The 72,089-nt window shown below is 47.7% G+C and overlaps 1 protein-coding gene across 3 annotated transcripts; it reads left to right on the top strand.

Annotated features, from left to right (window-relative positions):
* Window positions 1-12,941: 12,941 nt before the first annotated feature.
* Window positions 12,942-60,332, top strand: LOC119389530 (tyrosine-protein kinase CSK). 3 transcript variants are annotated; one of them, XM_037656844.2, is made up of 13 exons: window positions 12,942-13,134; window positions 13,864-13,982; window positions 16,133-16,243; window positions 17,798-17,898; window positions 29,776-29,995; window positions 34,943-35,108; window positions 35,297-35,393; window positions 40,533-40,694; window positions 43,339-43,438; window positions 43,609-43,704; window positions 52,760-52,846; window positions 56,506-56,640; window positions 60,144-60,332. In XM_037656844.2, exons 3-13 carry the CDS (start codon window positions 16,133-16,135, stop codon window positions 60,192-60,194), a joined length of 1,326 nt encoding a protein of 441 aa, XP_037512772.1. In that variant the 5' UTR covers window positions 12,942-13,134; window positions 13,864-13,982; the 3' UTR covers window positions 60,195-60,332. The 3 variants fall into 3 exon arrangements, with proteins under 3 accessions (XP_037512772.1, XP_037512774.1, XP_037512773.1); XM_037656846.2 differs by lacking the exon at window positions 12,942-13,134 and adding an exon at window positions 13,230-13,248; XM_037656845.2 differs by lacking the exon at window positions 12,942-13,134 and adding an exon at window positions 13,308-13,327.
* The last annotated feature ends 11,757 nt before the right edge of the window (window positions 60,333-72,089 follow it).

Genomic DNA, 72,089 nt, shown 5'->3' with positions numbered 1-72,089 from the left:
GGGCGGGCGGCCACGCTGCAGCGGTAAAGTGGCAAAGCGAAAGTGTATGGGGGGAGGGGGGGGGGAGTAACCCGGATCAGGTAACACCTACCGATTGCGCCGCTAGCTCAAACTACACCCTCTTTGGAACTTTCTCTAAAGTGAGGTCAAGACTTCACGCTTTAGTTTCGTATCTTCTTTCCAGTTCTTAATTGAGCGCACCTGTGAGTGCTTCAGGATAGCCTCAGCCTCCTTCTTTCCACAATATCTTCGTTAAGGTTCCAGAAAGAAAACAGAGATCTGGCAACGCTACTGACGCCCAGCGAGGCGAGCGTGCGTAACTCTGAGCGAAAATTGCTTCATCAGCCGCGGTCTCGAAAGCTTTCTATGAAGACATATGCCTCAACGAAGCGTCCACAGGGCGCGCACTGTATACAGCCATAACACGGCGCCGTCTGCCGCCACACGCGGTGTAATATTATCCGAGTTGTGGTTAGCAATTAGCGTAACCTCGTTTAGCCATAGTATAGGCGATCACCTTTCTACAAAAAGAGCGTGCAGGCGCGTGCCGCGTACAATCGTCTCGCTCCATCATCAGAGCGCGCTTCACGAGGGCGGCAGCAAAACGTGACACCGATCGCGCATGCCCCGTGATTAGCTGCGAATTGTGGCGGCGGCTGCAGCAGAGAAAGTGCCACGCGTTTCGTGCGTGCCGCTAACGTATAGGAACACTACGTATATACATGTGTGCGCGCAACTCACACGAAGACACGCCCGTACCTCGACTCGGTAAGAGAGAGAGAGAGAGAGAAATGTTTTAATGAAAAGCTGGAGATGTTTGCCTGGCTATGCGCCTGACATGCTACTCCAGGTGCTCCAGGGTGATGATTATGATATATACACTGACAACCACACATACATACATAGACTACACTGTTTACAAAGTTTCGGTCAGGCTTGTGGCCCGCAAGAAAGTCAGCAGCGCTTTCGTTGCGCGTAACGCACAGGTGCTGTTTTGCCATGGGCCCAGAATGTGTCGGTAAGAGTTCCGCCAATTGAAAACGACCGACTTCTACGGCAGCCGCGAGGCACTCAGCTGCTGCGAGTGCCCTGACACGCCGGGCCAGCTGCGATGAAAGAATGCACATAGAGAACGGATCACCATGAGCCGTGACAGCAACAATTAAGAATGAATGCGCGGCTGGCCTCAGAGACACGTGTTCTAAGATATCGAGGTCGTCTCTTCCGTGTCATTGTATAGCAATAAACTCTGTGTGCATGTGACACTAATCTCCACGCGGTACGCATTTGAAAAAGGCTGTTACGCCAGAATTATTCGTAAGAGAAAATTCACTGTTATCTCTGGCAAGCGCTAGGCGACGAAGCGAGAACATACAATACATAAGCACAGAATAACAAGATTTTATTGAATGAACATACATATGCAAAAATTGTTGCGCAAATGCATAAAATTCGCCCATTGCAACGCCACGTGAAGAGGTAGTATCAAGGGATACCCGAGTGCGCACACGTGACGCGCAAGCAGACACTCATGCCGTTGAGATTGCGAAGTTCTGTATTAGGCAGAGTGATGGCACGCTTACACACGAGGTTCATATATCTCCTGTATCGCAAACGCCTTATTTCACGAGCTATTTGATTCCTGTGTCGCCTAAGAATTCTGCATTTTGTTTAAGCCGGTGCGCAGCAGCACGAAACCTGAATCGACAGGTTGCTGCCTCGTCCTTTGTCCAAATTTAGAACTCGCATGTTCGTGGAGGCGCTCATTCAGGCTACGTCCCGTCTGTCCCATGTATAGTTACGTCCGCTGGACAGCAGCATCTCGTAGTCAACACCGACTGCACATCCAACGAACCGCTGAACATGTTTTTTTCCGGCACACTTCGCGTCTCGTCTCTGTCCGGTTTACTTTTCTGCACGACGCATCTATAGGTAGCTTGTTCGCTGAGGGGGAAATAAATTTCGGCAGATACCACGCCTTGTGGGAATCGTTGTCATGCGAAGCAGTCAGCAAGTACTTTTGTGCTGTGTGTTATGCCTTTGAGCCAAGCGTTATGAGGTGGATCGACGTGTTCTTGTAAATGTAGTAGTTGTGTGCACATCGTAGGCTTACCAGGAACGTCGACAACACTGGGGGTTAAATGGTAACTTTGGCCTGACGTAACGTCAGCACTCACGTATTGTCGAAACGAAGTGCACTTTACGGTGCGATGATGTAAATGTCATACGCAACTTTCGTTAGCGTATTCCTCCGGGGTTGAGCAACGCTTGAATATAGCTTGCTGAATCATAGGAGTACGAATATAAAAACGGAGCCAACACTGGAACCACAGATATTAACCTGACATGGCGCCTGTATCGTAGGAGTATATATGTAGAGTTTATTGCTTTGTTATAAGATCAGATAGCCAGCACGCACTGGGAAACCAAAGTTTATGCTGCAATGAGTTCGAGCAGTTGATTTTGTACTGTCGATAGTACTATGAAATTTACAATCGGTAGCGCTATCGATAGTTTTTATAACCATCGATAGTTCGACAGTGACTCAACTATCGATAGTATCGATAGTGCTATCGATAGTTCTGCATCACTACCACACACTCGTTGCGCAATTAGGATTGTGTGACGCCGGGTTGTCATCTTACTCTTCTGCCACGCTATATTTCATACGTTAACGCGACTCCTTGTCCGACATGACGCCTGTATAGGGTCTTTTTGCAAAGAAGTTTCAAGCACCAGCGTGGCTCTGTGGTAGAATACTCGACTGCCACGCAGAGGGCCCTGGATATTTTTATTTATTTCATTTTTTCTTATTATCGTGATAGCGGTTACGGACACCGGCGGCGGAGGCGGACAGCTACGGAACTGTTGCGATCTCATATACCAGCTTTCGCTGTAAAAGAAAGGCGAAAGCTTCCACTCGGCCGCGCAAGGCTTGAGAAACAGCGAGGCTGGCTGCGCACGGCGCCCCTCATACTCACCTCGCCTCGCCTCGCCTCCCCTCCTCCTCCTCCTCCTGAACTAGGGGTCACAGGTTCGAATCCCCAATCCCACTCAAACGGTAGATTTTTTTGTTATTTGTTTATCTGCATCTACCTCTAACTTTCGCTCACTAATAGCGCTGATTTTTCGCTCAGAACCAAAGACGCCGACACCGACACCGGAATTTCTGCGAAACGAGCTCTTTAACGCGGTCGCGTTAAAACAATTGGTTCGTGAATATGGGCCCAAAACTAGTCGCGCCGGTGTCGAGGCGTGAACACTTACCCACACTTGGGTGCCCGCGCACTTCGCGTGCAGTAAACACAATATATACGCTGGGGCGAAACAAAGGTCTCCACGTGCGTGTCCCCGGAAGGAGAAGGTATAGAAAACTCGAGCGGAGACCCTGAGTGCGAGCGCGCGCAGCACTTCGAACCTCATTCCCGAAGGGCTATTAATTACTCGCCGCGGGGCAGTTTTAATCTGGTAATAGTTGCCCGTCGCGCACGGGCCAGCCCTCCGGCCTTTCCGGCTGATTGGGCTTCCGGTCTTCGTTGCTCCCCTATAGGGCTCCCCGCTTGGGCGAGCCGAGGCTTGCGCTACGCATCAGTGGCCGCCACTTTTGCTCACGCTATATGCGCTATACGCAGAATGCATGCCCGTTCTCCGCGACTGGAAAATACCGCCGCTCGCGATCTCTCCGACAAGCTACGAGCTTTGTCCCACGGGGAAGCTGGCCCTGTGGGGATGCGGAGAGTCTATGTATTGAAGGACAAGTGAAAGCGGGACGAATATGTTACCGTTGTGTATAACAACGCATTGTAAAGTGTAGGTGACCCAAACTCTATATGTGTGAAAAGGCACGCGTTCGTTTTCTTTTAGTTACGTTTCCTAATCGCCTAGCCCGGCCCTCTGAATCTCTTCACTTAATGAAATAGCCTGCTGCGGAATCTCTCGTATTTTGCTCGACCTGCATTTACTGCGCCTTATTCGCGGGTCCATCGAGGCCACGGTGTGAACAAGCTCCTCCGCACTCTACATCAACGCTATGTTCATGAGCTATGCAGGCGCGTCTCAAGATCTTTTTTTTCGTGAGGCACCCCATGTGGTCACCAAGTGTTAAAACATAACTGTGGAACAGAACTCTATATTTTAGAATCGGCGTCCGGATTTCTGCCATTCTTCAGATCAGTACCTATAGATATGTTTCTCGAAACATAACATCAAATCCCCTTCAAAACTGACCCATATATGAAATATGGGAAAGGGCATCTTGCAAATGGAAACGTTAGCTGACACTTCGTTCAAGTTTCCGTCGCTTGTGTTTTCTCGAAAAGCAAGGCGTGTTTTTGTTCTTTCTTTCTTTTCTTTTTTTTGTTTGGGGGCGCGGGGGGGGGGGGGGGGGGGTGGACTAATGGAAGGAAACTAGTGTTTTACTTTTTTCAATTTCTGCAGTATGTCATATCTTGAAACCTGTGCGCAAGCAAGAACAAGCTGAGAGCTATAACCACTGACACAATCACTTCCTTTCTTTCTTAAGGTGTTGATTTACTGTTTTACCGGGGAGCCGTTAAGATTTTCGTTATGCCGGGCGGCGACACCAGAAAGCTATCATCATCATGAACAGCCACGCTCTCTCTTCGTTCTCCATCTTCATCTTCGCTCCCAGAACATGTGCGCCGATCTGTCCGGCGTGGGATGCAATAACTCTGGTGGGCGAGAGAGCGAGTATAGAGAGAGAGAGAGAAACAGAGAAAGAAGGGGAAGAAAGAGTGAAAAAGATAGAAAGACAGAACGAAAAAGAGATAGAAAGAAACAGACACAAGAAAGAGCTAGAAAAAAAAAAGAGAGCAAATATTGCAAGTGGGTGAGAAAGGAAGTGAGGATGAGGAGGAGGGCAATGGCATCAGCTCCGCTGCTTCCTCAGTATTCGCACCATACAGTGGTGCGAATACTGAGGATAGTGCGTAGCTGGAATACTTATAGTGCGTATAGCTGGCCCCGAGTTTTTGCGTACACTTTACGCGTACGACGCTGCTCTCAGAGAGGGAACACTGCTTTAGGTCAATATCGTGGTGATATAGAAAAACCATTGACCTAACTTACTGATCGAACCTGTTGGCTAAACTCACTAAAACTTGGAAGTCGCGCGACGAAAGCTGCTTATTAAGTGGTAGGTACCTCACTTCCTATATACTTTTCATGTCGCCGCCATAGTGATTTATTAAGTGTGTTTTCCAGCGTGAACGGAGAGTTGTAGTATCGGAGTCCTGAAATCCGCGTTGGGTCTATCCTCTTTGTACTAACCAGTTGGTACTAGCACGCAACCGTTATATTCGTGATGAACGAGGGCAAAGCGCGAATGAAGGGGGCGGCGTCATTTGTCCAGTGTACGCTCTGTCTACGTCGTCCGGTAACTTTTTATTCGCGCTATTGTCAAAACACCGTCATTGTGTACAGCTTGATGGTTAGCACACATATCACCGCTAGAGTTCTGAGCAAGTTAAGAAACACGAGAGTGACCGCTATAACAGTACTAGAGGTACCTTCTCATTTACATTTGTGGCGACACAGTGCGCACAAACTGGCGCAGCCTCCGCCTCGTCACTATCTAGGCCGGCGTGACACGGCTGCATGCTACACCACGCCTCAGATAAGGGACAGCGTCACCGGAGGCTTACGTCACCGACGGTGCCTATAAAACCAAGCTGCCAAGCTCAGAAGAGATCATTCCTTCGCTACCCGATCGAGCGCAGCGTCGGTATGCTCGCCCCGCTGCTGCTACTCCGTTAATAAACAGTTGTTACGTTTTATGTTGGGATGCGTCCTTCCATCGACACGGCATCCCACATCTAATGACCCGGAAACCGAACAAACCGCACCGCTATGGCCGACCCGGAATCCCTTGCCGCCCTTCGCCAGCAAGTGGAAGAACTGCAGCATCAACTGCAGGCCCTGCAGCAGCAACATCCCGGCAACGTCTCCGCGCCCCTAGCCGTACCTGCCGGCGCCACTGAGGATGTCAGAGCCCCTGCAGAAGCCATCCCGCACGCTGCCTCATACGACACCTGGCGTGTCGCCGTCAAGCTTCCACCGTTTTGGGCGGACTCGCCCGAGGTCTGGTTCGCCCAGGTCGAGGCCCAGTTCTCCCTGGCGCGCATCACGCAAGATCGGACCCGCTACAATTACGTCGTCGCACACCTGGACGCACGTTACGCCAGCGAGGTCCGGGATATCCTAGCCAATCCACCAACGGCCAACCTATATGAACACCTGAAGACCGCACTCATCCGCCGCCTGTCACTCTCGGAAGAACAGAGGGTACGACAACTTCAGTCCGCAGAGCTTGCCGAGCGCAAACCATCGCAGCTCCTGCGCCACATGCGTGCGCTCGCGGGCAACATGCAAGTCCAGGATTCCTTTCTGCGAGCGCTTTGGCTCCAACGACTCCCGCCGCACGTCCAGGCAATTCTGGGGGCTCAGGTTCGGCTACCTCTCGACGAACTTGCGGAGATTGCTGATCGCGTCGTCGAGGTCTCCTTGCCGCAGCTGTCCCCCACCATCCAGGCTGTCGCCGCACCGCTGAAGACCGCGGAGCTTGCACGCCGTATCGACGACATCGATCGACAGCTCACATCCCTTCAACAACGCCTGGGTGAACGTCTTCCCATGCGCCAGCGCCGCCACCCGCAAAGCCGCGACCTTAACACCACTTCGTCGCGGCAACCCGATAACGGCCCGTGTTACTACCACCGACGTTTCGGGGACAGAGCCCGGCAATGTCGACCACCGTGTTCCGCTGGGCATGCGGAAAACGCCAACGGCAGCTCGTAGAGACGGCCGCAAGCTGCCAACCCGGAGGCCGTCGCATCTTCGTCACCGACCAAATCACGAAGCAGCGGTTCCTGGTCGACAGCGGTTCGGACATTTGCTGCTACCCGCGATCCCATCTTCAAGGTCCTCGTCCGCCTACGTCTTTCGAGCTCAGCGCGGCAAACCGCTCCACAATCAAGACGTACGGCTCGCTCCGCCTGCACATCCAGCTCAGAAACTTGCGCCGTGACCTTTGCTGGAATTTTGTCATCGCCGACGTCGCCGAGCCAATCATCGGCTCAGACTTTCTGGCCCACTACAACCTCCTTCCGGACTGCCGCAATGACCTCCTCATCGACGCGACAACGGGACATTCCACACCAGGCCAGCGAACGACCGCCCAACAGCCAAGCATCAAGGTACTCAGTGTTGACAACCATTCGCCGTACCACGCCATCCTCGCCGAATTTCCCGGATTGACGCGCCCCAGCGGACTGCCACGCAAAGTGCAGCACACCACCGTGCACTACATCCGGACCACTTCAGGCCCCCCGGTTTTCTGCCGCGCCCGTCGCCTTGCCCCTGACCGCATGCGCATAGCCAAAGCAGAGTTCGAGGCCATGCTCCGCGAAGGAATCGCCCGCCGCTCTGACAGTCCATGGGCCTCGCCACTCCACCTTGTTCCGAAGAAGACTGAAGGCTGGCGACCCTGTGGGGACTACCGTGCCCTCAACGCGCGCACCATCCCGGACAGGTACCCCGTCCACCACATACAGGACTTCGCCCATCGCATTCATGGCTGCCACGTGTTCTCTGTGCTAGACTTGGTGAAGGCCTACACACAGATACCCGTCAATCCGGATGACGTCCCGAAAACGGCAATCATCACTCCCTTTGGTTTGTTCGAGTTTCCCTTCATGAGCTTCGGCCTGAGGAACGCTGGACAAACCTTTCAGCGCTTCATCGACGAAGTCGTCCGCGGCCTCGACTTCTGCTTCGTTTACCTTGACGACATACTGGTATTCTCCCGCGACGCCGAAGAGCACCACAGGCACCTTCGTCTGCTGTTCGAACGCCTCGATGACCACGGTCTACTCGTCAATATCCAAAAAAGCACGCTAGGCGCTTCCGTCGTCCGCTTCCTCGGCCACGAAGTTTCATCTGAGGGAACTCGGCCCTTGCCCCAACGCATCTCGGACTTGCAAAATTACCCTCAACCCGCCACCGCTAAAGACCTTCGCCGTTTCCTCGGCATGCTGAACTTCTACAGGCGTTTCTTGCCACACGCAGCCGACTACCAGGCTCCCCTCCATGATGCTTTGGCTGGCCTACGAGGAAACCAACCCGTCACGTGGACACCGACGTTAGCAAAAACTTTCGAAGATTGCAAAGCCGCCCTCTGCACCGCCACGCTTCTCACCCATCCCGTGCCAGACGCTCCCTTGGGACTCTTCACGGACGCATCTAGCTTCGCCATCGGCGCCGCCCTCATGCAACGCGTGGACAACACCTGGCATCCCTTGGCGTTCTTCTCCAAGAAACTCGAAGCTCGGAAAACGACCCCTTCAACCGCCAGTTCCACTGAAGAAACCACGACCACCGCCCCGACAAGTTTACCAGCCTATTACAGAGAACTTCTGGCGATATACGAAGCAGTGCAACACTTTCGCCATATTCTCGAAGCACAGAACTGCACCATCTACACCGACCACAAGCCTCTTACCTTCGCCTTCTCTCAACGTCGCGACAAACTCCCGCCTGTACAGCAGAACCAACTCTCGTTCATTGCACAGTTCACCACCGACATCCAACATGTAAGCGGGAAAGACAACGTGGTCGCCGACGCGCTTTCACGTGTAGCAGCCATCAGTTCTGCGCACATAACAGCGGACGTCCTCGCCGAGGCTCAGACTACGGACGCCGAACTGCAGGAACTTCTCAAGGGCATGTCCTCACTACAGTTGCAACAAGTCCCCATTCCAGGGTCGACAACCAAAATCTGTTGCGACATGTCGACTGGACGAAGCAGGCCCTATGTGCCCCTGTCCCATCGCCGTGGGCTTTTCAACCAGCTCCACAACCTCAGCCATCCAGGCATACGCGCGTCTACACGCCTCGTGGCTGACCGCTATGTCTGGCCCTCCATGCAGCGGGATTGCCGCACCTGGGCACGCTCCTGCATTCAATGCCAACGCGCTAAAATCACCAGGCACGTCACGTCACCACTCGGAACATTCCCTCAGCCCTCCGGTCGGTTTGAGCACGTCCACCTCGACATCATAGGACCCTTTCCCCCTGCTGGACCCTATCGCTACTGCCTCACCGCCATCGATCGGTACACTCGATGGCCCGAGGCATGGCCCCTCGAAGGAATCACCGCGGAAGACGTCGCCTCGGCCTTCTTCACCGGCTGGATTGCTCGTTTCGGCGCCCCCCGCCGCGTAACCACCGACCAAGGACGACAGTTCGAGTCGAACCTTTTCAGGCTCCTCGGGCTGACCATCGGTTTCGAACGCTTGAGGACCACCAGTTACCACCCCTGTGCCAACGGAATGATTGAGCGTTTCCACCGACAGTTCAAAGCCGCCATTATGTGCCACCCGGACTCAACCTGGCTCGCCATCCCAGCCGTCATCCTCGGTCTTCGCGCCACCTTCAAGCCGGACATCCACGCTACACCAGCAGAGCTCGTCTACGGGGAACCACTCCGTCTCCCTGGTGAATTCCTCGCCGCACTGCCATCGAGCACTACGACGTCAGACCCCACCGACTTCGTCGCCCGGCTCCGACGCACCATCGCCGCCTTACGCCCGTCACCTGCAGCCCACCACTGCAAGCCTACACCTTTCGTGTTCAAGGAGTTAGCTTCGTGCACGCACGCTTTCCTTCGCGACGACACCGTCCGCAGGCCTTTCCAGCCACCCTACAGCGGACCCTACCTGGTCGTCGATCGCGACAACAAGAACTTCACTCTGCGCCTGAACGGAAACGACGTCCGTGTCTCCATTGACCGGCTCAAGCCCGCATACATCGCTTCGAACGAGCCGGACAGCGCCACTCCAATCACAGGCATCTATCCACAGCCGCCGACGTCGCAGCCCGCTCCGGTCACGACACGCTCTGGACGTCTGGTACGCCTCCCAGATTTCTACAGACCCTGAGGGCTCTGCACTCCGCGGGGGGGTGATGTGGCGACACAGTGCGCACAAACCGGCGCAGCCTCCGCCTCGTCACTATCTAGGCCGGCGTGACACGGCTGCATGCTACACCACGCCTCAGATAAGGGACAGCGTCACCGGAGGCTTACGTCACCGACGGTGCCTATAAAACCAAGCTGCCAAGCTCAGAAGAGATCATTCCTTCGCTACCCGATCGAGCGCAGCGTCGGTATGCTCGCCCCGCTGCTGCTACTCCGTTAATAAACAGTTGTTACGTTTTATGTTGGGATGCGTCCTTCCATCGACACGGCATCCCACACATTAATGACCTAGCTGCCAACCTGCATTACATGAACAATCAGCCTATTTGCCGACGATTGTGTCATCTACCGCGTAATAACTAACCATCATAATTCATTTCAACTTCAATCTGATATCGATAGCATTACTTCTTGGTGTTCATTCTGGTCCATGAAAGCGAATACCAACAAATGCAAACTAATGCAGATCTCCCGAGGAAGTACCGACTGTACTACCCTTGCTTAATCAACAACTAATTTTCAGCTGTCGTCTGTCAATACTTATAAATACCTAAGTGTTCACATAGACACCAATTTTACATGGAATACCGCACTCTCGGTTTTTTGCGTAGTAACATTGCTTTGGCTCCTCTTTTCTTAAAACATTTTTATAAAATATAGTTAAGTCTAAACTCGAGTGCGCCTCTTCAATCTGGGATCCTCACTCTTCTACATTTGTAAACGCGCTAGAATTCATAAAAAATCGTTCAGCTCGGTTCGTTATTGTTGCTAATTATTGCCGTACTGCCGGTATTACTTCAATAAGAACTTCTCCAAACCCCCCTAACCTTTCTAACAGAAAGAAGCAGGCCTGCCTGCGCCTCTTTCATAAAATATTCTTTACGAATTTTGAACTAAAACGCGCATTGTTCTCGCTGCGACCTTCTTACGTTCCATCTCGTGTGGACCATAACTTCAAAGTTCAAATGGCGTTCTGCCAGACCAACTTGTGCTTCCACTCCTGTATACTTGCCGAATGCATCATCTAAATGGAATCACCTCGATCCCTCATGCCTCCATCGCCAGCAACCCTGATCATGAATCATTCAGGACTGCCATTTTGAATTTGTAACACCATTCCTCTCAGTAACGTCGCCAGTGCCATTGGGAGTATTTAAATAAATAAATAAATAAATAAATAAATAGAGCACGGAGCTGCAGAAGTGAGCTTTGTTTATTGTTATATTTGTTTCTTCGCGGCACCACAACATGCTAATTCGCGCATTCATTCTACGATACGTGGCGACTGCAACGTACGTTACTTCAGTCAGAATATTGTGTTTCACGCTAGAATATTGTTTAACATTATGAGCCGCGGTACCGTGTCAAGTCACGCCAATGTGTAGGCATATCGTACGCATTACACGGCATTGAAGGACTCCGGTGTTACTCAGTATAATTATATGGAGTAGATACTATCAGTGTTAGTCCTGAAATGAGGCGCGCTTTATCGGTTATCGACGCCGATGCCACTTCTCTGAATTTCACACCCCAGTCCTAGCCTTTGCATTTCTAGCTTCTAACCAAGATCTGGTGTCAGTTCATGCAGCGAGCATAGCCATCGTTTGAAGTCTTCAGCACGGAGAGTGAATTTGGTCAAGGTAGAGTGTAGCTACTAGTACACTCTATATAGTCAAGGTAGCAATTGAAATATAGGCCATGTTTCGTCAGTACCGCGTTTTTGCAAGTTTAGTTATGCTAGAAAATTAGGTGGGGCAAAAACTCACAGTGTTCCTTATCCACTCGCTTACTCGATGGCGTAAGCCATCTTCTTCTTTTTCTTCTCAGTCGATGTGTTGATTCTGCCCCGCCACCCTCCGAAAGCTTTTTGCACCTAACGTAATTTTGCACTAGTCTCCAGGACCGGAGACACCTCGCCTGGTTTTGCACTGGCTGATCTTTTACCAAGCTACGATATCATGTGATGACGTGATCATGTGACGTTACGCCACAGTGACGTCACAAGTTCTGGCGTTTGTGTCGTCATGATGACGTGATATAGTGACGTCACTCGTCCCCGACGCCGACGTTTAATTTTCGCGCACAAAATACTAATCACGGCGTATCAGACGTGCAGTCACACAGACAGCATGTAAGACGGCACTGCGGCGTGGTTGTCACGCAGCATAAAGAGATGCTGAGCCGCAGACTGGGATCCGAACGCCCGACTTTCCTTCATATGTACAGCAGCATACTTCATATGTACAACTAGCAGACGACACGACGCGCGAGTCGGCGCCATTTTGTTTACTCCGACGGGCAGCACTAAAACCCGCGACGAATTAAAGAGTGCGGGAATTGTAAAACCTGAACGGCAAATACAAAAAAATATAAGAGCTTACCAACAATAATTTATTATCTCTCGCAGTTATGCAAAGCAAATACATTAATATTTTTATTTATTATGCGGTAACACATTTATGGCTCATTGCAATCTTTCTGTTTTCATCCCAGTGGGAACGCCATGCAAAACATTTCTGAAGGAAATGATGTGTGTTCACAATTCAACTAGGAGATGGCGCTAGGCGTTGTAATTCTAACCTGACGTGAATGAAGTAAAAAAAGAACCAGTGGAACCAGGGGGAATGCGCTCGTGTGCGCGCAACGTGATGTGTTTCATAGTTGGTATCGATATGCGAATATATTTTGTCAATGTTGCGTCCTGACTGGTACTGTTGGTCTTAACACCAGTGCCAAGAGCTTGTGTCATTGGTGAGCGAACGCGATGGATGGCTTACAACTTACAACCAAAATAAAACGGTGATTGTAAAATAATCCATTAAGCGTAACTTCTCTCGCTTTTGATCGACCAGCCCTCTTGCTCGAGTTCAATGACTTTGCTACTTGAGTTGAGCTTTCATTGCTGAATAAATCTCTTCAGTCATTAGGAATCCGCCTGGGCTCCTGGCGCCATCTCTCCGAAGTAGTGAGAGACTCGCCATAGGGCAGTAGAAAGACAACAAATAGCTGCCAGGTGCAATGGCAGAATTTTATGAGTGACATCAAGTCAACATTGCTGCAGTGCAGGAGGATGGTACATTTATGGTGTTGTTTAGGCGTACGTGGGATTTTATGAACCTAGTCACCCTTTATTCAAACTCGTGAGTATCTGATTCACAGGCTGTAAGCCTAATTATTGTTTAGCGTTCCGCATTCGTATCAATCATCCGCGCGTAGGTCGTGCAGTAGGCGCAGTCGAGCGGCTTTTGCACCGCGTGTGTAGTTTCTTTCTGAGTACTTGTTTGTAGCGTTGTTTTTTCGTCGTACGTAACGTTGCCAAAGTCTGCAAATATGGTAAGGTTATGTGCAGTACGCCCGCGGCATTGCATCGGGGATCGATAACCTCGCGCTTCGCTTGTGTTAGCTAGGGTGGTGTGTGCACCTCGGTTATTTTACTTATTTCGGCTATCTCGCGCTCTTATAAGCGTGCGATCTTAACATATGTCTATGGCTATGCCGAGTCTAAGCATATATACGAAGCAACCTTTAGTTTTTCTGCACGATCGAGCCCACGCCTTGCAAAGTGAGCACTCGATGTCGCGGCTGCACAGCGTTGCGACATGACTGTGTGTGTGCTCGAGAGATCGCTACACGCCCTATGCGATTAATCACTTCTGACTGTTTACCCCTCGGCTGGGGCGCTTTCGCACTGCGTTCGCGGCTGTTTTACGTCGTCCGCCCGGTCCGCCTGCTTGCACGCGGCTGCGCACTGCCCTAACAACGCGATGCATTCTGCAAGTTCACGGCCGTGCGAAGTGCGTGCCGCGTTTCCGTGGTGTCGGGTTGCAGACCCCACGGAGTCCGAATCGCACACTCTCGTATGCGTGCAGGGAAATCGGCCCCGTCCTGTGGAATGTCCCATGCCGGAGGTGACGGCGGTGAACGAAACTGTGTCCTTGTCGCCGATGGCTGAGCGCCTCTGACATGCTGTCAGCGAGCTGTTGACAAAGTGAGTACACAATGCCTGTGCCAGCGAAATTCCGGCGTGTGTTACAGACTGCGCACTCTGCACTTTAGTGTATACTGCTCCGTAACATTAATCGCGCCTTTTGGCATTCGCGCGAATGTTCACAACACTTGCAAACCTGAACAAAACGTGAAGCGATCAGACCTCCGGGTAAACTAAAGTCACGCCTATTGCTTGCGAATGCAGCTCGTGTACTGTTTCGGAACATATTGTGGTAAGTTTCTTCTCAGTAGGCTACAGCCGAGCGCTAACTTTGTCATTCTTTACGAGGTGCCGTGCGTTGGCATTCATATTTTAGCCATAAACATCCGGATAATGTGTTAAAAAGATCATGACAGTCATGGCAAGTTTCTGATCTTGGATAAGCACGAACGTTTCCACCACTATCTCCTGCATTAAGTCCCAGCGAGAGGAAAGAAAGTGAAGGGCGGGACTCAATGTAATGGTGCCAAAACACAGCAACATCTGACTGCTGAGCACGATACCAGCTGTGCTCAGCTTTGTAAGCACCGCCTTTTGCACCTTTCAACATTAATAAAGCAAGACATGCTTTAATATTTAGCAGCGAAACCTCTGCACCTGACATCCAAGTGCTTTAAATAGGAATTCTACCTAGCAATCATGAGTTTTTTTCTTGCAAACTTCTACAAGTGTAATGTGCTTGTTGCAGGGACAATTTTAGCAGTCTTTTGAGGTCAAGCTGCATTGATGTTTTGAAGTGCAATCAGTCTGTGTAGCCTGTGTGAATGTAGCAGGATTAAGCTCAACTGGTGGAAAAATGCAATTCTTAATGAATCTTTGTGAAGTTTGAATTAGATTCACTCAAGCATAGCAACGGGTGTAATATTTAACAAACAAAAGTCACTTGGTTGGTTTAAAAGTCCATATCACGCAACTGTGTAAATCACTGTTTAACTTTGGTAGGTCACTACGCAAAGATTGAGAATTTGGTTATGTTGATACTTTGCTTAATACCCGCTGGGATGGTCTAGTGTTTATAGTGCTTGACTGCTGACCCGGAGGTCATAGGATCGAGTCCCAGCCACCGCAGAGCATTTCGGTGGAGGTTAAATGCTAGATGCCCGAGTGCTTAAATTTAGGTGCACATTGAAGAGCCCCAGGTGGTCCAAATTTCCGGAGCCCCCGACAACGGCCTCTCTCGTAATAATATCGTGGTTTTGGGGTGTAAAACACTAACAATTGTTATTATTATACATTTGCTTATCACCTGCAAATCTATTTTTGCTGGTAATGGCAGGTTGCAAACAGTGGAGTCAAAAAGAAATCGAAATAACATGCAGCTCTTAGTGTGCTTTGTTGCTTCGGGTGCAAGTATTGTCACATTGGTCGCAAAAACTGAAGCGCGTTTCGATGACTGCAGTCACGAGGTATAACAGCATTGTTCGAACTAATAATGCTGTGAGGTCAAAAGTCGAGCAATAGACACAATAGCTAGCAGTTGGTATGCTATGAACACGCTGTGATAAACACAGTGAGGCAGTGGAATCCTTGATAAGCTCTATCAATGCCTCATTTGTCCATCATTGTAGTGCATAGTTCGAGCACCTGTTTCAATTACTATTTGTGCGTGTAATGATGAATAGTGATGGAGTGCTTTATCACCTTTCCTCTTGTTAGGTTGCTTTTTGATGCAACTTCCGATCAGTAAAAGATTTCTTAGTTGAGCATTTATTCCTTCATTTTTAGTAAATAGTAATAACACCAACTAATCCAAATAATGTTTTCTAATGGTTTCCTGAAAGCAACATAGACCCATAATATGACTGGCTTATCTTGTCCAGCTATTTGTGTTTGAGCAGGGAAATACTGGCACATTGTTCTGTATCCATCCGTGAATCATCATATATGAGTTTGAGTTATATTAAACTATCTTTGCATTTGAAATGTCCAAAACTGGCCACAAGATATTAAGTGTAAGATTATTTACGAAAATTTTTACGTTTTATTTGCATTCTTGTAGTGTATTGATTTCTTCTGATCTAAGAAAACTTCTCTAGCAAACTAAGATAAATATTCAGTTCGAACAAGCCACTTCTGATAATGTTAAGTGCTTTTGTTGAACACAACAATGCAAGTACATGAATATTTTTGTGTGGTGATTTCGTGCACAGATGTTGCCGCCGGGTACAGAAGTGGTGGCCCGCTACAACTTCAATGGGAAGTCGACTGAGGACCTGTCTTTTACCAAAGGGGACATCATGACCATCGTGTCAGAGACTCCGGTAAGAGGCTACTGTGTTTCCATTTTTGTTTCATTCCAAGAGCATTTTTTTTTGTGTGGACTGTAAAGGTTTCATTTCAACCAGTCAATGAAGGCATTTTTATGAATCTTGGTTCAGTTGAAGTTGATCCAGCTACCCTTAGTTGCACGTTGCACAAGAGCAGAACCTTGCTAAAAAACCTTTTGCTTATTCTGTAACTGAGAGTTTGACGGAGGAGGGATCGGTTGGGATGAAATGTGACTAAAGGAGACATTAACTGACCAACTAAAACTTTTGAAGGCAGGACGTTCTGGCCTGTTTATAGCTTATTGTGTCTTGGTAGCGATATCTGGAACTTCAAGGTTAATGAATGGACCATGAGGTTTTCCTTAAGGAAGTAGAGGGAAGAAAAACTAAAATGTGCTGTAAACTATCAATGCTGTATCAAGTGACTGTGAAGTTATGCATTTTGATTCCACACTCCATTCAATTTTCATAATGTCTGCTCTCATACGTGATGTCGATTGTCTGAACTCCCGGCTATTTTCGGAGAAGCAGCTCTAGGGCGTATGGAGATATGTTGGTGACCATGACCGATGCGCTTCGAAATTTCTGTTCTAAGTGAGACAGGCTTAGATGCTCATCTCTAGGCCATTTGTGATGTGAACATTCCTGCGCATAGTACATCTATAGAGTGCATTGTACTATAGCATAGTCACCTGTCGTCTATCTCTCCCATTTCCCTTTGCCTTGATGAGGAGTAACAGACTAGGCATATGCTCCAGGCCAACCGCTGCTCTTTTCTCTTCATTAAAGGAACACTAAAAGAAAACGATTTTGCTCGTATTGGTAAATTAAGATCTCTTAAGCACCACATCCTTTTTTTCTTTCCTCTTTCTTTCCCCCCTATCTTCATTTCCTCTGTTTCCCCCTTCCCGAAGGAGCAGGCAGGCGTTGTGCCCCTTCAGGTGGCAGTTGTCAGCCTGTTCCCTATTTCCTCTGTCTCTTCGTGTCTTCTGTGTATTCAAACCAAATAATAATAATAATAATAATAATAATAATAATAATAATAATAATAATAATAATAATAATAATAATAATAATAGTCACAGCACGAGGGCGCTTGGCAAGCAAGAAGATGCTAAAAAAGAAAATACTGGTGGCATCGCCACGTTGAAATTCTCGGACCAGCTCGCCGTGAAGTCATACATTTTGATAGCGTCTGCTAGGGTCTGTAGTCGTTTGTAAGTAAAAACTGTTTACATTGTGTTCTGAGGGACCAGATGTTCTAACACAGTCAAGTTTTGGGAAATTTCATCGAACCAATGTAGCCAAAATACTTAAAAAGACTTTGAAATTCATTGCTTCACACTGACGTTCATGTGCTGAAGTTTCAGCGCGAAATTCAAACATAAAGGATTTTACCTTCATTTCCTTACTGAAGAATTAACCTAGGATGAAAATAGAGTTCGTAAAGATTAATTGACCTATTTGAACTAATTTAATGTTGCACTTTAGTGTCCCTTTAAATTGTCTCCCTCTACCTTAGCTGTAATGTGTTCTCTCTCATTCCAGGATTGCAACTGGTTCCGGGCACGGCATAGTGATGGGCGGGAGGGCCTGATACCACTCAACTACATCCTCCGAAGGGCAGAAGTCAAGCTCAATTCTATGCCGTGAGTTGGAGATTGTTGCACACACGTTGAACTTTGCCCCACCACCGCAAATTGTGCCTAGCGTGAGACCACAAACAAAGGTGCTTAACAAAAAAAACATTGTTTGTCTGGAGGTTATCTCTTTCAGCTGCAGCTTGTGGCATGCCACATGCAGGAGACTTTTCAGTTCTAAATACATTACCTCTCATGTCATTGTAGCCACTGCGCTTCCTGTAATAACTTTCATAATATTGTGTTCTTGACAGTACCCATCTGTTTGATGAATGATACAGAAGCCTTTATGTTTGTCTTTGAAGGGAACCACACAAAAAATGCTTATCAACACCTTGCTGCATGGACTTGCACATTCCTGCCACCTGGTCAGTTTGTCCTCCTGTCGCTGCAGATTACGAAACTATAGTCAATGCACGCATCAAATATCCATCCTCAAGTAACATAACATAAAATGAACAGGCTGTAATATGCTGTAGATGTCTTATAAAATGTGTTATTTCCACTTTATTTAGTAGCCAAATCAGCATGTAGATCTAATCAGAAATGCAAAATTTTTGCATGCTGTAAAACTACGAAGTTTAATTTTTCTTATGCATTATGTACCGTATTTACTCGAATCTAAGCCGATGTTTTTTTCAAAAAAACGATGTGCGAAAGTGGGGGGGTCGGCTTAGATTCGAGTACAATGAATAGGTTTTTTTACTTTTCTGGCCTTGCGAATTTCGGGGGTCGGCTTAGAATCAGGGCCGGCCTAGATTCGAGTAAATACGGTACATAGGGGCCAATGGTGGGGCTGCGAGACTGTCAGAATAATCTAGTGTATGGAATTTACCAATTGGTGACTGTTATAAATCGAGCTAAAATAAGGTAAAACGGTGATGGCTCTTGGTCTGTATCTTACATTTTATTAATGTGGAAATACAAATTTAAAAGCATGATGTGGTCTTGTGAATGAAGTTGCTTGTTTGTGAATGAAGTTCCTTGTTGTAGCATCTGGGCAGTATTTTTACAAGGTGCTTGCACTTAAAGGAGTGGCGACAGAAAACTTGTGAACCTCTGTTTTTTGCTCTTAAAGGAGTACTGACACAAAATTTCGAAGGCGAGATAATCTGTTGGATAGATTTATGGGGAGACGCAGGGATCAAATCTCGAAAAATGGCAAAAAAACGATTTTCTGAAAATCATATTTTCAGTTTCTGTAGCCTTTTTTCTATTCAATTCCAAAATATCTTCGCTGAAAACCACGTAGAAGTGCTATTAAAAATTGTTGCGCCCGCTGAGGTGGCGAAAATTATCGCGGAAATCGCAAAAAAGAAAGCGTTTTTCAAAAATTTATAGCTCCGTAACGGCGCGCGCGACCGAGCACCACCATCGAGGGCCTGTCTGAAAGAGCATTTCTCCATCTTCAAATTCCCCGCCTCAGCTGGCTCCTCCATTTAAAAACAAACGCACAAAAAGCAAACGTTTAAAGGTCGTTTCGAGGCCCCCAATTGGCCGTGGCCGCCATGATACTCCAGCGCCCCTCGCCATTGGTCCGATGGTCGCTCCCAGTGTGCGTCGTCTGTGGCTTCCGCATTGCGGGGTCACGGCTGTCGAAAATCACGCTAATTACTGAAGCGTTTGCACTCATTTTGTGTTCGCTGGTCGACGATAATTACGCGTTAGCAGCTGCACCCCATTCATCAGACCGTGCATCAGACTGCGATAGCCCGACGCGCTCTTTGCGAACATTGCAGAAGCTCGTCTCGGACCTGTATTGCGTTCACTCGTGGGACCCGCGGTTAGAAGTTCTGCCTGTCGGCATCTCGGACCTCGTGACAAAGACCACCGCGGGACGACTTTTTGTGCTCGTGATTGAATATGACTAACTTACTTTGAAACATCGGGCACCGCGGCAGCGCACACCGCGACCGTGCTTACTGCTCGGAGTCGTGGCTAGGCCTAACTACGTTCACGGCGCCGACGAATTCGAACTTTGCGGGGAAGAACATCGTGCTAGCAGACATGCGAAAGCGAACAATCTGCAATGCGCGATGTTGCAAGCAACTAATGATATCGCCCGCTGGCAGCTCGGAATCGCTGATCGGCAATTGGCGTATCGGCAGCTGCGCCGCGGACCCCACGGCCGCTCGATCTCCCCAAGTTCATCGCACAGCGATCGCTCGAAGCACCGCGACAATTTCGCGCGTCGGCGCCCCAAAATGCGAGGCCAAGCATATTGCACGCCGATGTTTCATCGCTGCAGCTTGGCATATTGCACATCGCCAGCAAATGCCACCACCCAGCATATCGGGCACAGACTTCCCGAACCCCGCGGCCGAGCACTTCGCGGGGAAATAAGCACTCAGTGGTGATGTAATTTAGGCGCGCTTCAAGCCGTGCATGGTATCGCAGCAAGCTTTTGTAAATGTACTGAAATAATGAAAGCCTCGCCGACTACCATTACCACGACCGGGTGAATGGTGAAGCGTATCAAGGCGGGGGTGACAAATGAACTTGTGTAAAAGGAGTGGACGAATTTTTATCTGCCAAACTCACTTCATTAAGTACTACTCAGAAATTCCTGTGCCACCAATGTCTTGGCCATAACTGCCACAGCACACCTAAATTTGCATGCCACAGACTTGTAATGTGCAAGTCTGGGCATTAAACCTGAAGGCTCACCCTTCAAAGAGCTGACAAAAATAACCAATAAAGAAAAAGGAAAGCACGTAGTGCAGCAAAATGAAAGATCAAGGACATAAGAAAACCCCTGTAAGCAAAGACACTAAATATTACAGCCCCAGGGCATTTTGATTTACATGTAGTGGCTGTGCAACTTTAGGGCCCGTTTTCTCAGAAGTGTGTTTTGACCAGACTGTCTCGCTTGCAGAAAGCGTAGCACGACTATGGCTTGATGGATTTTCATGAGGTCTGTTGCACTGTATTCCTTAGTCAATTCTCTACGCTATGACATTCCTATATTTTTGAATTACTCTCTCGTTTTTTTACTCTTTAGCTAATTTGACATGACGATAACGAATGCATTAGGCAAACATGGATGTAATGTTCCGTGTAAAAAAAATCGCGGTAATAAAAATATTTGGAGAATGTCATAGCATGAACCATTCCTATGGCTAAAATATAAGGGCAACTTTGGGCTTTTACCATGTTTTGTTGTCACGCCAGGCTTTCTGCAAGTTTGGTACAACAATGATGCAAGTAAAAATTTATAATGTCAAAACTGCTGGAGATATCTTAATGAAATTTTGTAAATAATCATTCAGTGCACTTCCCAATAAGCATGCCAAATTTCATTGTTCTACTACAAAAAATAAAGAATTTCAGCTTCGCTCCCCACCTCCCCCCTTATGTGGACACACACGCATCATCTACGAAATATCAGCGGATAATATAGCCTAGAACATATTTAAAATCATGTTTGAAGTGCGCATCGTGCCACTCCACACGAAATGTGCCTTTGGTGTTCTTGTAAACAACAAACCGCCACCTGCATCACGAGTTTGTGCTGGTTGCCACGGTTGTTGCGGGTGCGCTCTCCCACTCTCTTCTAGCAGACCTTTTTAACGGAAAGAAGGGGAGACTTGCATCGGAGTACAAAGGCTGGTGTCCTTGCCTCAGGAGTGCATCTTGGGAGGGTCACACATATTTACAACGTCTCAGATGGCATCGTAGCAGCATCAAGGAAGCCTTCGTTGAAAAGAGTTGTCGACACGGTGCTCATGTGCACCCGGTCTTGTGTGCTCACGTAGCCAGCTATGTTTACTTAAAAACCACCCTGGGTCCCACCTCCCTCGGCGCTCTCTGAAACTGAAACTGCGACTGGGCGCTATGAAACAGTCTCCAAATAATTAACGGTAGTGCGCTCGAGCAAACGAGCTTTCCAGCCGTGATAAGTGGGTCGTTAGCTACTTATTGCAACAGAGAAAACAAGATGCAAAATTTTTGTGTCAGTGCTTTTTAATAACTGACCTACATATACATACCTGCCAAGTCTCCCGGATTACCCGGGAGACTCCCGGATTATGAACGTTTCTCCCAGTTGTACGGGTCATAGAGAAATCTCCCGGAAATCCAGTTTTGCCCCGCGCGTCCAGTGCTTTGTCTGGCCACATAAGCAAGGTTGTCTGGCCACGTAGTAGAAAGGATTCTTCTTCTTCTTTTTAACGATGGTAGAAAGGTTCAACTCAGTTTCATTGCGCATGAAGTAGCTGTGCACTTTGCACCGCAGTCCAGCACTTAAAAGGGTAGCCGATGTCTGTCGAGATAGCGCGTTCGCCAGTGCTCGCGACCGTCCCCATCTCAACGGTGCCCCTTATGGTCCCTTGCCCGATGAAATAACTGGTAAGCAAGCGACGACAGGCCTCGCACGCGGAGCGATGTTATCGCATGTGCCCTTCGCGCGACGGTGACGTTTCATCTCTGCTTCAACAGCGTTCGTCCCTAGCGCTAGCGCGCATTTACTCGCACGTGAAACAGACGATGCGTAAGCGATGTTATCGGTTTGGACTCTGTACAGATCAGTGGCGACCGAAAAATCCCGCTGACAGCAGGCAGTTTTAGAATTGCGTACGCTAAGTTAGCGTTAGCGTTTGCGGCCCGCTATTTCCGTCACTTACCGGAAGCCCGCAAGCGCTTAGCATACGACGCAGGCGCAGTTGCGCTAAAAGCCAGCACAAAGCTTTGCGTACGCTGTTCTAAAACTGCCTAATGTACATATAATTGCTATCACAGTACACACCCCCCCCCCCCCCCCCCCCGCAATCGGCATACTTTATACCCCCTCCTCCCGCGGTCGAAATATTTTATATCCCCCCCCGCCGTTGAGTAAATCTCCCGGATTCCGTTTCTCCAAACTTGGCAGGTATGCATATACATATTCTTACATGGTTCCTCGGGTGCAAATGACAATCGCAAGCTCCTGCTCTTTCCTTTGGCCTCCTAATATAATTTTCGTCTTCTCTACGTCTCACACACGTGCTGATCAGTTTGCATTCTGTCTTAACTTGAGAAATACAGCAGTATGTTTGCCGGCACTCGTAATCACACCATCTCGCACGGCGGAACGGGCTTTAGAAGATAGCGTCAGGTGTAACGACAACTGAAGTTGAAGTCCCCAAGCGGCTGCATTGCGATCTGTCGAGTCCTCATAAAGATGGCTGCGAGCGCATCATCTCTTTTTGTCGTCTGATAGCTAGAAACCTTCCAGATATCTTTCAGAAGAAATTTGTTCTGGAACGTTCTGGTGACCCACGGGTAGGCAGAACTGTCTGGCCAGAGAAAAACGAACGCCGACTGGAAATGCGCCACGTGATGGGAAGAGCAACCCGAAAATGAACGCGCTGTGGGAGGAAAGTGTGGAGGAAATGACGTTTTATTGGCCATATCCACTAGGCACAATGGTGGCGTGTTGCTATGGTTACGTGGCGCGGCGTGTTGTGTAGCGGTGGCGCCATGTGTGTTTCCGTAGGTCTCATACCAAACCACGACGGACTGGAGGAACGACAGCATCCATTCTTAGTGCCGCATTGTTGGCTCCGCAGTGTTCTCCTGGCTGTTGTTGTAGCCATGGGGTCTGAACAAAAATGTGTGGGACGGGTGTGTATCTATGTGTCGTGCTACGGTTGAAGGATTTGTTGTGCTCAGCGAAATCATGCTAAGTTCTACAGAAAAGACAAATTTTTGTAAAGCCTTTCGTAGTTTTTCTTGTCGAGTGTGGCTGCCTGCCTTCGGGTTGGTGTGTGATTGACGGAGAGCTGAGGCAATGGCTGAGGGGATGATTGAGCCATTTGGAAAAGACACGGAGGGGACAATCGAGTAATTCGTAGAAGACGTAGAGGAGAAAATTGCACAAAGCAGAGAAGGCGTGGAGGGGGGAAATTAGGCACTGTGGAGAAGCAGCCGTCGCCATGCGACGGCAGTCTGCCACATAGCGCATCACAAGTACATGATCGGGCCCTTTTTGCACACCTGAATGAGAGTTTCTGGCTGCAGAACGTATCGTATGGCTGAATTTTCTCGCGGTGCTGAACATTGTTGCTGAGTAATCGTATTTTTCAGGAACGTATTGACTGGAACATACACTCAGCTCTACAGTATAACCTCATTACAACAGACCTTCATAGTGAAGAGGATTTTGGTCTGTTGTAAAGGGAGTATGTAAAATCCAAGTACAGCTCAGACCACTTATAACGTAACCGCTTACAGTGCAGTACCGGCTATTATGCGGTTTTTTCCGACTCCCGTTTACTCCCCCATAGAACTCCATGTATACGCATACCGCTTATTGTGCAGTCCCCCGAGATGAAAGACCGGTTATAATGCGGCTGCCGGAACGTTCTCAGAGATGCGAGGGAGCGAGCGCACTTCTCAGTGGAGATGCGCCAGCGGGGGACAGAGCGGCGACGGCGTTACAAAGGAGGAGGGGACGCGGAACGAACGAACAAGGAGTGGGGGGAGAAAAAAAGGGATGGCGGTGGGGGGCAGCAGCCCAGCGCGGGTGCGTGGTGTGAGGAGGGGGAGCGGTTGCTTGGCCGACGGAGAAGCCTTTGCCCCCTTCGGCCGCTTGACATGCGCGCTCCGCTACGAACGGGCGCCCGCGTCTGCATCAAGAGCGCGTTACCGCTGTTTGTCTCAGTCGAGAAAATAGTTGCTTCGTCGTAGAGCGCAGATATCGCGCGTGCAGCCTCGATTCCCCCGCAAGTAACAATCTTTGAGACGCGATTGAGCTTTCGCCTTTGCCACCAACAGGCGTACTTACAAGCTTGGAAGACTTTTTCAGGATGGTTGCCGCGGCTGTTCTCCCGACCGCGAACCGAAAGTTCGTTTCACGCGTGATGCCCTTGGTTTAGCTCGCGAGTGCGATCTCTTCTACGCCCGATCTCCGTGTTGTCTAGGGCAAGCTTCTCGCGGCGGCATGCGAAGTTGCAACGCGCACGCTAGGCAGCTAACGAGCGCTAGCTGCCATGTCGGCGGCCGCGGACTACAGAAGTTGCGGTTTGGTGCCGAGTCAGTGAAACATTTTGCAGTTGTTGCATTTAGAAGGGGTGACTTACATCTTTAACGAAAACGCGGGCGTGTGAAACACTCGAGTGGTGGTTCGTGGTCGCCACCGTTTTCGACATCGCGCACGCACAGTGTGTTACCGCAGCAACTTCCCGTTACGGCGCATTTATTCCACGTTCGTTATGTCGGCACCGCAGGTCCGCGGACGCTAACCGTTCAACATATTCAAATGTAAGCGGATGTCAACTTACGTCTCAGTCGCATGCCTCAATAGTCTGAATCGCGCACCTGCCTGTTGGTCATGTTTTGCACACGTGCAACCTTTCAAAATGTTGTTTTGGTTATAATGCGGTACCGCTTATAGTGCGGATATTCGCGACTCCGGCGACTTACGTTATAAGCGGTCTATGCTGTACTGTGACAACAGACTTCTGTGTAAACGCTGAATGGGTCTGTTATAACCGGAGAGAATTACGAGTCACAAACATGGTCCTGTTTAAACGGGGGACCAAAAAAAATGCGATTTTTGGAAAATCGTATTTTCAGTTTCTGTAGCCCATTTTCTATCTGATTCCAAAATATCTTCACTGAAAACTACGTAGAAGTGCTATAAAGCTTTTTTCATTGCGGCTGCCAACTTGGTGAAAATTGCGGAAATAGCAAAAAAAAGGCGTTTTTCAAAATTATAGCTCGGCAATGGTGCGACCGGGCGCCACCATTTTGGGCTCGTCGTAAAGAGCATTTCTTCGTGTTCAAGTTCTCTGTTTGAGCTAGCTCCTCCATTCAGTAATAAGCGTACAAAAAGCACATGTTTGAAGTTCAATTCAAGGCCTCCGATTGGCTGCTTCTGCCGTGATGCTAGCTTCGGGATCGTCGCCTGCTGCTTGTGCGTCGCGAGGTTGTGGCTGTGTAAAATTGCGCTACTTAGTGACGCGCGTTCGCACTCCTTCTTTGTTCACGGGTCGTTGATAATTTAGAACGCTTTAGTTGGGCGGCTGCAAGCGGAAGCTCAATCATCAGATTACGATAACGCACCGCACATGTCGCGAACGGTTCTTATCAACACTTCGCAGCTTATGACGAATACCACCGCGGGACAACTCTTTGTGCTTGCAATCGAGCGTGACGTACTTTGAAACATCGGGCACCTTGGCCACGCACATCGCAACCGAGCTTTCTACTCGATGCCGTGGCTATGCCTAACTGCGCTCACGGTGCCGATGTACGCGACAAATCCGAACTTTGCGGGCAAGAACATAGCGCTAGCGAACATACGAAAGCAAAAAAGCCGCAATGTCCTTTGTCGCAAGCAACGAATCGCATCGCCCGCTGGCTCCTCAGAACCACGGATGGGCATTTTGCGCATAGGCAGCATACCACCCCCCAACCAAGCTCGCCGCGCAGTGACCGCTCGGAGAAGTGGTGGCAGCGGCTAGCAATTTCGCGCGTCAGCGTCCCAGAACGCAACACCAAGCATGCCGCACGCCGTTTTTTTGTCGCTACAGCTAGGCAAGCTGATCATTGACGGACTGGAGATCGGCGGCCTTTGTTCTTAAATCGGTACGTCGATATCCACGGCACGCTGTTCCTGTCCCGAAAGTACGCTAAGTGATGTTTGAAGTCGGAAGTTACTGAATTTGGTATGTCCGTAGTAGAAAAGTCCGCTCTAAAGGAGTCCTGACCACCTTGCTGGCCTGACATTTTAGTCAATTATATCCGAATGTCCGTTGTACCAGAATTCGTTGTAAACGAAGCTCAATCAATGGAACAAATACGGAGGTCGGCATAACGCCGCAAATTGGTATTTAATATCCGAATGTCTGTTGTAAACAGATCCGTTGTAATGAGGTTTTACTGTATTGGGTTATTTTTAGTTTTCACGATTACGAGTGTAGGAGCCGGGAAATCGTACTAAGTGGGAATGTATCAATGAGGTTCTACTGCACTAAGGTTTATGCATTAAGGTTACTCGATGAATAGTTGATACGTTAAAGTGTGATTAAAGAAGTAGCAGATCAGTAGCAGTAATGAACTGTAATAGAATTGTGAAGCAAAAGGTTCTCATTGTACAATAGCTTCCTCATTACCATATTTACTTGATTCTAACGGGACCATGATTGTAACGCGAAGGGTGTCTTTTTCAGGAAGAAAAAAATAAAACTAAAATAAAAGAATTGTGTGCATCATTGCACTTTTTTGGACAACTTGAATTTCAGTATTCGATTGTAATGCGAGGGTCGACTTCAGGTAGCAAAAGTATAGGAAAAAACGCGCGTTACATTCGAGTAAATATGGTAACATGATGCTCATGTTTCACTTCTACTTGTCTGTACAGCTTTGGGCAACAAGTTTCTTATATCTTTATTTGATGGTTTACCTGTACAGTTGGTTTTACCAACGAAACCATGCCATGAAAGTAGATAATTTTTTTTTGTGAATTATGTATTGAACTGCATAAAAATGTGCACTGGCTACTGAACATGTGGTAGAGCCTAGTCATGCAAATTTTGCCTTTAGCAGTGTTCCCCAAGACAATTTTAATAAATTAACAAAAAAGAAAAATTGCAGCCAGTTCTACACCGTGAAAACCATCGGACAGCGAAGCTTTAAGCGCGCGAGTGTGTCTGATTGAGCATTATCATCATCATCACAGTTCATCATCACTGTCGTTTCAAGCATCATCATTATCACCATTTAGCATCATCATCATCGTTTTGCTTAATTTTTTATTCACCCCCCCCCTCCCCTGGTCACGTGACCTGCGTCACGACAACTGCTATTCTCATGGACAACTTTTATTGGCAATGAAGCGAAGGCTACAGAGCCAAATCACACGTATCCTACTGCTAATGAATGTAGTCCTCGAATTGCGTCCATGTTTCTATGCGAGATATGAAAACTACTCCTTTATTTTCCATATGTAGCTCTTTGAGACAGGACGCAGCACACACCAGTGGGGTATTTGTATTTATTTCACTTTACACGTTGTCACTTTTTGTTTTTGCATGCGTGAAAAAGTTCCGCCTTTTACGTGTACCTCAAATGCTACGCGGCGTCTGCATCAGTATGCAACACCAATTGAGCACTGCGATCACTTTTCACAGTTGTACAAGGTGCATGCCAAACCAGACTACTTTGCGTAGGAGTGCATATGCAGAAGCTCTGCCCCCATAGCTTTCCCTTCATTGCCAAGAAAAGTTGTCCGCGAGTATAGTACTACAGTCGATCCCGGATATATCGAACTCGAAGGGGACCGCGAAATAGTTCGATATATCGATAATTCGAAATACGAAATATGCGTATTTAGGGCTTTAATTAACGCACTGCAGGCATCTACACAGTTTTCCTAAATCGTAAAAAGCGCGAACATAACGATTCGCTCACATATGCTAAAGAACAAGGCGAGAACTTCTTCTTTTGCAAGTTAGCGCACTTTATTTCGCATGCAAATAGTCCATAAACTTGTCTTGCTTCTTGCGCGCCGTGAATTTATCAAGTCATCGTCAATATCATTGAAGCTTTCCAGATAAGTAAATTCAACACCTTCGGCCACAACAGCGGTGATCGACGCTGAACGCTGATGCGAGCTCTGTAGCGCGGTAAAGGGTTTAGCGGTGGCAGCGGCGGCTGGCACATTCAAACCGCATGGGTCCATTTCCGCAGCACCGGCAACGTCAGCTATGATCTCGGCATCGATGCAATCAGAAACAGCTACATCGTTATCTGCACCGATAAAGTCACTCGCTGTACTCCCGTCCGATACGGCGCCCGGAAACGCTAATAAGTCGCAAAATTCACTGACGCACCGTACGCCGTAGTCGGCGGTCATGACGCGCCCAAAGTCGTCACCTGGCACCAAGGCCCGTAAGGACACAGTGCACGACGGTGCTTTACTTGACGTTGTTCCAAGCACCGGTCATCATTTTTATCGCTACGAGCGGGACAATGTTTAGTTCGACTCCCGAATGACGATTTATCAAGAACGGAGCGAGAAGTACACATGCCACAAGAGACAACGCTAACAACGCTGCACCGCTGCACGAAGAACGAAACATTTCTCCACCGTCGACATGTTCGCGATACCGATGGCACTTGTGGCTTTGTAGAAGGCAGCCGCTACTTTGGCGAGAAATGCGAAAAAAAAGCGTAGCCTCTGAGATCTGCATTTTAAAACCGAAAACACTAGAAATACGTCACGAGGTTGCGGATCTCGAAGGCCATGCTTTGCGGGCCCGCATGCCATCGTGCGCGAACAGACAAGGAAGGGAATGCAAACATTACAACAAGGCTGTCAAGTCACTTCGAATTCTCATTTTGGTGCCCTCGGCAATCAGCCTCTTTGAAAAACACTAGCCCATGCATTAAAACCTGCGGATCGCGCGTCAAATATACCGGTGAACTGACAAGCGCTGCGCAACGAACTAGAGCAACGCAATTTCGTCACCTGCGCGCGACGAGGGACTGGAACTTATAAGAATGCGGCCGAAAAATGATGAATATTTGTTAGGAAAAATGCACTTTCTGGGTTTCGGCGCGGGGCAGCGTTCGATATAGCGGATGTTTCGCTGTGCGGGAGTTCGATATACGTGGACACCAGCCCCATACTTTTGCATGGGAAATTCAAGGGGATTTCTCAACTGTTCGATATAGCCAATAATTCGATATATCCGAGTTCGATATATCCGGGATCGACTGTACTACTACCACGATAATGGTAACGATGACGACAGCACGGGGTAGACTGACAGCTGCGCCGTTAAAAAAAAAAAAAGGAAGAAAGTGCAACAGTATTTGATTATATGTATGTAAGTGTTTTTTCACTCTACTGAACTTCAAGTGATCGTCCCTCAACCACTACTGTTCCTATTTTTTGATCAGATGGTTCCACGGAAAGATCAGCCGTGAGCGAGCAGAGCTGCTGCTCCAGCCTCGGGAAGATGGGCTCTTCTTGGTGCGCGAGAGCACCAACTACCCCGGTGACTACACGCTGTGTGTTTGCTTCCGGTCCAAGGTGGAGCACTACCGTGTCATCTACCGCATGGGCAAGCTCACCATTGATGAGGAGGAGTACTTCGAAGGCCTACCACAGCTCATCGAGGTGTGTGGTGCAGCGCTTTGCATGGCCGTGTTTATCTAGCAACTTTTTTTTTTGCAGCTGGCCGCTGGGCCATCTTGCATTAGTTGTTCCCTTTGGTGTTGGTCACAACCCTTTGATGGGCTGTCACAACCCTTTGGTGTTGGTCACAACCAAATGAATCCAACAGGCAAGCATAGGAGCCATTAATTGTTGTCTTTTAATTGTAGTGTAGTAAAAGTATGGGCTGTTCTTAGTTTATGTAAAAAGATTTTAAACTGTTTTCTACAAGAAACAACCTATCACGGTGAGCTGCTTCACTCACAGAATGTCTAGTCGACCACAATCAATATTATAGATATTTTCTACTTGTTCTGTGCTTTCATGGTCACGCGCATGCACCTATGTTTACTGCAATTGAAATCTAGCTTCTGTCTTTTCCAGTACAGACATTTTGTTTATGAAACATTCCAGTAAATGCAAGATGATGCAAAGCTTAAAGGCCAACTCCGGCGATTTTTTGGCCATGTCAATGTAATGGTGCTTTAATATTCCTGAGACGCTCCTGTCACGGGTCCGATAGCAGAAACACTCGTCAAATTGTAGAATAATTTTAAATAAGCAATAAACCGCAACACCGAAACCGAAACCCAACCGAGCATACTGTCTTCGCGTGACGTATAAGTGGTTACAAAACCGGAAATCAAGCAAGGCATGCCGGTCCCGCCAACGCGTAGTATGAAAGCTGCGAAGAGCAGACGCTCATTTGAAAGGTGACTCCGTCGGAAATCTTGTGCGTGACTGACCGTGTCACGTGCACAAGCTGAGCTGTCGGAAAATGACAGCTGTGATTCCGACGCATTTGGAGGCCAACTGTAATGGCCATTCCTCTTCGATGAAGTGGAACTCACGTGTTTAGCTCTTTGCTTGCCTGGTTGCACACTCCACCGCCAGATGGCACCACCTGTCCAGGGAGCTCAAGTTTGTGGGGCCGTGATCGGGTAAAATGCTATCGCTGAGAAGTTCGCGGACTAACTAAAGCTTCTTAATATTGCTATGGGAAGAGTGCATAAGTTTGGCAATAGCGGCATTAACATTGCGTTCGTACGGCCGAAGGAATGTAATATAAGCCAAGTATGAGCCACCTTTCGCACCATTAGGTTACGTTGTTTCGCACGATGCGAAGCTCACCGTATATCGATATAGGCCCGGTCACGGTGCACCCTGTATATGCTACGAGAAGTGTTTCCGTGGTGTTCACGCATGTGCACTCTTTAGCCGGTACGGTATTACCGTACTTTCCGTGCGGTAAACCGGCATTGCTAGCTAAAACACTAATATAGAGACGCAGGGTAATCGTTAGGTGCGAGTGTTTCGTGACTGCCAACGGGGAATCGTGTGCAGCCCACAACGCGACACCACTTGCCACTAGTGATGCAAAACTATCGGTAAATTGACTATCGATAGTATCGATAGTTTCTTTGAAACTATCGATAGTGTAGACAAACTATCGATAGTCGAATCGGTAGTACCATCGGTAATATTACTAGCGATAATATTGCCAGGCGTGTTTATTGCTTTGTTTTGATGTATTCGGGTTTCACCCACAGACTGTTAGCTGCATTTGACGCAGACCGCGCCGCAATGTTTGAGAAGCTTCGCGATTGTTTGGCATTTTAAGATTACACGCCGGGCACGAATATTCAAGTTTATTCGAGAGCTTACGCGAGCACCAGCGATAACGCTGGAGCGCTTGATGACTCATGTATAAAAGACGAAGCGTTCCACCGGTCATCAGATTACTCGACGGCCGGCGACTGTTCTCGCTGCAATCAGTGCGCAGCGTGTATCGCTTGTATTATGAGTTTTGATTTTATGGGCACAAGTACGACAAAAAAAAAGAGCTTCGTATTGCCCAGTCTTGCTGCAGAATTCTAAACTGTCACAACCACGTGACAAACTATCCATAGTAGTGCGAATAACTATGGTGTTGCTGGCTGGCCAAATTGCCAGAATATTCGCGATAGCCTACTATCAGCTTCGCTTAATTTATAAGGAAACTTTTATGGAGAGAAATTATTTGCGCAGTGAAAATGGCGGCATATATCCACTAATAAATTAATATTTAAAAGCAACCAGTTACAACTTACAATTAACAAACTTAGTTCTTGATTATTTTTTTATATTGAAATCATCAAATGCAATATAAAGCTCAAGCCGCGCAGTTCTACCCCATGTAACGGCTTCCTTTCCGCTACAGCCTGCTCTTCCGGCTCCACTATGTACCACGCGCGTGGCGAACCAAATTTATTAGATGCGAAGCAGCTGTTGCTCGGGGCTGTGTCCGTAGTTCCATTGGCGACCATCCGCTTTGTACCACCTAGCACAGCCATCTGAGCGCGCGCTTGCGCCAAGGAGAAGTATTCCTCCTCTTGTTCTTCGACCGCCTTGACGATGATACGTGCAGAGTGCTTTAGGGGCCTGGGCTGCCGTATGCTGCCCTAGCTTGGCGTAACGCAGACAAAACCATGTGTACTGGCACGCGCTAGCGCATTCGGGCCTGTGTAAGGGGCTATGTAAGACGCTGTGGCCTCTCCCCCTTACACTCTCTCAGCAATCACATGATGGCGTCGGGGAACGAGATTCTGCAGACGCGTGATGAACCCGCGTGGCGTGCTCCAACAAGAGTTCGGGACGAGTAACAGCAACAGCAACAACAGTGATTTCACAGTGTGCTCCACTTGCAAGGACGCGTTAACATCGGGCAAGGTGCCTGTGATGAACGGAACTTTAAGTCGACCCATGCGCTGCTTTGCATCCCCACATGGGTCCCTTTAGTGGGAGGTGATGTAATTTTTTTCTGCAATGAGTTCGCGCTGTTGATTTTAAACTAGCGATAGTACTTACTATCGATAGCACTATCGATAGTATCTTTTACCATCGATAGTTCGATAGTGGCTCAACTATCGATACTATCGATAGTACCATCGATAGTTCTGCATCACTACTTGCCACCCATCGCACGCATTACCACAAGGAACTGAAATTCACACGCCCAGCCAACGAAGCGCTCGCCAAACACTCGCGATTGTTGCCTTGTGGATAGTAGACGCTCTAGGGGCCCCTCGGTTCCGTCACTTCCGCTTAACAAAAATGACGTCACGCACCCAATGTTGCCAATAATTTTGGGAAGCGAGGTGGGGAGAGTTGAGGCAATCAATAAAATTCATTTGCAATGAATCTGCGTATGTCTCCAGCTTGTAATTTGGCATATACAGTCGAACCCACTTATAACGATCCCACATATAACGATCTATCGGTTATAACGACCATATTTGGGTGCACTTACGATTTTCCTATGCTAACCATTGAAGCTGCGTCCAGATATAGCGAACATTTTTCAAAGCCTCCTACTTTTACAACGAACACTTCGGACACGGTCGCGGTAAAAACATGGCGCATACGAAGCGAAAAAAAGTTAAGACATGCCTTCTAAAGCGTGACGGGCGCGCGCGCTCGAGCGAGGTCGCTCACTTTCCAGGCATTTCTTCAGTGATAGAATGGCAGTGAGGGAAAAAAAAAATAGTAGGCAGCATGAAGCCTTGCGGTCAGCTTTCGCACGGTAACCTTTCCTGACGCCGTTCTCTGCAGCTACGACCGCCTGCGATGAACCAAACAATGCCTTGGAACGCAAGAAGGCATAAATGCAAGAAGTGATAACCGCTAAGCTTTCCATCGCAAAAAGGTTCACTGCGTCTCTAAACTCGTCGACGCCACAATGTGCTGCGAAAAGTTGTCCGTCTTTTTGGTAACGGCAGAGACCGGTCGATCGGTGATTACGACTTCCGCGCGATTGCGGCGATGCCTTCGCGGATAAGCATCAGAAAAGAACGAACGCGAGGCGGCGGCCGTCGATGAACGTGAAATTATGCCTTATAGCCGACAACCTTATCACAGTCATCTGTAGATACTCGGCTTTGCGTGTGGCGTACGCCGTACACTGCGGATTGACGGCGGTACGAGCGCGCCATGCTGCCGTTTGCAAGTTCGCCGCCGCCGCGTCGTGCGAGACCGCTTTTTTTTTTAAGTGCGCGTCGCTTTGTAGAAACGAAAGTAGCTCGCTGTTGTTGAGCGGCGCGGGCACCGAGAAACGTCGATGCACTGACAGCGAGCGTATACAGCGTGTTTGACTAGGTGACAAGTGAAGTGCGCCGCGCATCGTCGTGCAGGGCCGCGAGAGCATCGCGGAGACGTAGAGTGCGTGTTGCTTGGAAAATGCTTGTTTTCGCCGCGTTGAACGAAGAGGCTAGTCGCCGCACCCGTGCACGGTCCGGAGTGAAGCAAGCACGAAGAACGTACAAACGCGCGCATACGGCATACAGCAAGCGGCCCGGGCAGTGACTCCGCGACCCGAGTAGGCGACGCGCTACACGCAACTAGCCAGGGATGATCGGCTCCACGTCGCGGTACCGCGCTTCGGTGAAACGGTGTCAGCTCATTGCAAAGGCGGTTAATTCACTCGTGAGCACGCAGCGAGCGTCGCTTCACGACGCGAAAAGGCTTAGCTTGTCACCGAAGGGGTTGTTAGCACTTTAATAAAAGTGCACAAAGAAAAAAAAAATGGCTTGGCCGCTAAGCGCACGTTTTAAGGACGAGTCCATATACAACGAACTACTGATATAACGACCACTTTTCGCGGCACTTTCGAGTTCGTTATAAACGGGTTCGACTGTATAACGGGAACGTGAAAAGGAACGTACCCAGCGAATTTTATTGAAATCCATGGACCTCGAAAAATCGCCGGAGTTGGCCTTTAAGCACTGATGAACTAGTTTTTTTTTTGCATGTTGCAGTAGTGCAGTTGCTGTGGTGTTGCACTATAGAAGTCAGTTATGACAACTTCTGGTCACTTTGTGTGTTTAATCGCTCCTGTCAATCTTGCAATTTTGTCTTCTTTTTCTTGAAAACCAGCATTATGAGCAAGACGCAGATGGGCTCTGCACACGTCTATCACGCTCAGTGCCCAAGCAAGGTGGCGAGGTGGCAATTGATCACCGAGCCTTTGAGATGGCCGGCTGGGCCATCAAAAAGCAGGACTTACAAGTGATCGAGAACATTGGCAAAGGCGAGTTTGGAGGTGAGATCACTGAAGTCATCTCTTGACTGTTAATTCGACCTTGAACGATAACTCAGCCATTGACTGTCAACTCGACCCTAAAAGGACAAAACACACACTGCTGACTTGTGGCTGTTGTTGCCTCGAGTCTTGGTACTTGGTAGATGGCTGAAATATCTCTTCTCTGTTTGCTTCGCTCTTGTCCACAGATGTCTTGCTAGCAACCTATAAAGGCCAGAAAGTAGCAGTCAAGAAGATCAAGGAGTCTGGCAAAAACATGCTCATCGCTGAGGCATCACTTATGACGTAAGTTCCAAATTGTGTTTGATTCTGACTCTGCTGTACTTGATCTGAGATCTCCCATGTACTTTTTTTTTTTTTTTGTTAAATTGTCACTAATAGCCTTACCGTTGTCCTGACATTGAGCAGGCATACTGTAAAATAAATTTCAGTTTAGTGAAAGGCTAGAAGCATATGATTTTTGTAGGCTTGTGCGAATAGTAAATATTAGGTTCAAAGCGAATAGTGATTTGGTCGAATAATTTCAAATAGAATTCGAATAATATTGCAACATATTACAGTAATACCTGGTTAACTTGAGCTCCTATTTCCTGAAAAATCGGCTAAATCAAAATTTTCCGCGGTACCGAACGATTTCCCATAGGTGCAATGTATTTATTGCCCTTTATCTCAAAGTATTTCCGTGCCCACTTTCAGCTATCTCGAAACCTTGACTGAGAGTGGAACAAAAACTTCGCCGCCGAACTGTTTCACAAAATACTAACGGCAAAATGTCATACGTTTCACAAGGTTCACACGAGGCTGCTACGCTTACGATGAAGTGGACACTGTTTCTCGAAAGTGAAGTTGGGACCTAGGGGCATAACAACTTTGTTAAACAGCCCTGTGTCACGTCATGTGACGCTATATATGTGCGCAGAGCCAGGCCCTGCAAAATAGCACGGGTCGTACACATCGTTTTGTTTACCGTCAGAGATGCGATTTCAGCATTTTATTTACGCAAGGCACGTCGTGTGGATTTTTTCGTCGGCCGTGTGATGTGGTGCTGATAACGCCGCCAAAGCAAAGCAAGTCACTGATGCTGCAGGGAAAGGTAGTCCTAACCAAAGAAGCGGATTCGAGGCTCGGAAGTTTCTGGACGTCAAAACGGCGCTGATTGTGTGGCTGCACCTTACGAGAGCAGCCCCTTCCAGTCACAACATTGACAGAGAAGGCCGATTCTCTGGACTTAACGATGGGTTACACTGATCTCGCCTGCAACATCGGCTGGTTTGACCATTTTCTTAAGCGGAACAATGTGGCGTCACGCACGGTGATCGTGGCAGTGTCGACGCAGCTACTCAAGGGGGGACGACATCAGCCGAAACAAGAAACATGCTTCGCTTGATGTGAAATGAAGTTGAGTGCAGCGGCGTGAATGATCGCCACATGTGATGTGTTAAGCAACTCGGTGCAAGTGTTACTGAGAGGCAGACCAGCCTTAGTTGGTCTTTCTGCACTAAATAAAAAGGCAGTGCCGAAAAGCACAGCTGGTTGATAGCTCTGGTATGTCATTATTTTTCTTTAAAACCTTTACAAAGAGCCAGTTAGGCGCTCCTGTTAAGAAACTGGTCAGTAGTGATAACGTTTTTAGATAGAACTGGAATTCTGAATGGCATTAGCACAACTTTGCTTATCTCGAAAATCTGCTTATCTGGAAATTTATTCTGGTTTTTACTACTTCGAGTCAATGAGGTATTACTGTATAAAGAAAAATGAGCACATTTGTCATGACCCAACTAACTGCACAATATTTTTTAACATTGAAGCAAGGCATATGCAAATGTCATACTTTTTGGTTCAAAGGAAAGTGGAAGCAACTTTTGAGTAGTAGCAGGATTTGACTTTTGGTAGGATGCAAGTGATAACCTGCAAAATACGTTACGTTTGAAAATTTACTATACTCGGAGCATATAAGGCAATGTAATGAGCTTTTAAACTTAAAAAATGATGAATCGATGTGAGAGTAACTTGTTCATTAGCCTTGAAGGTGGGGCTTCGCGGCAGTGCGGATTTCCCCTGGATAGGTGTACAGTCGAACCCACTTATAACTATCCCAGATATAACGATCTATATTGGTTAAGACAACCATATTTCGGTGCACTTACGATTTTTTTATGCTACCCACTGAAATTGCATCCACATATAGCGAACATTTTTCAAAGCCTTCTACTTTTACAATGAACACTTCAGACACGGTTGCCGTAAAAATATGGTGCATATGAAGCGAAAAAAAAAACAAACTAAAACAGGCCTTGCAAAGCATGAAAGAGGCATGCGCTCACGCGTGCCCTGGTTCAGTTTACTCGCGGCGAAGATAACCTAGATCGGCGAGCACTGCACGCTGATTTCGGACGCTGCAAGCAAGGTCGCTCACTTTCCAGGCGTTTCTTCGGTGGCAGAATGGCAGTGAGAAATAAAAAAAGAAAAATTACACCATTTCCCGCTAAAGGGGACCATGAGGTGATGCGAAGCTGGAGCACTTGCACAATCGCGTTCCGTTGGCGTTCGTTGGGCATGCTACCGACCTCGCGTCGTGGAACGCGAAGAGGAACGCTACGCGCGTCTTGTCTTCCCTCTAGCCTGGCCGTTAATTCTCGCAGGGCGAGCGGGGAACGCGGTCGACAGGCGCGCGAGAGGGGGGCAGCGTAGGAGAGGAGAGAGAAGGAGAGGGGACGCGCATGCGCTCGAGCTCATCGCGGCGTTGCGCAGGAGAGAATTTCGGCATGTCTAGCCCGCGTTTCAGAGGAAGAGTGGAAAGGGAGAGGGGAAGTGGAGAGGTGGAAAGGGGAGAGGGGAAGTGGAGGGGAGAGGGTAAGAGGACAGGAGGAATGGGGAGAGGGAGTGGAAAGGAGGTGTGTGGAGAGGGTATGCGCATGCGCAGTAAGGGTGGTCACACCGCACACCACCACCGGATTGAACTCTGCCATAAGATACTTCGCATCTAAAATAGGAGGCTGCATGAAGCCTTGCGGTCAGCTTTCGCAAGGCAGCCTTTTCTGGCACCGTTCTGTGCAGCTACGACTGCCTACGATGAACCTATGCCTTGGAACACAAGAAGCCATAAAATGCAGTAAGCGATGACTGCGATAACTGTTCCGCGCATAAAGGTTCACTGTGTCGACGCCACAATGTGCCGCAAAATGTCTTCTGTCTTTTCGGTAGCGGCAGAGACCAGTTGATCAATGATTACGACTTCCACGCGATTGCGGCGATACCTTCACGAATAAGCATCAGAAGAGGGCGAAGGCAATGGGGCAGCCAGCGATGAACATGCCATTATGACTTATCGCCGACCACCTTATCACAGTCATCTGCAGCTATCTGCTCGGCTGCATGTATGGCGTAAACTGTTCGGATTGACGGCAGTACAAGCAGTACAAGCGCGCGATGCTGGCGTTCGCAAGTTCGCCGCCGCCACGCCATGCGAGATAAAGTGTGCGTCGCTTCATGGAAACGAAAGCACCGTATATTGCCGATTATAAGTCGACTCCGATTATAAGTCGACTCCCCAACTTGCAACCCCTTCTAGAGAAAAAAAAAGTTGACTCCGAACACAGCCTCATGCTGCGGCCATAGCTCACCAATAAGTTTTTTAGAAGAGGGAGTGATGCAAAGAAACATTTGTTTGCCCGCGAAAGGAAAGGTGTGTAGCAGTGCATGCGAAGATCTTGGTCCTTTGTTTTCTCCATTCCCTCACGCACTTTTCCGACACATCGAACTTGCGCCCTGCTTCAACGTTGTTTTCTGACTCTGCATAGAGGATCGCTTGCCGCTTGAAAGTAGCGCTGTACTGTTGCCGGCGTAGTGGTGGCATCTTGGCGTCCGTTTGGAAGCGTTACAAATCGCGCACACCACTGCTCGCAAGCGAAGCGAAATGCAGAAATGGCGAACAGGTGTGAGTGCAAAAAGACAAGAAGACACTTGTGGGCGCATGTGATTGGTCTTGTGGTTTAGTTCCCCGCGATGTGTTGTTGCCAGCCCACACAGCGCTGCCAGCTTTTCTGTGGAACGCCGATGGTTTGTCAATGAATCGTTTCTATTGTATGAAAACAAAACTGCAGGGCGCGTCGCAAGATAACTTCCTCTTTTTTTCATAGTGCTTCGTTCGCCCTCTATCAAAGGTTTGAAATGCTGCTTTTGAGACAGTCTTTCCCAAGCAGTTTGCATTAATGCTGCGTGGCGATTTTTAAGCGCGCTCCGTAGTTTCGCCACTTTCGCCTCGCGTGGTTTCGCTATAGTTTCGCGATCGTTGTGGTAGGTCGCAAAAATGTCCGGCTCCGGAACCGGCGCGCGCTCTGGGAGATAGCAGTTGTCGCGACTCCGCTGCCTCGGCGGCTGATGTTATCGATGTGTCGAATAGCAGGGAATCCGTGGACGACGACCTTTCGTCGGACCCCACAGATAAGTCGACTTTAAGATTCCGCGTATAGGTCGACTCCGATTATAGGTCGACCCCCGAACTTTGGAATGTCATATTATGAAAAAAACGTCTACTTATAATCGGCAATATGCGGTAACTCGCGGATGTTGTGCAGCATGGGCACCGAAAAACGTCTATGCACTTGCACGAGCGTATCATATTTTATTTGGTGACAACCCAAGCGCGTCGCGCCTCCTTGTGCAGGACCATCAGAGTATCGTGGAGACGTAGAGTGCGCGTTGTCGCAACAACTGCTTGTCACAGCCGCTCCAGACGAAACTGCAGCTGCTATCGATGCAATCGTAGTAGCACTCACTCGGTTCACGTGCAGTGAGTAAAAATGAAAACAAAACAAATTTTCTGATGCTGCTGAAGACTTGGTCGTCAACGCTGCTATTGTAGATGGTGACCTTGCCTTTCTGAAGGCCCAATGTGGGGTTACGCACGCTGGTACTAAATGCAAAAAATAGGCATGAAGCAATCTGGCTTTCCTGTCATTACCGTGCAGTTTGTGCTGATGATAGCGATGCGGTCTGCATCACCTCATTTTAGTTGACTGCTAATGCCGTTTGTGCAATTTTGCGGTGCTTCGAGTTCAGCATGCTCTGAAGATCATCCGAATTAACCAGGTTGCGACCAAATGTGATCGAATTAGCACAAGTTCGATGCTATTAAACAATGTATATGCTTGCTGGAACCAGAGGACAAGTTCAGATTATCCGATTTTCCAAATTAACGAAGGCCAATTTCCAAATTAATGAGCTTTTACTCTAGTACGTTGGCAGTGAAGTATAACTGTAGTCTTCTGCGCTGAAGACTTTAAATCTACCCTGGGCTTTTGCTTGTTTTTGTCATAATGTCATATTTCATCACGATTTCTTTCTGGTCAATTACGTGATAAGTTCCTGTTGACGCTGTAGAGAGAAGGCCTTAACATTTATATCTGTTTGAAATCGACGCAGGTCCTTACGCCACCCAAACCTCGTCCAGCTTCTTGGCCTGGTCATCGAGGAAAACTCTCTGCAAATTGTCACCGAGTACATGGCCAAGGGTTCCCTGGTGGACTACTTGCGTTCTCGGGGACGGCTCCATGTCACACGAGTCGATCAGATCAACTTTGCCACGTGAGCAGATGTGGTTTTATTTTGTACAGTTATTGCAGTTGACTCTCATTAAATGGGGCCTGAAGGGACCAAAGAAATATGCTCCGCTTAACAGGAGTTCTATTTACTGAGAGATGAACTGCTTTGCAGTATTCAGGTACGAAACCAATCATAGACAGTTCCATTTAAGCTGCAATTTCATTTAAGAAGATTTCTGTTTACTGAGCGTCTACTGTAGGTTGGTGCAGAATACCTTGTAGAAAGGTTATGAAAGGCTTCAGACGTGGGGAGGCATATCTTTATCACTTTTCTTGTGGAGGGATTTTGGACAATATTTTTCTGTCAACAAATCTCTCTGCAGACAGAATTGGCTTTTTTTTCCGTATCAGCTGTTTGCCTCTCCTTGTTCTTAAAGGGACACTAAAGGCAAATAACAATTCATGTCAGAGTGAAAGCTCAATGTATGACATCTAAAACGGCCGTATTATCAACAACAGTGCCCTACTTACCAAGAAATTAAGCTAAATGTATCACACGATGAGCGCCACGAGCGGCACATTTTGGAAATGATCCCGATGACGTGAGGGAGTCCGACTACAATTAATAACTAGTATTGAAACTACCTGAAATTAAAAGAACCTTCCGTGCATCAAGAGATGTAATAAAATGCTGCTTGTTCGTTTCTGTTTGATTCCTGAAAAAAAAATTGGACCATCTCCCCGAAGGGAACGCCGATGGGATGCAAAGCAGCAGCGTTGCGCACGGGTGGTGTCACCGGTTGAACGGCGCTAATGCGGGTGCTGCGGTGAGCACTGGAAGATTCGTTTGAAGCGAAATTCGGTGTAGCGTTTAGTGGTGTAAACGTTTGTTTGAAACGCGGACACGGGAGGCGAGCGGGCGTCGGAGCCGGCAGCTGCGGCGCTCCGGCGGGTGAGGGGGAGAGTGACGTACGCGCGCACCTGTGAGGGAAGCGTGCGAGGGCTGCGTGACGTCAACGCCCAGCTGCGGCATGACCTACTTGGCACCGCTCCAACGACTGTGCCGAGGGAAGCGCGTTGCCTCGCGTTTGTGCGGACGGACAGCGTTACACAGGCTAGTCAAAGAGCTCCTACGCATCTAAAAGAACCTCTTTGGCGTTGCCATGGGGAACGGCGCGCGTGGTTCAAAAGTTCAGTTTTCGCCGAACTGCGCTTCGCCCGGCGCCCTGCTTTGCTCACGCGGTCGCGTCTCAGTGGCAGTTTCGGTATTGTGTACTGCCCCGTGTGTTTTGCACGCTCGTGAAAGTCGCTCTGACAGAAAGTTCGACAAAATGCCACATGCATGTGATGTTGCCAGATGCCCCGAATGATGCACGCCGCCGCGCAGTAAAGGCGGGCAACATTGGGCACGGCAACAGTGACGGGAGAAAGACCTCTTTCAGGTGGGTGATTTGAAGTGCACTAACTGATGCGGACCAATAAAACATGATTTTATTTCAAAATAAGCACTTCCTTGGCAAAAAAAGTAGCACTACGAGGTGTCTGGACCGCTATTTCAACAATCAACGTCGACTTAATATTTGCCTTTAGTGTCCCTTTAATTACTCATTCGTGCATGCGCTGTGTAATTACGAGTACTAGTATGATTGCCGATGTCTAAAAAATTATTGGCAATCATTTGGAGCTGCTGTGTATGGTGTTTCTGCGGCCTTGAGAAACAAAAAGACAAAAACATATGCCACTTTTCTTTTCTCTTCACCCCCACTTGCTCCTGCTTTACGAATCTCGGATTCCGAGGTTGCCAAGTTCGCAGGTCCACATTAGCATTTGCAGTGCCTGTTGAATTATTTGACAGGCCCCGCAAATGCTAATGTGGACTTAGTCATTGTTCGCACTTTGGGGTGGCTCAACACACTACTTTTATTGAAATAGCAGTGTTCACGTGCACCGTGCATGAGTTAGCTGATTTTTAATGGTTTGTACATATTTTTGTTTTCTTTTCTAAAAGCAAGCCCTCTTTGTTATACTGCTCCAAATTTGGGATTTCATGGTAAAAAATTCAGTTTTTTTTTTTTTCGTAACCTGCTCCAAATTTGGATTTTTTTGCTCCAAAAGCAACATTTTGCTGCTCCAAAAATCGCTCTAAATCCTATTTCGGCTGTTGCACCTCTGGATGCTCATCCATAAAGGCATCGTAGCATTCGTGCGGTAGTTGGAATCATTCATCTACCAGTCTGTGTAGTTGCCGAAAAGATGGAAGACCTCTTGGGCCACATTGTGACAGGGGCGAGTTGAGGGGCTCAGTAACCGTTATGTGACAAAGTTTTTGTGGTGCACACTAACCAATAGGCAGAGGACAACCGACTACTACATGAGTCAGCGAATACATTAGGCCCTATGAGACTTGGTCAGAGATTTGTCGCAACTACGTTTAATTTGTTATTATGTTTAAAGCGGGTAGGTAAAAACGAGGTTTTACTGTACAGAGTAACAGTGAACTCTGCTATTTCTAGTCTACCATGAGAACTTTCCACTAACAAAATGCAAAACCTAAATTACTTGTTTTGTAGTGCTAGAATTGTTCCAAATCCCCTTCAGTGCTAAAAATGTTCTGTGCAATTTGTTGTAATATTTTTTATTGCCCATGCTGTCAGTGTTATTTCAACAACACTCTTAATTAACTGCAGTGACACATGTGCGGGCATGGCATACCTGGAGTCCAAGCACGTGGTGCACCGAGACTTGGCTGCTCGGAATGTGCTAATCTCGGATGACGGCGTGGCGAAGGTGCGCATGCATTGAAAGTCTCGTGTTAGCACATTTGTTTATGTAAAATGCACTTCAATTTTCGCTTTACATCAGATGCGGACTGTGCAAGTGTTACATTTTTGTTCGTGTTAATGTTTTGGTGTCATTACAGTTCAGTGATGTAAAATGAACTCGTCTCGGGCTTGCAGGTGTCTGATTTCGGCCTCGCAAAAGACGAGAGTGACAACCTTGAGGGTGGCAAATTTCCTATCAAGTGGACTGCCCCCGAAGCCCTTAAATGCAACGTAAGTGGTGAAATTAGGTGTGCGTTTTGACCGGGTAATATTATTAATCTCTTTGAGAGCACAGTCAACTCATGTTATCAGAGTTTCCACTCGTTATGATGTCTTGCTTGCATTGAAATGAATGTTATCTTTTCCCTTAATCTAGCAAAGTAGTTTTGTGTTGCAGTTTCAGTACAACAAAGTTTTGTGAGCACAGAAAGAAAATTCAACAAATTTGGACAGATCTTACTTTGAAAGAACTGCAAAATTGTCTACATATCTAAAAACATTGAGATAAATCTCATTATCATGCTTAAAAACTTCAGTATAATGTGGAATATATGTCGAGATGGAACATAGGCCGACCCGCTTACCTTGAGGCAGAAAAATAATTTTTAAAAATTAGGCACAAAACTTTATTCGTTGAGGTATCTCACTGATCCTAACTGTCGGAGCTCTCGTTTGAGGACGATTGCTTCTCACTGGCTGCATCTCATAACAGGTCGTCCTCTGTGCTGTCAAGGGAGTTGCTGATGCAACATTTCTTAAACGCGCACACTACCATTTCATCAGGCAGTGACCTCCAATCCTAGGATACCACTAAACAAATCGTCGTGAGAGGCAGCCTGCGCAGTGGGCAGTAATGTGATAGCTGCGCCAATTGCGCCAAACTGCGCCAAGACGTCAAACCTGCTACATCCTGCTACATCTCCGCTGTTCTGTGCCAAAACTGCGCCAAACTATAAGCACACTAGCGAAAAAACTTGCGCAGCGCGCCGGCGAAACGCGACACTCCAAAGCTGCCGCGTGGCAAAATTTTCGTGCCGCGAGAGGAATGGGTTCGTGCATCATTTTTCGCGGCATGCTGCCTGGCGCTTTCTGGGGGACCTGACCGGACGCAGATTGATGGGTAGGCTCGTTAAGCGCTGGGTTGGCTTGCTCAGGTTTTTGGGGGCCGGCATAACCCCCTCCCGACTGCTGTAAATTAGCGTGACCCCCCAAAAATGCACCTCGGAAGGAGCGGCTCGCCGCGGGCTGGTGTGACCGCATCGCCGCAGCAACATAGAAGTAAAATTTCAGTGTGGCACAGCGACGTCCATGCCTGTCTTATTTTTGCCTCCTTTTTTAAGTTCCGCTACTCGAACCAGTGTTATACCCCTGTCACAAGGACAACCTTAACCGTGGTTGGGGATAGCTACACAGCAGAAATAACAGCACTTAGTCTCCTAACCGCGGTTATCGCAAATAGAGAAGCTGGCAAGATGGCGGACAAGCTTCGCACCAGCCGTGAACTGGCGCTTCGTGTTGTTTGAGGATTTTCACTGAATGCGACTCCAGTCGGTGAGCAAACCTCGTGGAAAACTAGGTTCGCCGTGGAACGGCTATCAACAAAGACTATTCCGTCCTCGGCGGGTCAGAGCCTCAGGTCGTTCCACCAAGTTAATTGTCGACATACTGAGCAAGATGGACGAAAATGGTGACACTATATCATCTTGGTGTCGCCAAGGCAGCGATGGCAGTGGATTTTGTATTGTCTGCAGTCAGACTAACAACCGCGAACATAATGTTTTGCAGCGATAAAGCGTCATGCTACAAGCAAAAGGCACATTGAGGCTACGAAGCAGCACCGGAATTCAGCAGGTGTACTGAAAACTCCAAAGACCTGCATATCAGACGTATTTGGACTTCACAAAAATTGCAACCCAGTCCGATCCAGGCTTTTTGCGAACCCACAGTAAACCAATTTAGGAGACGTTGATGTAAACGTAACCGGCTGATACGAATTCGTGAAATCCCCCAGCCGAATTCCGCTGTGTCGAATGGACCGAAATTTGGATGTTCCGAACACTTTTTCACGTCGCGGCGGGTGATAAGAACTTTGGCACCGAATCAGTCGAGCGACGGTCAAGAGCAGAATGCTGTTAGCTTCGGAAGTACGCGCGCGGCCAGCGCGCACACTGTCAGAACTGTGGTTATCGTTTGCCACAACGGCTGTGGGGGAAACCGCGGTCGCTTTTGACACTATCATGTATGGCGACAACAAAACTGACAGGACTCCAAAAGTGCACGCGCGTCCAACGCCCACCCAGTCCAAGCGACGCTGCTTCCCGCAAACGCCGCGGACAAAACCGCGGCAGATGCGATTATAGATAGCAACAAACGACGTAGTTTTGAAAAGTTTTGAAGGCACATGCGCGGCCAGCGCAGGCAGATTGAAAACGGAACTATCGTTTGCCGCAACCGCCGCGCACAAAACCACGGTCGCTATCAACACGATCATCGATAGCGACTACGAGCTCCGAAGCTACGCGGCTAACGTAGTGGTAGATTAAAGGCTATATAGTCGTAAAAAAAAAAAGGCATGAAGCAGTGGCGTAACTGGGGGAGAGGTCACACCACCTCCCCGCCCCCCCAAAAAAAAAAAAATTCGGCCTATGCCCCAGGCACAAAGCCTTTCGGTGTTCGTGTCGATCTTCGCTTGTCACTATCAGGGACGTAGCCAGAAATTTTTTTCGGGAGGGGTTCAACCATACTTTATGTATGTTCGTGCGTACGTTTGTATGTGTGCGTGTATATATACGCAAGCAAAACTGAAAAATTTCGAGGGGGGTTTGAACCCCCCCAACACACCCCTTGACTACGCCCCTGGTCACTATGGTGGAGTGGACTTCACTTGGTTCTCAGTTGGCCTAATGCGAAGCTTTGACGTACGCTTTTGCGACAGCCAGCTGCGCCGTACCTTATTGGTCCGTTCACGTGTGTCCCAGAAAGGCGTGCGCGAGTTCTTTTGACGGAAATAAATGTTTTGTGCGTATATCGTGGTTTGAAAACAGATTTTGCTAGTTTTTTGATGATACGAAATTTTGGGCGATACGAATATTGTCGCTCCCCCTTCAGATTCTATCACCGAGATTCTACTGTAGTTGGGAAACCCTACCTGCGTTGTTTGTTTGACCACACTAAGCCATTATAAGACTGCAACGCCAATGTTTATGCTTACGGGGCCGTTGGGTGATCCAATGGTGTTATGCAAACACCCATTATTGGACAGAACTTTTTATTTCAAAAGAGTTCCTCCTTATTTGACTGTTTTGCTTCACACGGTTCATTTATCCACTTGGCAGTGAGCTTTTATCTGGGAGCGGGAAAAACAGCTCCAAAAGCTGTTTTCCCTGCTCCTAAACACGTTTTTGGCTGCTCCAAAAGCCTTTTTACCTGCTCCAAAACGCACTTTTTGCTGCTCCAAAAACCTGCTCCAAAACAGCTTCAGTCAATCACATCACTGAGTGGGTCTGTCGGGGTCCACGGGTTATCGCTGGCCATCCATTCATTATGTCTTTGAAAGGCTTATGAGTCCAGCGGCTGCAATGTTGACGCCATTCCTCATGGAATGATAACAACATCCGTCTTCCCATCGCGGAGCATCTACTTAACGGATGCCGTCAAATGCCCGCGAAATGTTTCCAGTACAAGCATGTTTGGGCGCTGTAGGATTGTGCTGAGTCACCATTTCCACACCGTGCGAATCCAGTTGACCATTAGGGCGCCTCGTCCATATAGCCCCTCTTGTTTGCGCGAACGACGGCGTCCTGCAGGAGAGCATTTTCGGTAGATTCTTCCGCTTGAAGATAATGAACGGGGGGCAGCTTTCTGCTGTCAGCCATGCACGAAAGCATCACGGTGAAGTGCTAATGCTTGCTTCCCGTGGACGGTAGCTTCACTTCTTTTGCCTCCCGTTCACAGACTGCGGTGCAGAGTTGTCAGTAACGCGTTACAAGTAATCAATTACTTGTAATCAGTTACATTTTCTTGTAATTTTGTTATATAATCGATTATTTTTTCAAAACTGTAACGTTCTGGGTAATTCAATTACATTTTCTTGTAAGTGATTACCGGTAATCAATTACTTTTTTCCAAAATCAATTTGTAAGCAGCCTTCTACAGCAGTTCTCATCCCGAAAACTATGCGACCGCTCTGTAGGGATCCCCCCCCTCCTGTTAGGTGGGGGGGGTCCCAACAGAGCCTATTTTTTCACCTTTTCCTTGGCTTACCTGCAACGCCTTACCCGAGTGCCAGTAACAGCGAAGCATGATGCTTCATAGAGGACATAGACACTAGCATCGAAGCACTGCGCAACCACGAACCAGTGCGCAAGGTGTTCCTACGTTATAATACCACCCTTCCCTCCAGCACCTTCTTTGAGAGAGTGTTCAGTGTCAGCTCACCTTTTAACGATTAAACGTGAAAGAATCAGCGACGGCAACTTTGAAAAACAGCTCCTGTTGAAAGTTAACATGTAACACCATATCACAGAACCCACAGTAAGCCTCCCAGCCTTCGCGCAAGCCTCCAGCCTTCTCTGTAACATGCAAGCCACAGTAGTTCGTTGTAGTTTGAGTAAGCTTATGTTATTGTGTTACGGCAATAAAATGTTTGAGGAAAGTAATGCAGCAGTAATCAATTACATTTCTGTAATTGCTCAGTTACTTTTATGGGGCTGTAATTGACCAATGTAATCAATTACATTTTAAAGAAAGTAATTGTAATTGTAATCAGTTACTTATTTTCTGTAACGTGTACAAGTCTGGTGTGGTGGATGACGTCATGTCGAACCACACTGGCATTTCGTTGGCGTTGCCGATCTGGCCCAGCATGTAGCCATGCTGCTTCTGGAGGCGAATAACATAGCGTTGGAAAACAACCAACTTGTCTTAGTACGCCTCGGCAGCTTTTGGCAGATGGAAGTGCGCCGGTGAAGTGCGAAGTCCTTGCGCCGCATGAAGCAATGAGACCGGTCAGAAGCAAGTTTACTCAAACTACTACAAACTTCTGTGGCTTGCATGCTAGAGAGAAGACTGGAGGCTTATGTGAAGGCTGGGAGGCTTACTGTGGCTTTTGTGATGTAGTGTTACATGTTGTCGACTCTCGATGGGAGTTGTTTTTCAAGGTTGTTGACACTATTCTTCCACGTTTCCTCGTTAAAGGTCAACTGCTACACTGAACACTATCTCAATACATGCTCAATACAGGCCCGCGGGAAACGAGCTGCGGTATCGCCCCTCACACACCCACGGTGGGAGACGTCCATCCACGCACAGCGCCAAACCCCCAAGAGCCTCGCTGCTGTTTTCTGTCTGCCGGCCTAGTTTCTCCCGCAGGCGGCGCTGCCGGCGCCACCGTGCTAACCCTAACCCTCGCGAGCACAGCGCCACTGCTCGCTCGGCGGCCGTTTTAACTAACTGCGGCCTATCCGCGAGACGCACGTGTGCCATGAGGCACAAACGGCTTTACAGGGGGCGATAGCACCTCAACAACTGCTGGCAGAGTACTTGCCTGCAACGCCTACTTCGAAAACTTCAATGATCATCTTTTCCACCCAGAACACATCTCGAATTCCGTCACATTGGTCATCATTAAGTTTTTTATTTTACCAGAAAGAATGGGCGAATGGTCGCATCATGATGCGCTGACGCTGCGATGAGCAGGGGACACGCTGCCTGCGTGTCACCACTGTGTTGCAGTGAAGCACGTCTTCTCTTCTGCAGGCGCGCATTTCAGTTGACCACGAGACCATTTTTTTCCCCTTTCTTTTTTTTTTCTTGCGCTGGCAACAGCGAGGCCCGCCATTTCCCCAGTGTAGCGGCAAAAATTAGGACCGGGTATTGCTGGAAAACATAACCCTTGGAGCCGCAAACTATCAGGCACAGTAAATGACCACCTCTGATTACTTCCAGTAATTTAAAGTTCCTTGCATCCCGCTTTTTGTATGTTTGGTTAATTCGAAAACCCACTTAATTAGAAGATTTTTCGCAGTCCCAGTGACTTGGAATTAATAAGGTTTTACTGTAATTGATTACTGGTAATCAGTTATAAGAAAATGTAATTGAATTACCCAGAACATTACAGTTTCGGAAAAGTAATCGATTACTTGTAACGCGTTACGTACAACCCTGAAACCAATAGATGGAGCGTTTGAATTTCTCCCTCGACAGTCGCGCTTCACGGGCAAGGACCTGGCACGATACTTGCAGATAAAATCTGCCACTTTGTCCTCAACTTGCGTGTGCACCACTCCGCAACAACAAAACAATGCCTTCTGCATGTTGCGCACCGACAGTTTGGCTTTCTGGTTGCGGCAGTATGTGACACATTTCTCAGAGATTCCAAACTGCTACTGCGCCGACATATTTCCAATTGCTTCAGCGAACTCGATTAGGTACTTTTTTTCTAAAGGCTGCGGTGGACTGGCGCCATGTCCCAGAACTCATGTTGCAGCTGGTTGCAGACTCGCAGAGCAAAGGTCGCCACTTGCCATGAACACTAGCTGAACAAGAAAAGGATAAAATGGCGTCAATAGCGTTGGCCTGCATGGAGGCGATGTTGATGCTGATGCCAAGGAGCATGCGGGGCTCTCTGTTGCCAGGTGACAAATTGATTTGCGCCAAGGACCGTTATAGAAGTCGAAGGGCCAATTTTTAGTAATATTCTTAACGCGATTGCGTTAAAGAGCTCGTTTTGCAGAAATTCTGGTGTCGGTGTCATTGGTTGTGAGTGAAAAATCATCTCGTCCGTGACCGAAAAACCTAGGAAGATGCAAATAAAATAAATAATAAACAACTTCGGTCCGAGTGACAATCGAACCCAGGCTGTCTGCGTGGCAAACAGGCGTTCTACCGCAGAGCCATGCTATTCCTTGAAACTGCGGAAAAAAACACTATATGAATGTCATGTAGTGGAAGGAGTCTCCTTAACGAATGTAATATTGCGTGGCAGAAGCGTAGAATCACGCCAGGCGTCAAAACGTGAATTGCGCAGCAAGTGGTTGTTTTAAAGGCCCACCCATTGCAAAGTGCTCAGACATATTTAATCTTCAGTTGCAAAAGCATCAACAAAGTGAGCAGCTGCGTAGGTTTGCATGTTGCCTTACGGACACGTAGTGGGCCCTTCGCCGATCCATGAATGGAAGAATTATAGTGTAGTGGGCACTTACCAACTGTACTTGCAGTAGCCATTCTAAGATAGTTTGAAACGGCCAGCGTTATACGCACAGTCGTTCGTTTCCTTACGGCACGGTTGAGGCTTGCTTCGAGAACCGAAGCCAGGCTAGCAGTTGAGAAAGCGATGTGCACGGGGCCCAATTACGGTATCGCATTCTGCTCTTAAAGGCGAAGTTCAAGCGTCCTCCAAGTTTTCTTGGTGAAAAACCTTGGCCTATGTTCTGCACTATGCTGTAGTTCTCTGTCATCACCGATGAGAACAAATTTAGAAACGTGCTTTTGTGATGCACAACGCACACTTGCTAGAATACCTTATCAGGCAAGATGGTGATGACCTTATCAGTGGCACTTCCATTTGGTGGCATCATTTACCTCCAGTCAAGATGCTGAGCTATTTGCTATTCAGCCAGCAAGTCTTTAGAGAGATAACTGGTAACATATATGTGCGATATTACATGCAGAGAAATGGGTAGATTTAGAATTATGCAACGTTCCTGAACCCATGAGCAACATTAGCACACTTCAAAAACCAAAACCTTAGTGCAGCAGAATTTGTGATACTACAGTCAAATCCAGCTACAACAAATTTGACGGGACGCGCGAAAAAGTTAGTGGTCGCGGAATTTCGTTGCAGCGAAATTTCATCTATAGACCACAAAAGTTAGGAAGCTCTAACGATCATGACTCGTCTTTTGGTCCCGGCAAGCGCATGCATTGTCCTTTGCATTTAACTATCGGCGCTTGCATTGTCCTTTGCATTTAACTCTCGCTAACTCGAACGTACTTGGCCACACACCGAGTGAATGTATTTTCTCTCGTATAACACGCACAAAATATACAGAGAATTAAGTGCTAAACTTGGGTGCGGGTTATAAGCGAATTTCGGTGTGCAAGTTGGCTTCATGGTAATGCAAGGAAGGAGACTTTGCGTCAACACGCGAGTTATATACATGGGATATACACGAGCAAATACTATATGCAGGCTACCCTCAAAGCGTGTTGAGCGCGTAGCGCCGTGAAGGAGCGTGCCAAAGTTCGCTTAAGGCTAACTGAAAACGGAGTGCTGAAGCTCCACACTACCACAGTCATACGCGAGCGAAAGGAAGGCCGAAGCACTTTGTGCCGTTTTACGACTTTATTGCCTTTAATCTTTCTTCTGGTGTGTTAGCTGCGTACTTGAGCGTATTCGCTATCGATGATTGCGACGATAGCGACCGCAGTTTTCTGCACAGCGGTTGCGGCAAATGGTAGTTTCGTTTTCAATCTGTGTGCGCTGGCCGTGCGCGTGCCTTCAAAACTGCGTCGTTGCCATCTGTGATCGCGTCTGTCGCGGTTTTTACCGCAGCATTGCTTTGAGTCAGTGCGCGTACGTTGGATGCGCGCATACTTTCATGGTCGCCCATGATCGCGTCAACGCGACCGCATTTGTGTTCGCAGCGGTTGCGGCAGAATGTAGCTCCGCTTGGACTAGGTGTGCGCTGGCTGCGCGTGTGCCTTTATAACGCCGTGGATGTCATTCACGATCGCAGGGCTTGTGACGACGAGAAGTAGTTTTGTTTTGAGTGCTATGTCAAAACAATGGCAGGAGTTCTTGAAGAGTGATTCTTCCACGGCCCGCACGGGCATCAAACCCGCCGGCAGCATCATGGCAGATGGACGACCTGCCATTGTTTACGGGATGTGCTTGTGGTGGCAGAAAGCATGTCTCCGATGAAGACATGGGTCTTGCGATGTGGCCGCACAGCTCTGGCAACGAGAAATGGTCGAGTTTCTAGCGGAATTTCGGGGCAATCCTAAGCAAGCTCTTTATCCTTATGTGGTGGCACTCGCGAAAACTCCAAAACTTCGTTCAAGTGGAAATACCCAGGAAGAGTATTCGTTGTGACGAGACATTTTTCGCATTTTCTATGGGCGCCTGACGGGGGATGGAAAATTATTCATTGTGGCGGAAATTTCGTTGTAGCAGTATTCGTTATAACGGGATTCGATTGTATAATAATTCTGAAAGCACTGGCTGTGGTTTGTGTGTTACATTTTCCCATCTGCTAACACCTACTATTTATACCTTTGTTTTCAGAAATTCTCGAACAAGTCAGACATGTGGAGCTTTGGCATCTTGCTGTGGGAGATTTACTCCTTTGGCCGGGTGCCCTACCCGCGAATTGTGAGTAACAACAGTTTTTTCTTGCATGATTTTGATAACAGGAGATGGATGTTGAAATTTGTTTGGTTTCTTTTTTTTTCCTATATATTTTAAAGGGTCCCTGCAACACTTTTTGAGCGCGGACAGAGAACACTGGCAATAAATAGTCGAGGCTCCTCAGAACACGTGAGCCAAATATTATAGCACAGCACGCGGCCTAGAATTTATTTTCAGTCAGGTTGAAATCGCTCGCTCTTCTCTTGACAAATGATGCCGCATTATCAAAATGGCTGCGTTATAAACACAAACTCCACGGTCATTGGCTGATTTGAGCATCATGAGGCATAGTTAATGCAGCTGCTGCGGGATGCCACTAGGTGCTCGCTTATGCGCGCGATCACTCTGAAAGCGTGTTGATCGTTTGAAGAAAAAAAAGAAAAGTGCTCAATGTCATAACATGTGCTGATGAACGGACGTAGCTACTCGCCCCCTTGTCATCCCTCGCCCCCCTGGGTAGCTTTCAGCACTGGTACAAAAGGAGAGAGGAACTTTTACATTCGTTTTATAAGACCTTTCACACACTTTTCTCTGTCTGCTCCTTTATCTTTCTTTTTCTTTTTTTGGGCAATGAGGCGGCACACGCGGCGGCTCGAGAGCTCACGAACCGAGCCGTTGTGAACGCCAATGTCGCTTTGACCGAGGTCCCACGTGGGGAAGAATGGGAGTGGGAGGAATTTATGACTAGCTACAATGAAATAACGCAGCATTATAAGCTAGGAAGACGCAAATACCCACCGCCACACAACAGATTAAATAAAAAGGAGGCAGTTGCGTGGCGGCAGCTGCAAACACACACTTACCCAAATCCAGTTATCTTTCGTCTCTGTTACCCTGATCTCTATTTGACAGAGAAATGTAAGATGTGCGATGCAAGGGCAACACTGGGCCACATACTATGGGAGTGCTCGAGCTTAGGCGACAAAGCGCACGGAAACAACGAAGATGCAGTATCGAACCGCAGGGTGCGCTGGGAGGAGGCTCTGCTCAGCTCTACGATAGAAGACCAACTCTGGGCCATCCAGCGAGCTGAGCAAGCCGCCCGAGCCCAAGGGCTCGCGGCCGATGCCTAGGCTGGGGTTGAGGTCCACCCCGAATCAGCTTTGCTGGACTTTATAGATAAAGTTATTTTCTCTTCTTCTTCTGCTCTTGTGTGGCATCTATGTGCGCATACTTTGATATTCGATAGTCTTGGCCACTATTCGGTGCTGCAGTTGAAGCCACATATATCAAACTCGCTAAAAGACGGTGATTAGTTCTATATATCTTATAATTCGATATAAAACTATTAAGGAATTTGCCGTATTTTCGGTGCATATTTCCGCGCATAAGTTGGCTTAATGGAACTGCTTCACGATAGTACAAGGAAGGTGGCTTACGGCTTACACGCGGGGATTTTTTTTCTTTTTCTTATCTTTCTGTGGTTTGTTGGGGAAGGTGGGGGTTACATGCAGGACGGTTTGTACGTGAGAAAGGATGGTGCCAATGTAAACATAGACTCATCATCTTCATACGCGGCTGTGCATGCTCGTCGGGCGCCGGAAGCCTCTCAGTCTGCATTGACCCTAATGTTGGCGTTGTTTTTCAATATTGTAACTCAGCGTGCTTCTTAAGATGCCGTACGCAGCCGCGACGTCAGACTTCTTTTCTCTACGGTTACGGATAACAGCCATGCTCTTCCTTTTTATGGCAGCCATTGTGTTAACAAAGGTAGGTAAGAAGCGAGTAGCGAATCCGTACAATGAGGAATCGTTAGAGAAAGCGCGCAATGACAAGCGATAGTTTCTACTCGCTCTGCATGGCGCCCTCCTAAACACACCGCTCACTTTCCCAAGTACATGTGGGAAAATCCCCTTCCGTGAGAAGAAGCGAGCTTCTAATGAGGCAAAGCCACCTTCTTGGGGCGTTTCACACTGCTTGATGTTCGATATATATCAAGTGTTCCGGCTACTTTTGTTCGATATAGCCATAAATTTTCCTATGCATTAACATTAAAGCATTGTCGCGTTCAAAAATAGTTCGATATAAAGTATAATTCGATTTAGCCGAGTTTGATATAGTTCGGTTTGACTGTATTAGATTGAAATTCGATTTGCGATGAACTTTCATTGTTCACGAAACCCTACAAAGGAGTTGTTCACACAGAATCATTATGTCACTATAAATGGGCTGGTCAGTGTATTTCTGTGGACATCCACCATTGTGTTTCTGTGGCTGGGATGTCCTGCTTCAAAGGTCGCAGGATTGACTCCCAGTCGCTGCAGCTGCTGTATCGACAAGGAGGATACCTCGTTGGCCAAAATAATCTGAAGCCTTCCAATATGGTATCTTTTGAAGCTCCATTGTTGCTTTGGAAAATTAAGCCAAATGTATGAATCTGTGATGGTCTGTGGGCACTTTAGCAATGTAAACAAAATGCATGGGCTGTTGCCCTACAGGCATGCTGTAATTTTCAGATGCAACAAGCAAATGGAGGCAGTCGTCACCTGTAGTGCAAGAGTGTGATAGCGAGGGAAAAGAGCTGCAGGCATGTGTTGTGTGTGCTTTGCACTGCTTTGATATTCGACACTCGATGCAATGCTGTGTGCTCTAATCAGCACTTGCGACTGCAAGAAGTGGAAAAAGTGGGTGATGCACTGGAATGACGGCATTACGCTAGTTCAAAGTCAAGATGGGAGCCTACAGATGGAAATGCAAAGTGCAGATAGGTTGAACGAGCAGGAGAAAGTGCCTCAGACAGGCTGGCCGATGTCTCAAGGAGGACCTATCCTTGTCAAAGGCGCCTTGTCATCCTTGGCATGTTTAGATTTCAGGAGGTTAGTGTTGACGTCATGTCCAGTAGTTGTGCGTGGCGCTGTTGGTAATCGCTGTCTGGAAAGAAGGTGTTATAAAAGAGATTAGTATGGCCCTTTGTCCTTTGGAAGGAAAGTTGTAATGGGGTTCAAGAAGGTCGTTTATCAACGATACCTGGAAGCACATGCGAAGCGGAATGGGGAGTGTGTCATGTGCGAAGATGACGTCCATTGTGTCTATTCCCTATGTTCAAGGTGTATCAGACTCTGTTCGGTGAGCTTTGCGTCCGCTGGGCATATATAACTGTTTTTAAGCCCCATTATACCTTGGGACTTATTTGCGAAACCCAAAGATCTTACACCTGTGGACGATCAGAGCAGGGTCATCTACAAAGCATGATGCGGGGATCGGGACGCAACTTACAACGACAAAATGGGCAAGAAATGGTAACGATGCTTAAGGAACACAAAGGGGACATTGCTAAAGCCACTCATGCAACACGTTCTCACACAAAGCTTGTTGAACACTTGTGGACAACAAGGCAAGCTTTGACCTAAAAAATGTGACTACACTGGCTCGGAACTAAAACTCCTGGAATTGTGGTTTGCGATGCATCGGCTTGCAACAACTGCGGCTCCCTACTGCACGTTTATAAGGACATAGTATGTGACTAGTGGGCTAGTCGACCTCTGCTCCTTGGTTGCCACTGTATACTGAGGATGTCCTGCATAGGTGGTGAAACGTCCATGCCATTTTGTCAATAATTGTTGTGTTACACATTTTACAATCACGAATTCACCCGGCTTTTGGAACATTTTTGCGCTTTGCAGCCCCTGGCAGATGTGGTGCGTCATGTGAGCAAGGGCTACCGCATGGAATCGCCCGAGGGCTGTCCTAGTGATGTGTATGAGCTCATGCGTGCTGCCTGGCAGGAGGAACCCCAGGAGAGACCCACCTTTGCACAGGTATATTATACACACACAGTTCACTGCAACAAGGAGATTAACAGATATGAGTACTAGTGAGATTACGTGAATAGAATTGAACCCCTTATGAGACACAGCAATGTAACAGGACAATTAGGTATAAGAGACACTATTGTACGTACATTAAAATAGGGGTTGATAAGAAAATGCGAACATGGTACCCTGCTTATAACAGACACTTCATATAAAAGACAACAATTGCTCCCCAGTGCATGTCCCTTGTAAAGGGGTTCAACTGTAATCACGATGAAGGTAATGCAGCGAAGCAAATACTGTACAGTGCATGTCAAAAAGTAGCAGTTTACTAAATCTGTGAAAAGGCTTAGTATGTAGCACGGAGAAAGGACAGACAGGAGGGGAAACTCGGCTGCCTTCTGCTCCGTGATAGCGTCACACAGGAGAGCGGTGACGAACATTGTGACAACACCACCTACAGAACCGCGGCCAAACTGCCGCGCCGAAGTGGCAGACGCGGGAGGCTGGGAGCCTGCTCTTGTCGTCTGCTTGCGTGCCGCTGCTCAGTGCTTGAGTGCCACCCTTGCATTAGGTAACTATATGAGGGCTCAAGTACACTGTCTGAACATGAAGCCGTCGCTGTAAACAAGACGGCAAATGTTTCGGCGTCTTTTCGGTAATCTGCCGGAGCGCCAGGGAGAGAGACCATCCAGCTGCGAGAATTTCACGAGGCTGTCCGCAACTGCTAGAGCGATTTGCTTTAATTCTTTCACCTTCGCATGCTTTAGCAAACATGTAATGCGCGTGAAATGGCACCGAAACATTCGTAATAAAAAAAATGCCGTGGAGCCTGCCTGCGGAATCGTGAGTAACGCACTTTCTTACATACTTCAACGAAAAAGCTACTCTCATGTGTTCACGCTCTTCCAGCAAGTGTGTTGTTTTGGAACTTCGTGATAACGGTTCTTCAATGTCAAGCTACAACAAAGCAATATGAAAAGCTGTGAGCCACACTTCAATTCTCGATAGAGCTTACCTGGAAGTTTGAAGCCATTTGGAGGTTGTTACTATCTTTGCTGATGACTTCTGGCTCATACGAGCACTCTCCACCTTCGCTGTTGGGTGCTGTTTTTATCGGTAATTTCAGGGTCTTCTGGCCGGTTCTGGGTTTTTTTGTTTTGCACAAGTCAGGTGAAACTTCCTTAAAAAAATACCAGGTACTGCTCGAAGGAGCCACTTCGATTGGTCGAAGATATCTGAGCAACCGAGCTTAGCGCAGTATTATGCCCACTTGAGCATTCCGGGGCGAAAATGCTTTTTGTAGACATAGTCGCTTGCTGTTGGTTCTCGGTCCTCCCTTTCAATAGCTCTCGCCCATTCTTGTATGCGTTCACAGTCAGATGGGACCGATCAAAGTTCAAACGTTTTCCATGCAGGACTTGTACGCGCATTAGAAGTTGGGGACGAACCACCTGCGCCTTACTGTCAATTGTTAGCAAACGCTTACAAAGTCAACATTTACATCATAGAGTAGCAGCACAGAAACTGGCGTACTTATGAAGTACTGATTCTCACTGCTCGAAGCGAGCGGCAGACGTTGCTCTGCTGTTCCGTCGGTTCACGTCTGCCTAAACGTGCTCGGGAAAGGTGCGTTTTCTTTACGTGCACAATAGTTCTGTATCGCACTTATCGGCACTATTTTATGGCACATGCTAATGAGATTGAACAATGTGCTCGTCTTTCATTATATTGAAGAACTTGCATATCGATCACCGAGCTACACTATGCATGATTTTCGGCACGCGCCTGGCTACGAATGCAGATCATTTGCTTTTTGAAGTTTCGCAGTTTCTTTCTTTCGTTGTTGCCCGAAAAGCATCGGATTTAAAATATAAATAATAAAACATATTTACACTAACATGCTCCACACGCGCCTTTTCCTTTCGGCAAACCAGGCTGGCGAAAAAAACTGTTATGGCTGCATCCAGTCGCGTAGTGTAGTCGGCCAGTAGCAGATGTAGCAGATGACACTAGGGCACCGTCGGAGACCGCATGTACACGCGCTCTTCTACGGCGGGGGGAATCACGTACAGTAGTTTGCTTGCACCGCCGTAAGGCGCGCTGCGTGCACGTCACAAACCTCCTCTCCCAGGTGACCGTTATCGTGGTGCACGCTCGCACTGGCGCTGGCCCGGAGTTTCCCTCCTGTCTTTCTTTCTCCGTAGTGGTGCCTGGCTACATTTCAACAGCATACTATAGTGTTGTGCAGGCTTTCCCATTTTTCTTAGAATCCATTAAAAGATTCTTAGTTTTCCATTGAATTTTGACAGCAAAGTACATGCATAACCTAGCACCCTGAGACATCCAGTATTATTGTGCATTGATGCTTTAAAAGTAGTTTGGATTAATGTAATATCTTTGCTGTATGCTCATGTCATGTTATATGCTTGCTATACTAGAGGGCAACTTATAATCATTCAGTTTTTTTCATAAGAGAAAGAATGAAAACAGTGAGGCTAGTGCAGTAAAAGCTCATTAATTCAGATTTCAAGGGACTGGAGAATATAATATGTCTGAATCAAACAAATGCCTATTACATCAAATGCATTTCATTGTCTTGATGAATAAGCAATTCCAGTACTTATATTACATAAGAGTAGTGTAAAGCCGCAATTTCCATCATTCGCGACATCGTCTCACAATGTGACCACGGCTTAAGACTCTGGACTGTCTTAAGTCGAAAAGTGGCTCTGAACCCATACCTGATTACCTACCGCAACCACCAACACCACCATGCGCGCATGTTGATCATTCTTTTGCAAGAAAAATGGCCGGCAACTGATTGTTCGTACATCACAGTGTAGCATGAGAGTTTTCTGCTAGCGTGTGGCCTGCTGCTGAAGCTGTTCATCTTCAACAGATTCCATCATGTTTCAGTTTTGTGACATCAGGCACGCATTGTCCAAAGTCAAAATGAAGGTACTGAGTGCCTATCCGCTGTGGACGAAACTGTGGTTGCTAAAGACACGATAATAACGTCCACAACATTTCTTTAGGTACGCACGCGGCCTATGTCTAGAGTCTGAAGTGGTACCGCTGAGCACCGCATCTGCAGCTGAATAAACCTGGCTCGCGGATGCACAGTCATAGATGGCGACCACCACACCTTTCTGAAGGCCCGCGGTGGTTTTCGTTGTTGGCGAACGTCATTTTGCTCCTTTGTGTCGTACATTTGCAGTTTTTCATGCTTGCCGCACTCTGAGGAACTGAGTTGCTGCCAAACATGACCTAATTAATGAGAGTTTGGTGCCAGTAAGCAACACATATGCTTGCCGGGACGAGAAAACACGTTCGAATTATCCGATTTTCTGAATAAATGAGACTTTACTGTATTCTGATTTCTTACACTAAGTTTATGCAGCTCTAGGTATCCGCATTATTCAAAAAGAGATTCTACCTCGACTTAACATGGACAGGGAGTGCCTGGAGACGCATGTGACAGGGCAATGTGATGTCTTGCCATGCAGGTGCTGCGCAAGCTCCAGGGTTTGAAACTTGAAGCTCAACATGCCATCTGACAGCATACCGCGAGTGATGTCCCGGAGGCTACAGCTTCTTGCCCAGGAAACCGAGTGCACAACTGCCGTCCTCTAGTGGACAGGACCAGACTGCTGACAAGTGCTGCCCTCGTGCCAGTGAAAACTCTCGAACCGATGCAAGGACTGAAATGCAGCACACCGATATCAGTGCCGCAGCTGCGAGCAGTGCAGGGGTCGAGTATGCCGTGGTGAATGCTGACCACGGCGCGCTTGTGGATTTGAGCTGCACGCCACTCCGAGTGTGGAAATGCCCGTGTCGGACGCTTGTCCAGAAGAAAGAACTCTTCCACGCAAGTCACTTGGTTACGGTGCAGAAGCCGGGCATGCCCACACGAGTTCGCGCCCCTGTGAGTCGTTGAGCGACGGCAGTGGTGCGTTTAGTGCCACACACAAGCGATCGTCGAGCAGCCTAGGAGAGCACAGGACGCGAGTCTCCGTGGCAGGTGCCTTTGCACTTTTGGTGACAGCCTACCTTCAGACCCAGATCCCTCCATAGGCGACACTCGGTGCAGTTCTCGGTGTGGTTCTGCACCATGCCAGAGACTGTTCCACTTGAGGTTTTTTCTTTTATCCTGTCGTGGTTTTCTGTTTCTCCTTTCTTACCTAGTGACGCCCATTTGCTGTTAGGCAGTAGCAGTTACCTTATTATTATTATATCAATTTGAGTGATACTCAGTTTAGATAAGGGAGTTTCTTTGTGCATTGTCTGGATGCTGAGATCTGTACAAAGCACAGTCTTTTGCTTTCCTTTTGCTGTACGTGTGCTTTAGTGCACGTGAAGTGCATATTGCTCAGAGAAACGTGATATCACCCAGTGTGGAGTAACTGTACCAATTTCTTAAGCTCACCCAAGATGTAACTGCACACGACGGACTGGCTCGGTTAAAACTATAATCAGTGCAGTGTGGCCAGCAGATGAAAAGAGTGATGAGTATGCATATCCGCATGTACCAGCACCTGTTAACATAACCAGTCAGATTCATATGATATGAGGTCCCCCCTTTTTTTAAGTCTGTGTGTGTAATGTTACTTCCAGCAATTTTATTCTATATGCTCTTCAGAGAGCAGCTTCTGTAGTGAAGAGTGAGGGTCTTTTCTGTCTTTCTTCAAAAATGCCTCGTGAATTTAGAGCTTCTTCTGTTCGGCATCATGTGGACTGCTAAAGTAAATAGCTGGTGAGCTAACAGCCGGAAACTGGTGTGTCCATACTGAAGGAATAATGCTGCAAGAATGTTCACCTTCCTATGTACTTGTGCTCTACTCAAAGTTCAGATTTATCCGCCTCTTTATTTTACCCTGGTGTTTTTAGGTTTGACCAATGTGAGCAGGTGTAACAATGTTTGCCACATAAATTGTGCTTTCGCAACTTCCAAATAGCACATGCATCCGCGTAAGCAAGAGTGAGTGGCAGCCTTTTTGTGCTTGTGTGTGTGTCTTGCACTTGGCAGATGCGTTAAGTTAACCTAAATGTGGAGTGCTGTTCAATTTCGGCCTCTTCTGCAGGCATCTTCTGAACACTAATTTGTGGGAAAACTTTTCAGTGATTGGGATTTCCATTTTTTTTTTATTATAAGCTGTGCCAAAGGGAACAACAACAGTTCTGTACGAAGAAGTTGGACCAGAACTTTTGTGAACATGGTGCACGATGAGCTCTGTGCAAAATCAGCGGTTCTTTGTGCAAGCAACAGTTCAAAGTAAGCTCTATGATGCAGCAGAAAAGCCCATATCATTTAACGTAACAGCTTGCTACCACATCCTCTGAAATCATTTCTGCAGCTGTGGCACCTTCATAAACTGTTCTTGCTGCATAGCATGACTGCCAGATATGGGTACCTTATGAGTTGCACCTTGTCGCATCAGGAGTGGAATATGTAATGATTCTGTTCCAGTGTCCTACCTTTTCGTATTTGGTCAGTTGTCCGAGCGATGCTTCATTAATTTTCGCCAGAAGCAGCCAGTCTTGAATGGTGAATCATAGAAAGATAGAACTGAGTGAATGGAACATCAACATTATAGTTACCCTGCTTTTGCAGAGCGAGAGCCTGCATATATGAAGCTCGTTTTTTGCAATAATCCTTCAAATTTTGTTGAAACTAAACAGAACTGCTCTACCATTTCATTACGGTGTGATAAGCCTGGCTTGGGCACACAAAGTATAGCCAAGTTATTGTGAAAATGCCAAGAATAATTCCTTCCATGGTGGTGCATTGTCTATTTTTCAGTGTAGCAGGTGATGTGGTTTTGAAGTTTCTGAAGGCTTTTCTCTATTTTGCTCCAGCCAATTTTTGTCACGTGTGCCTCCTTTTTGGCCTGTGTGTGTCGCCAGCTCTACCAAGTCATCCGTAGGCCTTGGCTATGGCTTGATGGCCATCCTTTGGGATTTTGGATTATAGGTGTGTTCTGTCGTGCGGTTCTCCATGTCTGCCATTTTCACTTCTCTATATGGTTGCCACCATTCCTGGCTGTCAGTGCCGAAGTTTTACAGTGTACTACCTGCCCTGTAATGTTTAGCCAATCCGCAAGTAGCACTGCTATCATGACTGCTATCATGAGGAGGTTTTTGACATTTAGATGCGTCAACATTGTGCCACAGCGAACATATTCGTTTGTTTGCCACCCGGTGTTTTCAAGATGGTGACATCACCTCATCGCCATCAGAATTAATGCTTATATACGCACTGCAGGCATGTTTAGTTTGCAGTGGCGCCAAAAGTGACATTGAGGCAAGCTGGAGTGATAGATCACTTTTTAAAGCCAGTCAATGCTTGTCCCAAGAGAAGTGAAGTCAGATGGAGATAGCAGTGTCTCTGAATTTTAACTGTCTGCGAAGAAAAATGCCAGTGTACTGCAGGAACTCAGCCATGCGACAGCCATTGTTGTGCACTGTCGTTCTTCGGAGTTGTGTTCGGGAGGGAATGACTTAATAAATTTCTCCATTCTATTAGCTTTCACGCTTTGTCATTGATTCCGCTGCCTCAACTGCAATATTACCAGAATCGGCAGGTCCGAAGTGGTAATTAGTAAGTATGGAATTGAATCTGTCAAAATGAGTATGCTAGGCTGACCCCACTCTTTTATTTGACCAAAATGCAGTTTTTTCACATTTTCATGTGTCTTTGGATTGAGATGGGTTTTTTTTCCTGTTTTCTATACTTTGGAAGAAACATTGGTGGCTTCTGTGCAGTGGCACCTTAGTGACGTTGCACTGTTACGGTATTTATTTATGTTGCTTAGCGAGAACTTTCAATTTCAGCAATGTCAAAGATATACCTGTATGTCCTTCCTTTTCATTTCTGTGTTTTTCTTCCTCTGTACCAGCTCAAAGAAGTTTTTAAAAGTGCTGGTCTTTGTGTGGATGTCATAAATAATCCCTTCACCAAGTGCACGACACCCTGCAATGTCTGTGCTGTCGTATCTTACCTACCCTAATGACAGGGCAATTTTATATCGTGAAAAAAAATTTAGAGAATCGATATTTCAATGAACTTCTACCACCAATTTTTACTGCTATAGCCTAGAGCACTGTTTGTACCGTGTTTGTCAACGGAATAATCCCTTCGGACATGTGGTTGTGGGTAATTATGTATGACAGACTTTAGGAGATGTGCTCCTCGTGGCTTAAAAGTGTGCATGCAACCAAAATGACATTCTTAATTGATATTTTGTTCTTAAATCTATGACAATCACTGGAGTTGTGTTCTCGTGCTTTGTTTGGCTGTTGTCTGCCAATCCTTGTGTGTGTGCTTAGTTAACACAAGTGTGGAGGTAATTTTTTTACGCAGATTTGTTTTTGGCAGGTTTTGTCTGACATTGCTGTTCTGATAAGTACAGTGCCTTTGAAGAGCGCAAGGTGTATCGCTTTGCACTTGAGTTCTTTCTCTCGAAATGAATCACTGCTCAAGGAACTAGTGTGTGAGCCATGAGCGATGCTGTTAGACCACCTTTGTCCAGTTGTGAACTCTTTGGTCTGGTCTTGGAATAAAAGACATTAAAGGCTTTTCACTTCTGCCAGGATGCAGGCTTGTATACCATGCTGGGAATATACTTTTCATCACACACATGCTCTCTGGCCATGGCATCGTAAGGCGAACATCTTATTTAATGCGAAGCATTCTTTCTCTCATTAATGCACTTTTCTTGTGGTGGTAGTTGACCAGTTCTCTCACATTCTAAGCTGGTGTGGCACACTGCGCTTTGACAGGCGGCGCCACCAGCGCGGTGGGGTTCAGCGCCACCACGGCCTTTTCTGCGTCACTGGTCCGACATCCACTAGGCTGTGAATAGGAGTTTACTCTAGCTAAACGAAAATTTCCGCTTCCACGAATATTTTTGGAGCCTGTTCCGTGAATAACGCAAAGCGTTTGTTGAGCGAACGATGACAGAAAAAAATTTTGTTCACCAATCACGGCCTCCACACGGGCACCGTGTCTGTTTTCCTTTTTTACTCATTTTACTCACTCGATAACGCCATCAAAAACTAATTTTTTGGTTCGCTGTTTGTTTCTCGAGCAGATTCAGCGAAGCCCACAACAGAGCACTTTCGTTCCCATGAAAAAAGAGAAGAAGAAGAAAACAAAAGAAACAAGCCTAAGTATGCCACCATGCAAATACACGGATGCGCTGAGAAATACACGGATGCGCTGATACTACGTTGTGCGTGCGTCACCACGTAGTATCAAATACGTGCTCCCTACACTTTACTTCACAGTGTAACTCACGTCGTTAATCCTGTTATGTTTACCTGGATACGAACATTGGTTCGGGTATAAAATCCACGAGCTTTCACATCAAAAACCACCTTTCACTGCGCAAGTCAAGCTTGTATCACATTCCTGAACCCTCTCCGAGGAAAGAAGTCCAAGATGGTTCTGTCCCACGCTTTCGCTGGTCTACTAGTTTTTGCTGCGATGGCGTCTGCTGTAACTGCGTCGACATCCAATAAGTATAGTTTCGTTGTCACGCTGTGTTCCAAATATCCCAGCTCTGTATCAACAAACCTGTTCGGACGATTGAGCTTCCCTTATACCAGTAACTGTAGAGCAGTCTCAAACGCATCTCAGCTAGAAAGCTGCAGTCACGAAATTTAGTCCTGCAAGGGCCAGGACAGTGCAGAGATGGTTGGAACAGGGAGGGGGGTGGTTTAATCTTGGAAGGAAGAGGACCAATATGCCACCGTGTGACACTACCTTAGCTGGAAGACCTGAGCGCGAGCATTTGGCGCTAGCTCGGTGATCCTTATTCAGTTTTCGCCGCCCGCCTTCAGTGTCCATAAACCTCCTCCTCAAGTGCTACTTGTGGTCAGTAAACCCCGTTCCAGAGTGGTGGAGGTGCTGGATAATCAGCCTGGAACTTTGCCGTGTCTGTTCCTTGTTGTGTGTCCTGTCTAGTTGTGCTACTTACTATGGTTTCTATGTTATGGAAGTGTTTGTCGAAGGTTTACGAACTCTCGCGCTTGTTGATACTGGTGCTGCCATATCTGTGATGAGCCAAAAACTTTTCTGCTCTACACGAAAGGTAATGACTCCAACTTCCGGGTTTTCGCTGGGTACAGCGAGCCCGCAACAAATACGACCTGTTGGAGCATGTACAGTCAGAGTCATCATTCAGGACATTTTGTACCACATACGTTTCTCGTGTCAATTGGCTACGTGTTCTCAAGATGTGATACTTGGAGGGGATTTCTTGTTGCGCCTCCTCGCCGTCATTGTCTGCGCTCGCACTCACTTTTGAACTTTCTGTTTCTCCGATGCCTCGTCTACTGACACCGAACGACCTCGCGTTGGCAACTTCTCGTTGCCACCGACACTGACGCTCCTCCTCTTAGTGCCGTCATTGTCCCTGTTGACCGCATTGAATTCTCTGGCATGACCACACTGAGTTCACGCCGTCTGACATTTTCAGTCGCCGCCATGGTACGTATCTGCCATATGCCGTTCTGCTGCCTCATCAAGATGCGACTCGAATTGTTGTTTGCAACCTCAGCTTATGCCCTCCCCCTTACACAATCACGAGACGCTTGGCGACGTTCATCCTTTAGACAAAAATGCTATCGTGCCCATTGAATCCCACGAAACTGTTCCAAAACTTAAAGGGACCCTGAAACGGTTTTTGAAGTTTTGTAAGCGTTTAGGCAAGAGCATCCTTAAACATTTGCACCGAAATTAAGCGATGCACCGTGTACCAAGGCTGCCAAGGCCATTACGGACAATATATATACCCTCCTCCTCACCCTGCCTTGCACACTCAACTCTCAGACACGCTGGCATCGCCGGCGATCGCAGCGCTGTCATAAGCGCACTCGACGGTTTGAGCTTCGCCCAGTCATGGCCTCCGATATTGCGCGCCGACAGGTTGCGCGCAATCTCGGAGGCCCAGTGTGCCCGGCAGCACGCCGCTCCGCGGAGTGGTTAATATTTGCTCCGACAGGTGCCGCCACACTACCAGTCGATCTTATTTTATTCTCCTGTACGGTGACAACCTGCAAAGGCATGCGGACAAACAAAAAAAGTTCGAGAACGATCACCGATAAGCGTAAACCCTGGCAATGTGGTTTTGTCTTCAGGGAAGTTACAGCCGCAGACATGTGGATCGTGGCGTTGAACGGATAGCGAGAGCACGACGCTCATTGCAGCGACGAGCTGAAGGGATTCCGCTCGCCAGATGCCTCACAAACTTTGCACGATGTCGCAGCTACAAGTCACCAGTTGCTAGATATGGGGTACACAACACCGCTCGGGCAATTAATTTTGTCCAAGAAAAGAAACCTCGAGATAAACACTGTCGCTCATCTCACGTCAACACAGAGCACGTTGTAACACAGGCAGACGACGCTCGTTGCCCACAGGAGGTTCAGTGACGTGGACTGGACATATCCAATCAGATCAGCCGCCTGCGTGACGTCGCGCTTCCAGTGCAGCACGCACTGGAAGTGGGCGGGATCACAGCTGAGCCGCTGTGATCGGTGGCGATTCGCAGCTTTAAAGCATTGTAATAAATTACACAGTTTACGCACATAGCTTGAATCGGTCTGTAAATGATCCTTACGACTTGCTCTACCGGCCCAATGTGTTCGTACAAAATCGTCAGAACCGTTTCAGGTCCCTTTAAGGTGAACGCTGTAACTCCTCGTTTTACTTCGGATGACGCCTCCTTGGTTATATTCACAGGGGTGGCAGGATTTTTTTACTAGGGGACATCCGTGACAAGGGGGGGGAGGGGGGGCAGGGAGGCGGTGAACTTGTGGGTTGTGTTTGGACTATGTGCACCTTTGGGGGAGGGGGGGGTGGCAAAGGAGGGGCAGGCGAAAATTTTGGGGGCTCCAGCCCCCCCCCCCCCCGTGCACCCCTCTGGCGCTAAAGTAAAGCCCCTGAAACTTAATTCGTAAAGTAGCGACATGCGTGGTTAAAAGCGCGCCCTCTCTCTTTGCTTCATCCTCCGTCCTCTCCGAGGCTGACGCCGCGTCGGTATTGGCCAGCTGACGTCACGTGGGACCGCGTGCAGCGTTCGTTTGTTTACAGTCGCTCTCGACTACCATCTTTGCTCTTGAAGCGTGGACTTATTGGTGCACAGCTCGTGTTTTACGGATACGCCCATTTCATTCCGTGCGTGTTGTGCTGTGAAATGCTTTTCACACAAGACCGACGTCGCCGTTGGCTGCCATGGGCGGCTGCTGCGCCTTCTGATGTCAGAACAAGTCTAGCGAAGGCAAAAAGCTCCTCTCAATTGATACCGTCCGGTAAGCGCAACGAGTTGCGACGAAAGACTTGTTTGCACATAGTCGTAAGGGAGAGCTTCAAGTGCCCCTCACCAGGTTTGACAATTTTGAGCTAACGAGCGCAATGCATACATTGGGCGTTCACGATCACATCTGCCAAAATTTGCAACGCTACGCGCCGCGGAAAGGGTCAAATTTCAAGGTGAACGCTGCTTGCCCTTCCTCTCACGGGCGCGCGCTTTAGAGAATCAGGGGATGACGTACATGAGAAAATGGCCCACGTAGATGGTAGTGCTGTCCATGGTGCTGTCACGTCGCTCCTCTAGTAACGACGTGCTCTGACGTCGCCAACAGTAGCACGTGACACTGCGATAATTATTTGACGCGACATGTGTAGTTTGTGTAATTGTTGCTCGAATAGATTAATAAAACTTGAGAGAAATAATGAGACACACAAAGGGAATGTGTGCGTCTTTTCATTTTTTTTCGTGAATTGCAGCGAGATGCGGGGCTAATGTGCCTCCCTTTCCCATGCGTTCGTGTCCCCGCGGTTAGCGCATCGAGCAGACGCCAGCCCTGGAAACGAAAGTAATGTCCTGGCGCGTTCGAGCACTCATTATCTCATTTATTCTACCGCGTCCAAGTAAACGTTAATGCGGCGCTGGCTCATGATACCGCCACTCTCGTGCCCGTACAAATGTCTCAACTTTCATGCCCGTCCCGCAGAAACAGGCAGTACACCACCAAGAACGCCGACAAAACGCCCACGGCCGCTGCATAAAAAGAAAGGTAGCGGCCGTGCAACGCCGCTCGCGTGCTCGGCTGGCTAGGTTATAGTACACTGTAGCTAGGGCATAGAGTTTCCTACAATGGGCTAGGGCACGTCATGCGCACGTGACCATGCATGCGCATGACGTGTTCATGCGTATGTGTCAAGTGAAGAGGGCAGGGAAGAGATTTGGCTTGCTAAAGCTACACGGGGCGAGTGGCAAGGGCTTGAAACTCGCCTCCTCGCATCATGGTTTGCGCCGCTACAAATTATTGTTTTTCTCAGCTCGTAATGAACCGATTTGAAAAATTCTTGCGGCATACTGCTCTTCATTCGGCACATAACAACTTCCAGCGTCTAACTAAAATTTGCTATGTGGCCTGGTGAGGGGCCCTTTCAGGCTGACATTTTCGACTTGACTATACGAGGTAAGTTGCCAGTCTCTCATAAGTATGCGTCGAGGTTCGCGAAGTTCGATGCTCGCTCTAACGCCGTGGTAGGGCCGGCATCGCACTGCTAAGCCACCATAGCACTGCAGTACGTCGCCATCTCTCACGCACGTTTTATTACTGCTTCTGCGGGGACTTTGTTTTTGTTTCTTTGTCAACAATACGTGGTTACGTTTCTGCTTGACGTGATGCGCCGACTGGTTCGAGTTCGCGGTATTGGTTTGTGCGCAGCTAGCATCATGCACGCGGACTGACGATTAACAATGTGATTGCGAAACTTCAGAGATTCGGCGCAGCTCTTTTGAATAAACAGAGCTGGAGTTCGAGAACTCACGTGAGGATTTATAATATTCGTTTGTTTTTGTTGCACGCTCGTTTAATTCAGAAGAAGTAGCTTTATCTGGCTGTATTACGTTGACAAATCAGCCGGTGGTCTTGCGATGCGAAGCGTGCCCAACCGAGTTGCAAGGTGCGTTCATCATTTAGGAACTCACGTGTACGTGCTATTTCGTGTGAATGTTTCTGTCCGCGAGTGGAAGTCTCGCGTAGAAAACGTTTACGGTGACACGCTAGTTTTTATATTCGCTTGCTCGTTCGTATGTCAGATATCTCGCACCTGCGCAATCCGGTTTGTGCGTTTATTCACTTAAACCAACGCCGTCCAAGTATATCAACTATAATTGATGTGCTCCTTCTGGCGTATTGTTAATGCTAAAGCTTTAGATGCATCATCGAACGCTAAAGCTGACCGTCGGCGGCGTCAACACGGGTGATCCAAAATATCATCCCACGAAGACGTCACCAAATGACGTCATCATGAAGTCACAGATTGCCAAAACTAATGACGTCATGGCAACGTCACACGATGGCATCATCGCACTGCATTGCCTTCGTGATCGCTGGGCCGATCACGGAGACAGTGCAAAACCGGGTGAGATGCAGAAAGCTTTCGGAGGGAGCAAGGTTGTGACCGGGCTAGTTGGTATTCCATATATGTGACGTGAACAGCTCGTATGCTACACAAGGACGAAGAACCGACGAGGACTAGCGCTGACTTCCAACTGAAATTTATTAACACAAACATGGAAAAACGAGAACAAGTAGGCACACATGATCACCGCTCATTTGAATTGCGCATGACGGCAGGCATGGAGAGGGAACAAAGAAACAAAAAGAATTAAGAAGCAAAAACCACGAAACCGCGAAAAGACGTCATGAAACGTACGTTTGCAGGAGCATAACCAAAAGCTATAGGTACGCAGAGGGACAGAAGGTTTTCTTGCAATGCATTGTTCACAATGCGGGTACGCTCCAGCATTTGATAACACACAGATTTTAGCTAGGCATCGTCAGGATAGCACGCGCATAATCTGAAGCTGCAGCTATCGCTAAAGGCAATTGCATCAGCAAACCTTCAATCGCCCTCACTGAAAAAGAATAGATTACCTAAGTTCATCCGGTCAGATAACCTAGACATACTTCGGTTGCTTCTCATGACGTCTTTTCGCGGTTTCGTGGTTTTTGCTTCTTAATTCTTTTTGTTTCTTGGTTCCCTCTCCGTGCGTGCCGTCATGCGCAATTCAAATGAGCGGTGATCACGTGTGCATACTTGTTCTCGTTTTTCCATGTTTGTGTTAATAAATTTCAGTTGGAAGTCAGCGCTAGTCCTCGTCGGTTCTTCGTTCTTATTGTGTAGTATACGCGCTGTTCACGTCATTTCGGAGGGATGCGGGTAGGATCAATACGTCAACCAAGAGCAAGAAGATGGCTTTCGCCTTCGTGTCGTCTTAGGCGAATGCATAAGGGACCCTGTGAGTTTTTCCTAAGCGCCTGATGTCCAGGACTAGTTGCATGATCTTGCGCGCGCGGTGACTTCAGGGACTGCAGTGCGTCACGTGAGTTGAAATTTACTAATGAAAGAACAACCTCACCAATGAAAAAGCTACTAAAGTTACCAATGAAAGGCGAGCACATGCTCTCTGCACATATTTTACCCTATGCGGCAATAGATAGATCTGTCATGGGCCAACGTTACGCTCGTTTAGATAATTTTAGAATAAGTTGTCAAACAGCAAAAGTTGCAGTTAATAAATGTGCATAATCCACCGGAGAGAAATTCTGTGCTCTGGAAGAAGATACACGAACTCTCCCTTGGTGCTCTTTTATGCAATTTTTTCATTGCTGTGATTTTCCCGAATTCTATTTGCGAAAAGGAGTAGTCGGTGCTAGAGCACTGCACGGGCCCGGGCCGACCCGAAAGCCCGGGCCGGGCCCAGGCCGTTTGATGCGTTTTCCGGCGGGCCCGGGCTGGGCTCGGGCTTGAAAGTGCGGGCCTGGTCCTGGCCCGGGCTTGAGGCTGCGGGCCGGGCCGGACTCGGGCAAGCTCATTAAAAAGGGCCGAAGTCGGGCCTTCGAGCACATGCGAACGTTATGCATTGCATGGTCTAAGGCATTCTGTGCTAAGCTGAAGTGACACGTGCAAAGAGCTGGGTCTTAGTAAAGCTTAGTAAAGAAAATAGAAAAACAGTTAAAGTTTTATTTTTCACCAGTATAGATATCTTATAGCTATACTGGTGCGTTTATTTCATGCTGTATGCTCATGAATTCACCTGTGTGTGTGTGGTGTGTGTGTGTGTGTGTGTGTGTGTGTGTATGTATGTACGTACGTACGTACGTACGTACGTACGTACGTATGTATGTATGTATGTATGTATGTATGTATGTAGTATGTATGTATGTATGTATGTATGTATGTATGTATGTATGTATGTATGTATGTAGTATGTATGTATGTATGTATGTATGTATGTATTCGTATGCTAGATGACCTGATAGGACAAATCGTACGATCAAGGTAAATTCATGTGCACCAGTGTAAAAGTAACAGCACTAACAACGGGCCAGATCACGGCTGTTGCCATGGGAGGAACAAAGGTTTCGGT

Source organism: Rhipicephalus sanguineus, chromosome 4, assembly GCF_013339695.2.
Source record: "Rhipicephalus sanguineus isolate Rsan-2018 chromosome 4, BIME_Rsan_1.4, whole genome shotgun sequence".
NCBI classification, from domain to species: domain Eukaryota; kingdom Metazoa; phylum Arthropoda; class Arachnida; order Ixodida; family Ixodidae; genus Rhipicephalus; species Rhipicephalus sanguineus.
The sequence above is the reverse complement of the archived record's forward strand: the minus strand, read 5'-3'. Positions and strand labels throughout refer to the sequence as shown.

Excerpts from the sequence above, each read along its gene's own strand:
- LOC119389530 (XM_037656844.2), top strand. The coding sequence starts at position 16,133 with ATGTTGCCGCCGGGTACAGAAGTGGTGGCCCGCTACAACTTCAATGGG. Across the intron at positions 35,109-35,296 it reads TGGCAAAGGCGAGTTTGGAG|ATGTCTTGCTAGCAACCTAT; the intron begins GTGAGATCACTG and ends TCTTGTCCACAG. Across the intron at positions 52,847-56,505 it reads GGGTGCCCTACCCGCGAATT|CCCCTGGCAGATGTGGTGCG; the intron begins GTGAGTAACAAC and ends TGCGCTTTGCAG.